General features: G+C 36.2%; 7 protein-coding genes and 3 pseudogenes across 35 annotated transcripts; 3 read left to right on the top strand and 7 right to left on the bottom strand.

Moving 5' to 3' along the window:
- Nucleotides 1-985: 985 nt before the first annotated feature.
- LOC137743368 (putative UDP-glucose glucosyltransferase) lies at nt 986-3,068 on the bottom strand (annotated as a pseudogene). The gene is made up of 3 exons (XR_015953274.1): nt 2,545-3,068; nt 2,308-2,512; nt 986-1,921 (listed from the first exon to the last, which is right to left on the bottom strand). The product of XR_015953274.1 is annotated as a putative UDP-glucose glucosyltransferase (transcript).
- A 2,014-nt stretch (nt 3,069-5,082) lies between these two features.
- Nucleotides 5,083-9,985, top strand: LOC137743367 (protein TPR3). Of its 13 annotated transcripts, none has more exons than XM_088679542.1 (10): nt 5,083-5,101; nt 5,408-5,486; nt 6,051-6,144; nt 6,251-6,362; nt 6,507-6,611; nt 6,704-6,774; nt 6,859-6,918; nt 6,996-7,091; nt 7,168-7,232; nt 7,344-7,682. In XM_088679542.1, the coding sequence occupies exons 4-10, from the start codon at nt 6,326-6,328 to the stop codon at nt 7,363-7,365; spliced, it is 456 nt and encodes a 151-aa protein (XP_088535668.1). In that variant the 5' UTR covers nt 5,083-5,101; nt 5,408-5,486; nt 6,051-6,144; nt 6,251-6,325; the 3' UTR covers nt 7,366-7,682. The 13 variants fall into 13 exon arrangements, 8 of the variants coding, with proteins under 8 accessions (XP_088535668.1, XP_088535673.1, XP_088535671.1 ...); XM_088679545.1 differs by lacking the exon at nt 5,083-5,101 and adding an exon at nt 5,899-5,986 and having other exon boundaries at nt 5,118-5,486; XM_088679546.1 differs by lacking the exon at nt 5,083-5,101 and adding an exon at nt 5,968-5,986 and having other exon boundaries at nt 5,118-5,486; nt 6,067-6,144.
- On the bottom strand, nt 7,874-9,798 carry LOC137743366 (putative UDP-glucose glucosyltransferase). The gene is made up of 2 exons (XM_068483249.2): nt 9,205-9,798; nt 7,874-8,839 (listed from the first exon to the last, which is right to left on the bottom strand). The coding sequence occupies exons 1-2, from the start codon at nt 9,796-9,798 to the stop codon at nt 8,015-8,017; spliced, it is 1,419 nt and encodes a 472-aa protein (XP_068339350.1). The 3' UTR covers nt 7,874-8,014.
- Nucleotides 9,986-13,591: 3,606 nt separating the features above from the next.
- On the top strand, nt 13,592-15,713 carry LOC137742059 (uncharacterized). 2 transcript variants are annotated; one of them, XM_088679403.1, is made up of 2 exons: nt 13,592-14,105; nt 15,286-15,713. In XM_088679403.1, exons 1-2 carry the CDS (start codon nt 13,751-13,753, stop codon nt 15,591-15,593), a joined length of 663 nt encoding a protein of 220 aa, XP_088535529.1. In that variant the 5' UTR covers nt 13,592-13,750; the 3' UTR covers nt 15,594-15,713. The 2 variants fall into 2 exon arrangements, with proteins under 2 accessions (XP_088535529.1, XP_068337903.1); XM_068481802.2 differs by having other exon boundaries at nt 13,596-14,105; nt 15,271-15,713.
- A 73-nt stretch (nt 15,714-15,786) lies between these two features.
- Nucleotides 15,787-20,949, bottom strand: LOC137742058 (protein EMSY-LIKE 3). Its single transcript, XM_068481801.2, has 10 exons — nt 20,436-20,949; nt 18,905-19,110; nt 18,687-18,796; nt 18,361-18,586; nt 18,057-18,251; nt 17,873-17,941; nt 16,833-17,081; nt 16,673-16,741; nt 16,529-16,592; nt 15,787-16,174 (listed from the first exon to the last, which is right to left on the bottom strand). The coding sequence occupies exons 1-10, from the start codon at nt 20,461-20,463 to the stop codon at nt 16,002-16,004; spliced, it is 1,389 nt and encodes a 462-aa protein (XP_068337902.1). The 5' UTR covers nt 20,464-20,949; the 3' UTR covers nt 15,787-16,001.
- Nucleotides 20,950-23,204: 2,255 nt separating this feature from the next.
- Nucleotides 23,205-29,497, bottom strand: LOC137742189 (putative disease resistance protein At4g27220). Of its 3 annotated transcripts, XM_088679695.1 has the most exons (5): nt 29,226-29,497; nt 27,411-27,546; nt 27,070-27,156; nt 23,786-26,936; nt 23,205-23,423 (listed from the first exon to the last, which is right to left on the bottom strand). In XM_088679695.1, the coding sequence occupies exons 4-5, from the start codon at nt 26,932-26,934 to the stop codon at nt 23,405-23,407; spliced, it is 3,168 nt and encodes a 1,055-aa protein (XP_088535821.1). In that variant the 5' UTR covers nt 26,935-26,936; nt 27,070-27,156; nt 27,411-27,546; nt 29,226-29,497; the 3' UTR covers nt 23,205-23,404. The 3 variants fall into 3 exon arrangements, with proteins under 3 accessions (XP_088535821.1, XP_068338079.1, XP_068338080.1); XM_068481978.2 differs by lacking the exon at nt 29,226-29,497 and having other exon boundaries at nt 27,411-27,790; XM_068481979.2 differs by lacking the exon at nt 29,226-29,497 and having other exon boundaries at nt 23,786-26,941; nt 27,411-27,762.
- Nucleotides 29,498-42,005: 12,508 nt separating this feature from the next.
- Nucleotides 42,006-50,101, bottom strand: LOC137742190 (disease resistance protein At4g27190). 13 transcript variants are annotated; one of them, XM_088679700.1, is made up of 6 exons: nt 49,863-50,101; nt 49,647-49,702; nt 49,118-49,185; nt 46,330-46,407; nt 43,780-43,883; nt 42,006-43,660 (listed from the first exon to the last, which is right to left on the bottom strand). In XM_088679700.1, the coding sequence occupies exon 6, from the start codon at nt 43,651-43,653 to the stop codon at nt 42,184-42,186; it is 1,470 nt and encodes a 489-aa protein (XP_088535826.1). In that variant the 5' UTR covers nt 43,654-43,660; nt 43,780-43,883; nt 46,330-46,407; nt 49,118-49,185; nt 49,647-49,702; nt 49,863-50,101; the 3' UTR covers nt 42,006-42,183. The 13 variants fall into 13 exon arrangements, with proteins under 13 accessions (XP_088535826.1, XP_088535824.1, XP_088535833.1 ...); XM_088679698.1 differs by having other exon boundaries at nt 47,917-49,185; XM_088679707.1 differs by lacking the exon at nt 49,118-49,185 and having other exon boundaries at nt 42,006-43,655.
- Nucleotides 50,102-52,148: 2,047 nt separating this feature from the next.
- LOC137742191 (accelerated cell death 11-like) lies at nt 52,149-54,671 on the bottom strand. Its single transcript, XM_068481982.2, has 4 exons — nt 54,371-54,671; nt 53,349-53,521; nt 52,720-52,865; nt 52,149-52,400 (listed from the first exon to the last, which is right to left on the bottom strand). Exons 1-4 carry the CDS (start codon nt 54,572-54,574, stop codon nt 52,282-52,284), a joined length of 642 nt encoding a protein of 213 aa, XP_068338083.1. The 5' UTR covers nt 54,575-54,671; the 3' UTR covers nt 52,149-52,281.
- Nucleotides 54,672-67,014: 12,343 nt separating this feature from the next.
- On the top strand, nt 67,015-68,315 carry LOC148692628 (uncharacterized; annotated as a pseudogene).
- Nucleotides 68,316-68,382: 67 nt separating this feature from the next.
- The window catches only part of LOC137741494 (disease resistance protein At4g27190-like), a 3,081-nt pseudogene continuing 1,348 nt past the window's right edge, over nt 68,383-70,115 (bottom strand).

Genomic DNA, 70,115 nt, shown 5'->3' on the forward strand with positions numbered 1-70,115 from the left:
AAGAAAGTTTCCCAGCAAGAATGTTGAGGCATTATCTTCAGGACTGTAGAGTCACACATATTGATTCTTTTCTATGTTGATATTTCTCACTGCAGATTGAATTCAAAGGTTTATTAAAGTCTTAGAATCTTGATCGAGGTTGAGTTCAAAGGTTTATTAAAGTCTTGAATCTTGATCGAGGTCTTCTACACTTTTGGAACGCATGTTGAGAGTATGAATTCCACATCGAGAAAATAAGGGATCTTACATGTGTTTATAAGTAATTAGACTACTTATATTACCAGTTAGTTTTATAGTGAAACCTCAACTTTTTTCATAGCATTTGAACAAATTGTCTCTCGTGTGAAGCCCAACAGCCACATGTACTCCGTGTCACCTGATTTGTGTTATTCATGTGTTCAACTTAATAATTCACCACATGTGGAAGAGGCTGAGAGTATGAATCCCACATCGAGAAAATAATGGGTTTTGCATGTGCTTATGAGTTATTAAACTATTACCAATATTGTCAATTTATGATAGAAGCTCAACTTTCTCCGATGCATGTCACGATAATAAATCACAATACGATTATTGGAAAATATACAAAAACTCTGAAAAATCTCCCATGGATAGGAAGGAGCTATACCACAGGATGTTCTGTTTCTTCGCCCTAAAGAAGTACTGAAGTAGAGATTTTGTACGTTGTCTAGGAATTGGAACTGCGTAAATCTGCGGATCTTAAACATGAAAGAGCCATAAGCTCCCAAAAATCCTGTGGTGAACCCAGGTGCGAAAGAGAAATGAAACCATGGAATTGGATTTTATTGAAAATCTCATTAATATAAGTAACTAAATAAATCAAATTTTAATTTAAAATTATAACAACCTACATAGAAATGCAATATTGTATTAATTTCAGGACTTCAATAAAAAACTAAAAACTAACAAGGTTTCAATCAAAGAATGTTGATAAATAAGAACCGCATTCAAAGTCACTCATTAATTATTCTCAAAGCATATCATAAACAATTAATTTATATAAAAAGTTACAACAATACCGAACTATAGTACTAAGACAGAGACATGAAATTCACACAAGCAGTTTGGAAAATGAAAATTACTCTAAGCAGCACATGTCTAACTAATCTCATCCAGAAAATCTTGAAGATTCTGGTCTGAGGAGCCGCCCTCAGCCACCGCCACTTCCGCTGCCAGCTTCCATTTCAATGCGTTTTGCTTCAATTCTATTGCCTTCTGTCCAACTGTTGCCTACAACAAACACTTCCCTACCTCGTCTCTCATGCTCAATCTATTCTCAGCCGCCTCACGGCTCAATCTAAGCCCTACACCAAACACATCCACTAAGAACTTTGCATTGGTGACTTGGTCACCCCACTGAGGAAATGTCACAACTGGCACGCCTGAAGTGAGTGCTTCAACTGAAGAGTTCCAGCCACAGTGAGTTACAAAACATGCGATAGATGGGTGAGCTAAAACCTGCTCTTGTGGACTCCATTTAACCAATTTTCCTTTATGCCCAACTTTTCCCAAGAACTTATCAGGTAAAACGTGTTCTTCGAATCCATACTCTTTGATGGGTGGCTTCATAACCCATAAAAATTAGACCCCATAATCCGTGAGCAATCTCATCAACTTGCTCTTGCTTTAAGTACACAACACTACGAAAAGAGATGTATACAACAGATGTTGGAGGCTTGGAATCGAGCCACTCAAGACAATCATCAGCTTTCATTAGGTCTCCACTTATGGTTGTTTGGGGAGGTTTTGGGTTCTTGAATAAGGGGCCAACGGGCTTCACCATGCAGAACTGGGACATGTGCTCGATGACCTCAGGCTCGAGCTCTTGGAACGTGTTTATCAACACATACATTGATTTTGATAACTTCTTGAACTGGCCTAAAATCGCCCTCCCCAAAACCTGAAAATTATTTTGCTAATTATAAGGTATCAACTTTTTTTCCCCTTAGGAGTTAGGACTATGTGGAAATTCAGACAAGGTACCTTTTCCCAACATAGTAGAAAGGATAACATAAGTTTCTAATTAGCTTTAGACTAAATATAATGAACGAATGAAACATGGTAGTTATGTTTTAAGGTTTTAGAAATTGTTTTGGTAGTATAAAGTGGGAAATGATTGCTTCCTGGACTGTTTGTCCATCCAAAAGGTACTTCCGTACTTACGATGCTAGATTGCGAAATTTGAACCATGGATCACGTTGATTCGCACCTGAATTTGTGGTATAGACCGACAATCTGCATGAACACAAGTATAAGAGATCATTTCCGTGTATAGTGTACACTCACCTGGAATCGGTAGGAAGGGTGCAAGAAGCTGGGTATCTCATCGTGCTTCAAAAGTGGCATACCGGGCAGCTGAACATCCAAATTTGGCTCGGTTTCGGTCGGAAACCGCACTGCCTTACAAGGATTGTTTATGTAGAGAAACTAACTACAACAAAAGTACAATACTACCCTTTTCATATACTCATCCTTTCTAACAAACCCAATCCTACTTAACAAACTCACAACTGCATAACCGACTATTATGATTATTAACAAACCCATGGAATGAATGGGTTGTTCACAAGGCATGAAACTGGACGACCTTCATTGGCATTCCGTTTGATCATCTGGGTTACCAAATCCTTGCCCACAAGTTCAAGCTGTGGCATATAGTAGTCCAAGTCCCTGCGTTTAGGGTCCTGTTCTGTAAGACCATCGTCAAAAAACTCGAACCTGATAAAACCATCGCCGACAGGTGTGGGTTCATCACTGATGCCACTGTTGGCTGCTCTCATCTCTTTGCCAAAGTTTTCAGTGGTGGAGAAGCTGACCAAAAACCCCTTTGCAGCTAGGCGTTTGCCTAATCTGAGCATAGGGTTTATGTATCTCTGTCCTGGAAAACACACAAGAACCATATGAGTGGGAATAATTTCAGTTCCCATTTTCTTGCCTAGTTTCTCCTCCTCGCATACATGTTATTTGTATATCTCCCTACTCTTGTAAGTTTGTAACTGACCACCTACCATTCTGAGACTTGGTAGGTTACAAAGTGTTAAAAAATGGTCATAAATACTATATTTTTTTCACCTTCACTGCACCATGACATCTTGAAAGTTCATGTAAGACCTTGTGTTGATATTCTTGTAGTTGGAGTTCCGTTTCGCAATGTTTTGGACCTCATTACTATTTTTGTCCATTTATTTTTTCAGTTTTCAGATAAAATATTCTACTAAATATATATTTGTGACTCAATAAATGGCAAATCCGCTTTCAAATTTTTTATAAAGTTTTCCTTAAACATGATGGAAAATATTTAGCAAGAATAAAAAATTGAATTTGTCACATCCTGACCCAGGACGGATCACTTTCCGGGCCCGCTCTACTACCGTAGCACGATATTGTCCGCTTTGGGCTTACCATTCCCTCACGGTTTTGTTTTTGGGAACTCACGAGCAACTTCCCAGTGGGTCACCCATCATGGGATTGCTCTAACCCCCTTCTCGCTTAACTTCGGAGTTCCTACGGAACCTGAAGCCAGTGAGCTCCCAAAAGGCCTCGTGCTAGGTAGGGATGAGAATATACATTTAAACTCCCCTGGGCGATGTGGGATGTTACAGAATTTTTCTCAAAAAAATAGTCTAACCATCATGGTTTTTAAGCGGTTTTAAAAAATTGTTCAAAAATCGTCATAAGCTCTATATGTTTTCACCTTCATGCACTGTGGTGTTTTGAAAATTCATGTAGAACTTTTTGTTGATATTCTTAAGTATAGAGTATAGTTTCATTAATGTTTTGGGAACCACTACTATTTGTTTCCATTTATTTTTCAATTTTCAAATAAAATATTCTACTAAATATACATTTGTGGTTCAATAAATGGTAAAACCTCTTTAAATGCCTTACAAAGCATCTCTTAATGACCACATGAAATATTACACAAAAATAAAAAAAAATTACATTTTTCTGAAAAATGTGAGCTAACCATCACGATTTTTAATTAGGTTGTTTTGCAAAATTACAAAAATCTTCATAAAATCTATATTTTTTCACCTGCACCATACCATGAGGTTTTGAAAGTTCATGTAAGAATTTTGTTGATATTCTTGTGGATGGAGTTCCGTTCCGACAATGTTTTGGGCCCTAATACCATATTTGTCCATTTATTTTTCAGTTTTCAGCATAAATATTCTATTAAATATATATTTGTGGCTTAATAAACAGTAAAATCATTTTCAAAGTTTTTCTTAACATGATAGAAATATTTCGCAAAAATAAAAAATTACATTTTTTCTCAAAAATTTTGGGCCACTTTCGATGGGGTTGTCATGTTCTAAACTGGTGTGGTTTCTTTTGCTCATTTTGTGTCATCTGGGTTGTCCCAATCCCAGCTCCTATTACCCGACAAAAGTTAAATAGAGTTGGAAGAAAGTCGGACTCTATCAATTATATTCATCAAATAACGTGTCAATAGAAGAAAAATTTTAGTAGAAATATACTTAAAACAACTTTCATATTGAATGTAACAAACGTACACAGATTTACATTTTTATGATTATTTTAAAAATAACGTAATCAGCACATTCTATTTGAAAGTGAAAAAGAACTCAAGGACATATATTATGATGATTCATTTAGAAATAAATATGTTGTGGTTAACCAACCAAAGATTGGAGTCGAATCAAACTCTGGGTTTCATTTTCATAGACCCGCAATCAAACACCCAAAAGGTTGTGCTCACCTAAGAATATTATTATATTCTACTCACATACACATTATACAACCAAAAAAAAAAAAACAAAAACAAAAACAAAAAACAGGTGTTTTTGCCTAAGTTAAATGCACTGTCTCAACCAATCTACTAGGCCTAGCTTCTCTCACAAGTAAATGATTGAATAAAAATTGGGTAAATTACAAAAAAAATGTTGCCATCAAAGTTTGTTGAAGTATAAACTATTGCAAGTATAGCACAACATTCACTACAAGATAAGGCTAAGAAGAATAACAAACAAACTCAGGTGACAACAATTGACTAGCCCTTTCAAGTGGCCCTCTACCACAGCAATCGTGGAGAGGATCCAATTCATGAGGGGTTGGGGTAGTTGCTATTAATTCTTTATTATTATTCATAATCAACACTATCTCAGTTAGGCATAGGCTATTAATTCGTTATTGTTATTCATTAGACCATCTCCAATCATTGATTAAAACCTAAAAATTTTAGTTCAGAAAATTTAGGCCTCGTTCAATGAGATTTGGATTCATGAGTTATAGCCACCTGAGACATGCAAGAGTGTTTGCATTCTTTAGAAAAATTTAGGAGCTACAAAACTATGCTTTAAATTTGAGTTATGTGATTAGTATTTTTGTTCTTCATCTTACTAAAATTTTGGTAAATTTTCAGCAACTCTTGCACTGAGAAATGACTCCCACCACCCAACAAATGCAACTGCTGCAATTTCACTTGTAGTTCTTGAAGAAAGGTAAAGCTGCAACCTTTCTGTACAAAGTCTTGGATTTTTATGTGGGGGACTATCTCGATTCCTCTCTCTCACTTTCCTGCTGAAAAAACCAACCCAGTAGAAATTTTTCCAGTTCTTTCTCTTAAAAACTACAAATCACAACTGCCAAACTCCAAAAAATAAATAAATAAATAAATCAAATTCGAAAAGCCATTTGCTTTTCCTTGGATTTGGGTTTTGCTTCGATTCCTACATTGTCCAAAACTTTGCCGGCTGTAGTGGAGGGGTTTGGTCATTTGTTCTTAAAGTTTTTGAGTTCCATATGTTACATTTGTGATAACTGGGTATTTTCCGATATGGGTTGCTGTTTTTCTATCCGTTAAGTCCACATTATTTTGTGGTTTTTGCGTTTGTTTATGTCTGATTTGCACAGATTTTGGTTGGATCTATTTCTGATTTTGTTTTCCGTTTGAGCACCGGTTGTTTTTGCATCACCGGGAAGTTAATTTTCTGCAAAGGAGGTATATTTTCTAACTGCTGTGTTTTGGTTAATTTTGGATGGAATTGTAACTGATCCTGTGCTAGGGTTTTCCTGGCTAAGAGGATATTTTGCGGTTTTGATCCTCGCTTGGTCAGTCGCAGATTTACCAACAGTTCCGGCGGTCCTGTTATTTTTTGGGTAAGTTTTTTTCTCTTTTCGTTTTTTCCCGGTTTGAGTTGACAACTCCTTGATTGGTGTTAGAATAAAATGTGTTTGTAATTTTTTCGAATGTTTGGAACATTAGAGTTGCAACAAGAGATCAGTGATGTGGTCGAATCAGTGGTTGAGCGTCTGAAAACTTTGAGCCGCAAGCACAAGCATGGACTTCCATCCTGTTCAGCATACACTACTTCTGGGTTGGTTTCTCTGAGGTTTCCTTTAATGATGTTGTTGGAATACAAGACGATTACTTTTCAATCAAAAGAGAAGAAATACTACTTCTTAGATTATATGTATTTGTTTTAAGCAGCAAGTTGAGAAGGGTTTTTTTGTACCAATAGGAACTAACGCAGGGGACATAAGTTTGTGGGAAGTTAGTTCTAGGGAGAAATTGATGTCGAGAAGTTTTCAGGTATGGGATATCGGAGCGAGTTCAATGATGCTGAAGCTATCTTCCCTTATCAACCGAGTCATTATACAGACGACATTTACATTTAATGTCACTGGAATCATCTTAACCGATTTGAATCTAATGACCAGGCAACTCTGATCAAGGATCCATGTGTCTCAGTAAAGCGTATATTATGGAGCCCGATGGTACTCTATTTGGTAAGTTCTCGATTTGGTAAGCTTGAATACGATCCACGGTAGCTTTTTCTACAAAATTTTAAGGGCAATTGTTCTTTCAAACAGGAGTTGCATATCCAATTATATTCTTATTTTGGTGGGAATGAGATTCACCAGCATTTGGAGGTAGGTTCTGCATCTTCTACCTTTTCAGTATATTTCATTTTGCTGTTCTCTTTTCTAATACTTCTATCAATTTCTAGATCGATGCTCATGCTGGCAGTGTTAATGATTTGGCGTTATGCAACCCGGCTATGCAACTTTGTGCCATACCTTGCGGTGATGATAAGGCCATTAAGGTTGGTTTTGAAGAAGTGGTGATACAATAGGTCGTAGAAAACACGATAAACTTATACATTGATTTGTGTTTTATAGGTACTTTCGAAGGTCATGATGCTCCCGTGCATTCTGTGTGCCCTCATAACAAGGAAAATATCCATGTAAGGACTTCGCCTTATCATTTTTTTAATCCCTTGATTTGTCTCTCTTCATTTGCCACCTATGAATTATTTACTCTGTTTTGAAATTCAGCTTATGCCTTTGTTTTTCAGTTTTTCTTTTCAACATCAGTAAATGGAAAAATAAAAGCATGGCTATACGAAAATATGGGATACCGGGTGGATTACGATGCTCCTGGTCACAACAATGGCCTATGGTGCAGATTGTAAAAGGTTGGTATACCACTCCTTTCTAATGTTAATAGTCCAATTTTTTTTTAAATGATATTAATCTTATATGACACGATCTTTTGTATATTTGAAGCATAATTTTTCATACGATTTGTAATCCCGCAGTAACGCGCGGGTACTAATTTCTAGTGTTTGTCCTATAAGTGAACTTTCGGGAAGAAAAAAATTTGGCTTGACTATGTTAGTTTTCTCGTTTGATTACCAGAGGTTTTTTTTTTTTTAAGGTAATTATTACTAGATTGAAGTTAGTTGACTAATGGATTGATGATTAGCTGATTCTATGGCTAGTTGACGATAAGAAATTAACTTGGCTCCTAAATATACCAAATGCCATGACACTATTTTTCCTGATTCACAATGCTGTTAATATTTCAAATTATCAAACACTAAACTACTAAATCTAGTTTTCAATGAATTATTCTCAAAGCATAGCATACACAATTAATTTATCGAAAAAGCTATAACAATACCGAACTATAGTACTAAGAGAGACACAAAATTCACACAAGCAGTTTGGAAAATGAAAATTACTCTTAAGCAGCACAGGTCTTACTAATCTCATCCAGAAAATCTTGAAGATTCTGGTCGGAGGAGCAGCCCTCAGCCACCGCCGCCTCCGCTGCCAGCTTCCATTTCAATGCGTTTTGCTTCAATTCTATTGCCCTCTGTCCAACTGTTGCCTCCAACAAACACTTCCCCACCTCGTCTCTCATGCTCAATCTATTCTCAGCCACCCCACGGCTCAATCTAAGCCCTACACCAAACACATCCACTAAGAACTTTGCATTGGTGACTTGGTCACCCCACTGAGGAAATGTCACAACTGGCACGCCTGAAGTGAGTGCTTCAACTGAAGAGTTCCAGCCACAGTGAGTTACAAAACATGCGACAGATGGGTGAGCTAAAACCTGTTCTTGTGGACTCCATTTCACCACTTTTCCTTTATCTCCAACTTTTTCTAAGAACTTATCAGGTAAAACATGTTCTTTGAATCCAAACGCTTTGCTGGGTGGCTTCATAACCCATAAAAATGAGACTCCAGAGCTCAATAATCCATGAGCAATCTCATCAACTTGTTCTTGCTTTAAGTACACAAGACTACCAAAAGAGATGTATACAACAGATGTTGGAGGCTTGGAATCGAGCCACTCAAGACAATCATCAGCTTTCATTAGGTCTCCACTTATGGTTGTTTTGGGAGGTTTTGGGTTCTTGAATAAGGGGCCAACGGGCTTCACTATGCAGAACTGGGACATGTGCTCGATGACCTCTGGCTCGAGCTCTTGGAACGTGTCTATCAACACATACATTGATTTTGATAACTTCTTGAACTGGCCTAAAATCGCCCTCCCAAAAACCTGAAAATTATTTGCTAAGTATAAGGTAACAACTGTTTTTTCCCCTTAGGTCTATGTGGAAATTCATACAGGGTACCTTTTCCTAACATAGTAGAAAGAATAACGTAAGTTTCAAATTAGCTAGACTAAATACAATGAGAAACATGGTAGTTCTGTTCTAAAACTTTAGAAACTGTTTTGGTAGTATATAAAGTGGGAAATGATCGCTTCCTTGACTGTTTATCCATGCACAAGGTACTTATGATGCTAGACCGTGGAATTTGAACCATTGATCACGTTGATTCTTGCCTAAATTTGTGGTATAGACTGACAATCTGCATGAACATAAGTATAAGAGATCATTTCCGTGTATAGTGTACACTCACCTGAAATCGGTCGGAAGGGTGCAAGAAGCTGGGTATCTCATCGTGCTTCAAAAGTGGCATACTTGGCAGCTGAACATCCAAGTTTGGCTCGGTTTCTGTCGGAAATGGCACTGTCTTGCTGTGATAATGGTAATAAGCCGAGAACACAGCACACGACTGAACCCAAAGCGTGGCACAAGGGATTCCAAGCTCAGTGCCAATGTCACAAACCCATGGAATGAATGGGTTGTTCACAAGGCATGAAACTGGACGACCTTCATTGGCATGCCGTTTGATTATCTGGGTTACCAAATCCTTGCCCACAAGTTCAAGCAGTGGCACATAGTAGTCGAAGTCCGTGCGTTTAGGGTCCTGTTCTGTAAGACCGTCGTCAAAAAACTCAAACCTGATAAAACCATCGCCGACGGGTGTGGGTTCATCACTGATGCCACTGTTGGCTGCTCTCATCTCTTTGCCAAAGTTTTCAGTGGTGGAGAAGCTGACCAAAAACCCCTTTGCAGCTAGGCGTTTGCCTAATCTGAGCATAGGGTTTATGTGTCCCTGTCCTGGAAAACACACAAGAAACATATGAGTGGGAATAATTTCAGTTCCCATTTTCTTGCTTAGTTTTCCCTCCTCGCATACATGTTATTTGTATATCTCCCTACTCTTGTATGTTTGTAACTGACCACCTACCATTCTGAGACTTGGTACGTTACAAATAACGAAGGTTAGTTGCCAGCCATATCGATATCACATATGCATATGTACAAAGAAATGAAGTCCATTCGTTTGTCGCTAATGAGTATTCAAACTAGAAGTCCAGATGAGAAGACCATTGAAAATTCAATGCCTGAGGGCGAAATGAGAAACGAATACCACATATTTTCCTTGCAATACTTACATCCGCAACCCGGATTAGCTTATTCCAATCCCAAAAAATTTTGTCCATTTATTTTCAGTTTTTGGCTTAATTATTCCATTAAAAATACATTTGGGGCTCAACAAATAGTAAAATATCTTTCAATTGCCTTAAAAGATTATTGTTAATCATAATGGATAATGTTCGCAAAAATAAAAATTTGCATTTTCTCAAAAAAAAAAAAAATGTGAGCTAACTATCACGGTTTTTAGGTGGCTTTGCAAAAGTGTTAAAAAATGGTCATTAATATTATATGTTCTCACCTTCACTGCCATGACGTTTTGAAAGTTCATGTAAGACCTTTTGTTGATATTCTTGTAGCTGAAGTCCTGTTTCACTATGTTTTGGGCTTCAGTAATATTTTTGTTCGTTTATTTTTTTTAGTTTTTAGATAAAATATTCTATTAAATATACATTTGTGACTCAATATATGGCAAAGCCACTTTCAAATTTTTTATAAATTTTTCCTTAAACATGACGGAAAATATTTAGCAAGAATAAAAAATTGCACTTTTCTCAAAAAAATGGTCTAACCATCATGGTTTTTAAGCGGTTTTAAAAAGCTGTTCAAAAATCGTCATAAGCTCTATATGTTTTCACCTTCATGTACTGTGATGTTTTGAAAATTCATGTAGAACTTTTCGTTGATATTCTTGAGTATAGAGTATAGTTTCGTTAATGTTTTGGATCCCACTACTATTTGTTTCCATTTATTTTTCAATTTTCAGATAAAATATTCTATTAAATATATATTTGTGGCTCAATAAATGGTAAAACCTCTTTAAATACCTTACAAAGCATCTCTTAATGACCACATGAAATATTTCCTGAAAATAAAAAAAAATCTTCATAAAATCTTAATTTTTCACCTGCACCATACCATGCATGAGGTTTTGAGAGTTCATGTAAGAATTTTGTTGATATTCTTGTGGATGAAGTCCCGTTCCGGCAATGTTTTGGGCCCCAATGCCATATTTGTCCATTTATTTTTCAATTTTCGGCATAAGTACTCTATTAAATATATATTTGTGGCTCAATAAACTATAAAACCACTTTCAAATGCTTTATAAAACTTTCCTTAACATGACAAAAATATTTCACAAAAATAAAAAATTGCATTTTCCCGAATAATTTGGGCCACTTCCGACGGGGTTGTCATGTTCTAAACTGGTGTGGTTTCTTTTGCACATTTTATGCCATCTGGGTTGTCCCAATCAAAGCTCCTATTACCCGACAAAAGTTAAATGGGGTCAGAGGAAAGTCGGACTCTTCAATTATATTCATCAAATAATGTGTCGATAGAATAAAAACTTTAGCGGAAATGTACTTAAAGACAACTTTCATGTTGAATGTGACAAACATACACAAATTTACATTTTTGTGAATATTCTAAAAATAACGTAACCAGCACGTTTTATCTGAAAGTGAAAAGAACTAAAGGACATAGATTATGATGATTCATTTAGAAATAAATATGTTGTGGTTAACCAACCAAAGATTGGGGTCGAATCAAGCTTTGGGGTTCATTTTCATAGACCCGCAATCAAACACCCAAAGGGTCGCGCTCACCTGAGGATATTATTATATTCTACTCCACATACACATTATACAACCAAAAAAAAAAAAAAAAACAGGTGTTTTTGCCTAAGTTAAATGCACTTTCTCAACCAAACTACTAGGTCTAGCTTGTCTCACAAGTAAATGATTGAAATAAAAATTGGGTAAATTACAAAAAAAAAAAAAAATGTTGCCATCAAAGTTTGTTGAAGTATAAACTATTGCAAGTATAGTACAACATTCGCTACAAAATAAGGCTAAGCAGAATAACAAACAAACTCAGGTGACAACAATTGACTAATCTTTGCAAGTGACTCATTACCACAGTAGTGGAGAGGATGCAATTCATGAAACCTACAATGAAGACTAATACTTTCCATACAGCTCAAAATCTGCAAACCTCAATTAGGCATAGGCTATTAATTCATTACTGTTATTCATTAGGCCAAATTTATTTTTGGTCCTACGGTGATACACCAATTTTAATTTGACAAACCAAAATTAGTAGGATAGCGTGCCCGCCTCATCCCTTACTTCCAACTTCGAATCCTCCTTCCCGTAAATCATATTGCTACTGCACATAAACAATCTAATTTCCATACTAAAAACATGAATTAGAAACCATATACTTTAGACGATCCGTTTGATGTAACTTCATAAGAAAAAAACCCAGTCATGAACATAAAACCAGTCTTATTGACCATGTTTTTCAGTCTAAACGCATTTAAACTTTCTACACTGTCATCATGCCAATCCAAGTGACCAAATTAAGAAGCAAAATAATTACCACTAGTTATTCTTTGGGCAGTGATATGTTGAGAAAACTTCATGTTTGCTCTTTTTTTTTCAGCTTTGATCTTATTTATTAACACGGTTGATCGTCTTAAGGTAAGAATCACCATTTAAATCTTAAACTTTAAGGCCTCCTTTGATGTTTATGTTTGGCTTCGCTTGGACAACTCATTAAATTCAATGAATAATGGATGAAAATTTGAATGTCAACTTGCACATTTTGTCTAAGTAAAGGTAGAAGATGAGAAAGAAGAATACTTCTCCCTCCTAATCCCCACAAAAATAGTAGGATTGAGAGGGACAAGTTCTCTTCATGATTTCTTTATCTTCCATCTTCACTTTGACAAAATATGCAATTTGATATCCTTATTTTCATTTAAAATTCAATAAATCTAGTGAATTATCTAAGCTAAGTCAATCTAGAAATCAAACGAGCCCTAAGATTCTAGGCTAGGGTTCTAAAATCTAGAATCCAAAGCTTAAAGAGCAATTATATCCCTTAAATAATCAACTATGTCAATAAATGAGATTAAAGTTACATAAAATTGGTCATAAGATGAGATATTCTAGAAATGTTTTTCCTATAAGAAAGAACGTTAATCACGTGATGTCCTTTATAGGGAATCTCCATAGTTAGAAAATGTCTTGACAGTGACAACTAAAGACACTACTTTGCTCCTTACATGTAAGAAAATCATCCTTCCTTTACTATAAAATCATCATCTAGCAAGTATATAAAAGTAACTCCTTAAAACTACAAAAGAAAAAAATGTACACATGTTAAACTACAATTGTAACGAGAAATAACTCTTTAGATTTGGGTGCATTTTTGCTCTATCACCCTCCAATGGTGATAATGTTCACCACCCTAGTTATTATCATCGAATGAATTTGAATTTTGAGATTTGTGTTTATCTACTACACAAGTTTTGAAGTTTAAATTCATCCAACGGTGGTAGAGTGATAAGCATCATCATCACGTCGTGATGAGCAAAAATATTCTTTTATATTTGAGGAGGAAATTACGTACTGACAAATAAAGAAATGGATCCACCCAAAAACAGTAATATGCTCTAACACACATAATCATTAAGTAGTTTTCGGTTAGTTTAAGCCCAAAAGGAACACAAAGCATGCATCCCTATCCCAATCCCATGTCTAGTGTAGGGGCTCTACCAGTTTTCTCACTAGCTAGCCCAACAACTTCCATTCTACATTGCCCAACCAACTTGATAGCAGTCACCTCCTCCTCCTCCTCTCTCTCTCTCTCTCTCTCTCTCTCTCTCCCCATCCTGGATGTCAAACTGTACGGTGGAGTCCTGCACAGTTGAGACCAGCGATGGAGTCAAGCTCAGCACTCGGCTCTTCAAACCCAGAGAAGAAGAAGACATCAAGGAGGGCAGCCCTGTGGTGGTTCTGGTGCACCCATACTCCGTCCTTGGCGGCTGCCAAGGCCTGTTGAGAGGAATAGCAGCTGGGTTGGCAGACAGTGGTTATAAAGCTTTGACCTTTGACATGAGAGGGGTTGGGAGGTCAACAGGGAGGGCTTCTCTCACTGGGTTTGCAGAAATTAAGGATGTGATTTCTGTGTGCAAATGGGTTTGTGAGAATCTATCTGCTGACAGGATTATGTTGGTGGGTTCTTCTGCAGGTATAAATATTTTTTAAGTTTTTCTGCACTTTTAGAATATGTTTCTGCAATTTTTATTGGATTAAGCGTGTTGGTTATAAATTAAATGGGTTATTTACATGTAAGTAGTGGATGGATTCCTTGTTTAATTGGTTTAGGTTGATGATTTTGTGGATCTGTGGATTGTGTTTTAGTTTTTGGTGGTTAAAAGATTGCCTCTTTTATTGGTTTGGTGAATTGGTTTGTGGATCTGTAATTTGAATATTAGTTTGCAGAAGTGATCAGAATTTATTTAGATACCAACTAATTAATTTTGGAAGCACCGGCGAAAAATTAAAGTACGCTTTGGATTTCAAGGAGAATTGATTGTTTGAGGCTAGGATTTCGTTTTGTAATGTTAGATTTCTCATATGGTGTGATGAACATGAAGTTGGGATTTCATTTGGTAATGTTCTTTGGAGTATTTCTGAGTTTCGTGTTGCTGATCAAACTGTATTTCGATCATTCAAAAGTTGGGATTTTGATCACATTCAAAGCAAATGGAACTGTGGTGAAGAATGTTATGTGCAACTATGATAGATTTCTCTAGGTCAACCGGCAATTGTATGTGTTGTAAGAAATGATAAATGATCATAAGAGCCTAAGTTTCTACTGATTGTGGTCTAGTGACTTTGAGATTGACTCATTACCCAATTTGCTTAATTACAAAAGTACTTGAGCTGTGATTCGATAAAATCCAGTAGCGTTATAATTTCGAATTGCTCTGTAAATTGATGAACGTTTTGGATAGGTCTATTACTACAGCCTCGCACTGCTGCTCCTTCACTTACATAACTCTCTGTTGGTTCTGATTCCAAATTGCGATTTTTGGTAATTGGCGACTTGTTTATGGTCTCCAGTAATTCCAATATGAACATAAATAGGAGGACATAAGTAAAGTCCTGAGGTCAAACAGTTTTAGTGAGAAATTGATGGTTTTTCTGCAAATAATCTTGCGATAAACTATGAAGCATGATCTAGGATCTTTCTGGTATGAACTGCGTAGCATCATTGTAGGCTTGGTCGGTAAATATAAGATGTTATTCGTAGTCCTGTCAGTTTTGTTAGTTCAACGATCATACAAGTCGGGGGTAACATAATTTCCTTGTATGTATAATCAAAAAATTTTGTCTGGTGTTTGGTGTAGGTGCTCCAATTGCAGGCTCCGCAGTAGCTCAGATAGAACAAGTCGTGGGCTATGTTAGTCTGGGGTATCCTTTCGGCATGCTTGCCTCAATCCTTTTCGGGAGACACCACAAAGCCGTACTACAATCCTCAAAACCCAAACTCTTCGTAATGGGGACTCAGGATGGGTTCACGAGCGTGAAGCAGTTACAGAACAAGCTAAGTTCTGCAGCCGGTCGTGTTGAAACGCACCTGATTGAAGGAGCAAGCCACTTCCAAATGGAAGGCCCTGCTTATGATGCACAGATGGTGAATCTTATCCTTGAATTTATTGCTTCATTGTAGATGATCAACCATCCGTAATGGAGTTGTTCCTTTCAGAACTGATCGGATCTTTCCACGCCGTTGTGTGTATACGCTAACTTGTTACCGTGTGTAGTTTGCAGGAGCTTAGTTGGTTTCCTATGTGCCTTCAGTGTATAATTTAAGCTGCTGTCTCAGTAAATTTGAGAGAGAGAGAGAGAGTGAGAGAGAGAGAGAGCACCATTAAATCAATCTTTACACGGTCAAGTGTCAACCAGTACAACCCCGAAAACATAAGTTACAGCAAGCGTTATCTCAACTTACGGTTAAACTAAAACTGAAACGAAACCTAGAACTTAGGCTAAAGCATCCGCTTGACTTGTCATCGATTCAGAATATGGCACAAATAGTACAAGAAGGAATGTAACTGGATGTTACATTTCTCAAATGTCATATGTCGTTGTCCTCAAAACGTTGGTCATCTGATGCAATTCTGCCCTCTCTTGTCATTTTATTGCCATTTGAGCCGTCAACTGCCCGACCTTCAGCCATTTCATCATACTGCCGCTTTCTCCATCCTCGTTCTTGGTCTAGTGATTGTCTTTGAGAGAATGTATGTTCATCTGTTTTGAAGCCAAAGAAGGAAGAAAAATGGCACATTGGTCATAAGCAAAAATTAACTAGACGTTGCACAGCCATGCTGCTTCAGAGATACATTCACTGCAATAATTTGCTGAAAAATATATATGTAACACGGTAGCAAGACAACATAATTTCGTGATTCAACCTCACTAATGTAAAATACAAGATTTGTTATTATTTTTAACCTTGATTAAAAAAATTAGAGATAAAATTTAACTGGAGTTGTACTCAGTAAGTACCAGTCAAATCTGCCTAATCAGGACTAAAGATACAACACAAGGCAGTGGAGCTTTATTATGTATTATAGAACATGGGTTAATGCAATTAGTTATTACCGCTTTCAACGTCAGATGCATCTTCGAGTCTTGTAATTGCATCGACCAGTGCCTGTTCATGCTCCTGCATTTTAAATAAACCATTACAATCCCAGCAATAAAAGAGCATCAGCAAATAAAGCAAAAAGATGCTTGAATTCATACTTTGAGAACTTTCTTGGCTTTCTCAATCTCCATGGGGTCAGGATGGCTGGCTCTGAAAACCCTTTCCACCTATAGTTTCAAGCAAAGAGGGAAAAACAAGTTACCACCAGCTAATTGGAGGAAAAGCGGGTAAGAAAAAACTTAATAGTTGTACACATACCTCTTTAATCAACGAGTCTGTATGAAGTATTTCAATATCGCTCATTGCCTTCCTGCCAATGCCATTTAGCTGCGGGGGCAAATCCTTCTTGGAACCCTTTGCAGTCCCTCTACCTCTTCCTGCACCTGAAACTGCACCACCACGTGCCGTGGACTTTTTATTCCCTCGGCCAGGTCCAGGTCCAGGTCGACCACCTTTACGAGAAATCCCAGGATCATCAGCTTCCCACCGAATATCTTCAGGAGATATCTATGCCATTAGAAGGTTCAATAACGATTAGCTAAAAGCAATCGGGAAATGAGCTCACAAGGCAAATCACAAACACAATTCAATGGGCCACAAGGTCCACAATCCATTACACTATCAGTACAATGTTAAGCATGTATTCGGTCTCCCAACACCCTTGTTCATCCTTCTTCCCCATATCTTAAGCACAAAAAGTGAGAAATAAAAAACTAAAAACTATGTGGTTATCAAACGCACCAATGGTGAAATGTATCAGAACACTGCTCGGTATCAAAAAACACAAGCTTTTGATATGAAGATTTACATACTGATTATGAGGTAGCTAAATCAATCTGCATTCACAGCTTTATTATAAATAAAATGGTTAATGAATTGAAAAACTTGGCATTAAGTTTCAATCATCTTAATGCCACCAGTAGTGCTGGACGTACTTCAATGTTTTTTTTGTAACTCAAAAACCTATTCCATTAAAATCAATTGCAAAAATCAGCACAGAAAAGCAAAGCAACTTCAGATTTTCCTGAGTGGAAATCATTTGTTTTTTCGGTTTTCAGTCAACAATAGATGGGATACGGCAGGGGAATCAAGCTGGGACCTCAGGTATAGAGGTAAATTCTCTTCACCACCAGAGCTATAAACCCGCACAAACTCATTTGTCATAATGTGCAAAAACGTAACCAAAAAAAAAAAGAACTTTGATTTTGAGATTTGAAATTTAATTATTTATGAGACAGACTATATCCTACAAAAGGATAAAAGGCCTACGAAAGAAACGAGAATCAGTTGCAGTATACCTCTTTTAGATTGACCCATTCCCATGTCTCATCCACTGTACCAATATCATAAACCAGAGCATGTAAACCCTGCCAACATTTGACAATTGTTAGACTTCACAAAGATTTATATTGGAATCGTGTGGTCAAACTGCTAATTACTAATGCTTAATCAGGTTCAGAAGAATTCACAACAAGAGCATACCTCAGCACGGTTGACATTAGTTATAACAGCCTCATAGAAGTGGTTGTCTTCAGGCCACCTTGTCCAAACCTTTCTTCCTACTAACGGATCACTAGTTTCTCCCTCAGCAGGCTCACTCCCCACAAAGGCACCAGCAGGACCTCGATTAGCGGCCTGGGGCCTTAAAGGAATATTTGCGGAAGGGTATTGTGTGGACTTCAAAAGCAGGCAACAAACTCCATTGAAAAAGAATAGGTAAAAACAAATCTAAGAACATATAAACAGCATAGGACCATTTTCTCAACCCAGAATTATTTCAACTTACAGATTTTGGTTTCTTGTTCCGAGGTCCTGGAGGAGGACCTCGCCTCAAGGCTGAAGAGGATGGTTGCATGGATGGAGGCAGTGCAGGAGTTGGAGCACCGAGGGATAAGGACTGTGATGTTTTCTGTTTCTTACGTGATGCTGAAACAGTTGGACTAGGTAGGGGGTCATGAACAGGCTGAGCAGCATTAAGTGTACCAGGTTGAAGCCCACTTTTTCTCCATTGCCTAATAGTATATAATATAACATGTCTCGTAAAAAATGCAGAGCTATCCAAATGTAATACATATTTGGTGCTCAAACCAACATGGGATAATATTATCAGACCTTATTCTCTGGATCATGTCATCGGCATGGACCCTCGACAAAAGTTCTCTGTGCTCCTCATCAGATACTCTCAGCTCCTTTCTAAGATTTGTCATTAAAGTTTCCTTATCCTGTAAAGTACATTAGAACTGACTTTCAAGCCTAAGTTAACACAAATAATACTTTGATCCAAAGGACAAGCGAAAGAAGAAACAACAAATAATTAATCAAACAGCTACCCAGGTGATGGCATCAGATTGAGCACTAAATGCCCTTAGAAGTGAACAGTACGCTTCTTGCTCAATGCGGTGAATCTGGGTTTCCATGTCACCATGCATCCTAGGTAATGGAGCAGAACTGACGGCAGCAGATCTTCCATTCCCAGAAGTTCGGCCTCCTCTTTGAAACCTGTTTTGATGAGACGGCGGAAAGTCATCGTCCGTTCCTGCAAATGTTTCAGAGCATAGCACACTATTATTTCTAGCTTCAGTAACAAGCCCCTTAGGTATTTTAAGAACTTTGCAATAGCAAAGCATAAAATCCTTTTTATTTCTACGGCCCTTGTCCCTGCCAATAGCCAACTTTTTCAATTATATACATGTCTATATGCATGCCACATATAATGGCATGCTATTTCTTGTATCTGTGCCTCACAAGGTAGGCATCAACTATATGTATATAGAAATAAGGATCTTATATTCCAGAGGCCAGGCAAGCCACATAAGAATGTGTTCCTTCCTCAAAATGTATCCTGACACTAGCATAAAAAGAACTAAAAATGAAAATCTTACCAACATGTTCTGATAATACAGAAGATGGGTTCTAGAAGCATGCACGGTGCACTAAGAATGTTGCTATAGCATCTAAGAGCAGTATCAACGTTAAATAACAGCCTTGCAGGTATTTAAAACAAAAACATTATAATATGCTTAAAATGCATCCTTCATTTTTTCTACACTAAACTAAAGCATCCTTGGTTAAACTAATATAAGCCATAACATAGCATTAATTATCAACTTTACTGAATCGCTAAAACCAAAACAACAACAACCACACGAAATGTGGCCAATATGAAAACTCTTAATGCCAGTAGGTTTCTTTTCCCAAACAATTAGCTTCTTTCTCCAACACAGTGACCTTGGCTAGAATCAGGATAGTAGGACCTAACTACCATTAACCAAATTCCACAGAGAATTATGAGTGACTTTAATCCCTAGAGGATGAAAAAACAATTCCAAGCAACAAAAAAGAGTAACTATCTTTTGGGTGTCCACCCAGTGTTCAGAATGCAAATATACAAGGTTCAAAACAATAAGCAAGACCAACTTACAGACGGGAAGAATGGAATACCCGAATCGGAGTCAATCTCCAAATAATGGCATCTAAGTACATGTTGTGGGAGAACTTAAAGGTCTTACATGGTGCTTCCAAACCAACTTATAAGAAGTAAAAGAAAGAGCAAAGCCGAATACAAAATCCTATTACCTCGGAGCACAAGCCGGGTACACTACATTACAATTAAATTTTCTTCTAATTCTACCATGGTCGACCAAAGAGGTTAAATTTCAAGACAAACCCACTAAAATGATGAATTCAACAGTAAAAAAGTACATCCAGAGCAGTAATTAAACCCAAATTCTACCACACCTAACATAAATTCAAGAATTTGAGTCAAAATTACTCTGAGAACCAATAGATTACACAATGGAAGAACAAAGGTACTTAAAAACCAAAATTGAAAAACAGATAAGCAAATTCAACTTAGCTTACCACTGCTATCAGAGAGCTCGTAGTCCATCACCGCTCCTTAAAACCAAGACTTTCGCTAAAAACCTAGCACACCCACGTCGAAAGTCGATCAATTTAGCGAACCCACGTCGAAAATTCGATCAGTTTCATCGAGAACTTGAACTTGCACCCACTGGTACCCTCCAAAACAGATCAATTCGCCGAATTTTACCTAATTTCAAGCACAGTGTGGTCCCAAAACCTCATAGAAGTTGAAATTAGGGCACCAAGAGTGATGGAGAAGGCGATCGATTGACGTCAATGCGAGCGAATTGGGAATTGGAACACCTGCTCTAATTGTGGGGCATAAATAGAATTTCGAGGGGATGCGGGGTGAAGAGAGTGGGGATTGGACTTGGAGTGTGAATTCGAAGAAATTGAATTCCGGCGGACGGATTGGAGATTGGGGATTGGAGATAGGTCGGAAGGGAAGTCGCGGACTTCAAACTAGTTCCTGTGGCGCCCTAATGTTTTCAGTTAATAGTTCAGTTTCAGTTCCGAGTTTCCTATTGGCTGTTGGTTTTTATTTCGGGAATCCATGTGGCGCTCAAATGTGGGCCCCACATGCTTGCCATTGGACAAATCACAGGAGAGATTTTTTAATGTGGCCGATATACGGGATGGTACATCACGTGTCATTATACAAATTGTGGGATATGTATGCTAAAAAGTTAATAACTTAAAAAATAAAATTTCCCATCACTCTTATTAAAACACATGGTGTACCACTTGTATTCTTGTCACAACTAAAAATTTCTCCTAAGCGGAGGAGTTTTCATGCCACATCAAACCTTTTTAATATACGAGGACTCTTTGATTTAATGATACATATTTGCACATAACAATATACTAGTATAGATCTTTTATAAGGTCCTCATTTTGAGGACACGTGAGACGTCTTTTATATGAGCTATTAGATCAATTTAAGGATAACAAAATGATGAGGTTATGTAATCTTGTTATACCTAAACAAATTGCATAGAGTGGGTTAATTAAAAAAAAATTAGGGAATTTTAACGAAAAGTTTCTGGTACTGTTTACTTTAACAAAAAACCACATTTTAACACTAAAAAATCAATCATGGTATTATTCACTTTATCTTTTATTTTGTTCTTATCGTTAAAACTTAAAGTTTTCAAAAAATTTTCATCAATTTTCCTAAAAAATTAAGGGTTCACGTGTTAATTCTTTTTAGTCAACACAGAGGCAGCGTGCACATACTTCCTAAAAAATTAAGGTATTTTCTTTGTGGTTGTATTGATTTCAACCTTTCTTTGAGTTGTTCTTGAACTCGTGAGCGATTGCATGATTTCATTAACGCCGTCTCAACTTGATTCTTCAATTTTAGATTCTTCTTGTTGTTGATAAAAAAAGGCAGTGCTTATCCATACACCTACTTTTACCTCTTACACACTTCTTTCAATTTCTAGCTGATAGATCGAGTTAATTGAAGAAGAACAATAACAAAAAATTAACAAGAGTATGTGGAAGGTAAAAATATGTGTTTAAATATCACTACATAAAAAATAAAAAAATTGACGTGGTACGGGTTCAAGCCCAACTCCTTTTTTTTTCACATTAGTTTTAATTTTTGTTTTTTTGCCACTCGGTACTACGGTCTGGTAATATTCTTTTTCACTTGGAAGTGAGAAGTTTTAGGCTCGAATCTGGTGAATGGCAAATTCGACACCAAATTAGGTTGCCCATTGTGTGGCTTAATCGAACTCCCCCTCTCATAGTGTAAAAATATCGATGTATTAAAATATAAAAAATTAAAAAGAAATAGAGGTTTCAGATTAAAAAATTTTAGGAAATTTTTTCTTGAAATAAGTAAACTATATTTTAAAAAGGATTTTGTCAATGTTAATTTGCAAATTGTACTATGGAAGAACAAGTTGCAGATGAACGTAAACCCAAAGTTGGCCAAGAACTTACATCAATAACGTAAGCATATGATTTTGACAATCATTATGCATGAGAAGTTGGATTTAGGGTCAGAATGAGTTCAAGTTAGAAGAAAAAAGGAACGAATGAAATTACCTACAAATAATTTGTTTGTTTAAAAGATGTACCGAATAAGACTTATCAGAAGACAAAGAAGAATACGTCAACCAAAAAAGAAAGGAATCTTGGATCAACGTGTGTGTGTTGTAAGGCCAAGTTAAACATTTCTCGCGACAAGTCTAGGACAAAGTGGTCTACTTGTAACTTTGAACAATGTCATGATCATGTACTTTCAGCCCCTACAAAGGTACACCTGCTACATTTACACCGCAAAGTTTCGAAAGCAAAGAAGCTTTACATGGAAAGACTAAGTAGTGCAAATGTACCTACAAGTCAACAATTCAGAATAATGAAGAATGAGGGAAGTGGAATTGCAGATGTTGGATGTACTGACAAAGTTTTGAGAAAGGTTGAAAGAGATTTAAAGAAAAAAGTCGAGGGACATGATGCTAACATTGCTTCTTGAATAATTTGATTCAGAAAAGGAAAAGAAACCAACCTTTATATTTCGAAGTTGATAGAGATGAGGAAAATTCATTTCCTGACGTTGACAATTCTGTCGCTTATTATATCCGCCACTACATCCATTTTCTGTCAGATTTTGCTTAAAATCCCACAGTAATATACGTTTTTTGTTGGTTTTTGGACCGCTAGTTATAAATAATTTTGTAGTAATGTTGCCTCTTCTGAGAAAGTTTCTGGCTCCATCCATGGATGGAAGGGTAGGCAGAAAAAAACCTAGAAACATTAATCTCCCAACAACCAAAAATATAAAACTTAAATGTATTTTAGGTACAAAAGAAAATATTTTCTGTTTGAGTAGAAAGAAAATGGAGCACTATTAAAAAAAATATAGGAAAATATTTGAGGAATATTATTCTTCTTGTGGACCTTGAGAAATTCCTCTTGCTTCTTTGTTCATCAGCTTCTTCTTCCAGGAAACTTAATTACCTCTGCTCCCACAACCTTTAGGTCAATTCAAAATAAAGGAGAAGTATAACTCAGCAATTTGCTTTGGTTTTTGCTCTCCAAACAAATTTATAAAGCATTCTGTAATGTTAAGCTTTAAAAAAAAAATTCAAAGCAAAAGATAAACAATTAGGTGCATTATCATAATAAGTTACTCAATTGTTGGAGATCATTGGACCCTTTTTCAATTTATTTTTAAATTTCAGTGTCATATTGATATGTCGTCGGTAATTAATTTTGATCAATTCAACAATTGGTATTTGATTTGTGATGATTTTAGCCATTTCCTTAGAAGGAAATAGAGAAAATAGATAGAAAAGGAAATGACAAATGAAAATTTATGCATGACAGAGACGTACCTTTTCCTTAGAAGGTGGAAATGTTGCTCATTGTTTACTTGGACTTCCATTTTGCTGTGGAAGTCAGAAGTAGAGGTTGAAAACTTGGGGCAGTCCAGCACATGCAAGTATTCCAATGAAGGGCACAAAAGTGTAGCATTTCCAGCGAGTACGCTTGTCAGCTTTGAAAGACTTTGCAATGCTAAGTTCTTCAGTTGTGGAAAAATGATCTCGTCATCCTGCACTATTAATCCCTCGCTTAGGCCGAAAAGTTTGTCCAAGCTATGGCATTCCTCCACCCAAAGCTCTTCCAATTGCTGCAGACATTGAGCTATGTCGAATGTGAAGAGAGTTTTCAATTTCTTGCACTTGGAAATCGCCAGAGTTTTAAGGTTATGGAACATTGCAGGCTGAGCAGGACCGTTCAATATGTTCGTCAGTTCCGGTAGATTCTCCAGTTTCATCTCTCTCAATTTTGTCAAGACCGTTTCTCCTTGTTCAAGCCCTTGAGATTTGAATATATAAACCATACCAGTGGCACATACAATTAGTACTTCAAGATTTTGTAGTCTCTGCAACAGATTAGATGGAACAAGCGCATCCGCCACACCTTCACACTGCTCCACCTCCAAGAACTTGAGATTTCCAAGCGACCCCTGCAGTAATTCACCAACACATAACTGTTGCAAGCGCTCCCAGCAGAAGACATGCAACTCGTCCAAGCTCTCGAACACAGGCTTATTTGGAACCCTAGTTTCTGTGTTCATCAAAGTTACTATCTCACGGCACTCTTGGAGATGCAAAAACTTGAGTCCATGCAACTTCCCATGATTGTACTCCTCAAGAATGTCAGTTAAACTTCTAGGCTCCAAGTAGATTATTTTCTCCACTCTCTCTGTCACTGTGCTGTTAAACCAATCCGGCAGTGTATTGATTGTTGTGTCCAGAAACAAGGCTCTTGAATATGGAGTAACAATATTCTTTGATAAGTGCACATTCATGGACCGATGTACTGGGTCTCTGCTGATACATATATCGAAATTTACCCAATTTCGAAAGAACCCTACATTTTCCGGAAGGCATTCTGCATCAGATATGTCAACCTTCAAACTGTTTAAGTAAGGCAAGCAAATTAGCTCATCAAAACTAGCATTAGTTTTGTCATCTTCTCCTTCAACTTTCTTGCCCCAATCAGCAAAACTCAGTTGCATGTATAGTTCTTCTAATTTGGACAGCCGCGATATCACATTGGATGGAATTACTGCAATGTAGGTACTCATAGTGAGATCCAACATCCTTAAATTGGTCAAATGTCCAATTTCTTCTGGCAATTCCTCAATACCAGATTCTCTCATACTAAGAACCTCCAGTTTTTTCAATTCTCCGAGAATTGATACATCCGTTATTGACTGACAACGATCTAGATGCAGCGTTTGGAGTTTGGTTAAGAGATTAAATGATGAGGGTAATGATATAATTTCGGTACTACTTATGTCAAACACCCTTAATGCATTTGGGCTTTGGAAAAAATCTTCTGGGATCTCCTCTATTTCAAAATTTGATTGTAGTAATAAAATCTCGAGTTTTGGACATACCAACTCGTCAGGAAGATTGCGGATTTCATTCCCCATTAGGGAGATTGCGGAGTAATCTTCGAGTGAATTCTTTGGCCAATCCTTTAAGTCGCAGCCAGCTTTTACTAAGAATCCTTGGCCACCATCCCCAGATGATGCAATTAGTATTGCCATGTCCCGAATCACATCATGCATTCTTACACATCCGTCTTGTTCACCATCCAAAACCAAGCTACAAGCTTTAAGGTACTTGGCCACCAAATGCGCTGTGCTTCTGGCTTCTTGCATTGAATTGGCATCTCGAAACAATCCTTTCCCGATGCCATACTTCAGCAAGTCTTCGATTTGGATATCAGAGTCCTCCGGGAATAAGCAGCAAAGTAAGAAAAATGACTTGGCGTCATTGCCTTTCAAGTAATCGTAGCTCAGCTTTATACATCTGAACACATCTCCCTCGTCATCAAGGTTGGTAGTTTGGGACATCTCTAGTCGTCGAGCTGCTTCTCTCCATTCTTCCAAGTCCTTATCTCCGAGTGCTCTTGCAACTGCAATCAAAGCAATTGGGAGACCACGGCATTCTCCAGCTACCTTCCTGGCTATGTCATAGAAATTGGTTGATTCAAAAGACCTGTTTGCCTTTTTCACAAACAAGGCCCAAGAATCTTCTTCTGATAGGGTATGGAGATGGATCTTTTCTTGGCTGTTCATGGCATGACATACATTCTGTAACCTTGTCGTGAGAATGACCTTGGAATTGCAGTTTTGGAGCTCGTAGTCGTCGGGGATCCCTATGAGAGACAAATCTATTGCCCTCCAAATATCGTCGAAAATTATAAGGATCTTTTTTCCTCTCATTATTCTCTCCTTCAACCTAGCTGCTCTGACCATTTCTGTCTGCTCATTCAAATTCAAGGCCAGCATTTCTGCAAGCTGTTGTTGAATCTTAACCAGGTTCGGGTTTTGGGAAATGACAGCCATAATCACATGATCAAAGAGCCTGTCTTTACACGCTTGCAAACCAACATGTTTCACCATGGTTGTCTTGCCTATGCCGCCCATTCCATGAACCCCGATGACAGTGACGTTATCATCTTTCAGTGCCTTCATGACCCCATCCATGGCTTGCCTTGTTGCTTCAAATGCTTCGAAATCTCCTGTTGACATGGTGGACTCAAACTCAACGGGCCGGCGAACTTGAAGCTTAACTGTTTCAAACCTTTTCTCTTCTTTAAGCTTGTTCAATTCTTCTGTCCCATTAACTGCTCTCTTGCTTAAAGTGTAACGCCATTTCAAATTCGGGCAGCAGCCTCCAAGGCATGTTTTGTTTTCTCCGGCTTCATTATTCAGTCTTTTCGCATCGATTATGGCCTTGTCAGCATCCTTGAGCCATTTTTGAACCTCGGACTTAACTTCGTCTCCATTCATTAACGCCGCATCCACGCTTCGCTGGTAATCATTCTGCGTGGTCTCAAGCTTTTCTACCAGAACTTCAAGAGACTGTATGTGTCTCTTGTAATGCACCAAGTAACCCACATTACGCTTCACTGGAGTCCATACCAACCCAGCAACTTGTAGTACGAAATTAACAATTTCCATACCTGTCCTTTTTTTTTTTTTTTTTTTTTAATTAACAGAGAAAATAAATTGTAAGATTCAAAGTTCAAACAATAAAATAGGTACCACCAAAAACGGAGAAAAACTATGTAGGATTTGGATAACTAGATGACCAACCTGGATCTTCCTTAGTTGAGAACGTTCTGTGCCTTGGATGAATGTCAATGACTATGAGAGGATGGTTAAGCTTGGTTCTTCTGATATCTGATAACAGAAAAGGTAGACGAAGGATCAGCATAGATACGTTTAGGACTGATAAGATACGCGTATCGTATTGTGCAGATACAAGTATCCTACTTTTCGGATGCGTTTGAAACTAAAATAGGAGGATAATCAGAAGAAAAATAAAAAATAATCACAATAAATCTGCACAGAATCGTGATTGATCGAAGTTCGCTAACTGAAATCACTCTAAAATCGGAAGATAATTAGAAAAATAAAATAAAATTCGGATTTACCTCTCGAACCTCATTACATAAATCACTCTGCTTGGGAGACTTTCATGAATCAGACCGTCATCTGCAACCGTTCCGTCATCTCCGTCGTCTCCATCTTCTCCGTCCACAAGTGCTCCGTCGTCTCCTTCGTCTCTGTCTGCAACACTCCTGGATAGTGACTACTGAAACTAAAAGTTTAATCTGATAATAAAATATAAAGCCTTTTGCTTTTCTGAAAGTCGAGACTAACATTATCATATCCATACCATTACCCACAATAATATATTATAATACCCAAACCACTGCCCGTGATCCATTCGAATCTGATGAAGATCGTTGCTTTTCTGCTTTCAACTTTTTGTACTATTATAACATTCTTTTATTTTGTATATTATAATATATTATTATGTAGTGGTTTAAATATTTAGATTATAATAATTTAATGCATATGCCTTTATGATGTGTTTTTTATCTCTTAAAATAACCTTTCACTTGATGAACAATCATTGGAGACTACTTTGATTATTGGAGGAGACGTCATGAACGTAAAAGTTGAATGAGACCTTTTTTTCTTTTTTTTTTTCTTTGTTTGGATGATCTTTTTACATTTTCAAGTTTTAAGACTAATTGATTGTTGGATGAACTATCTTTCTAACTATTCAGAGTTTATTGAAATAAATTTGAATGTTTATTTTATAATGTTTTAGATATATATTTTTTTTTAATTGCCGTATCCCTAACGTATTGTGTTCTAGTTTTTAGAAATTTCACATATTTCCATATCATATCGTGTTGTATCCCTGTATCCATGTTCGTATTCTTATTTGGAAGTTAAATTAAATTTTAGCAAAACTTCAACTGGACTTTCTAGTTGTTTGTTACTTTACTATGCTGCCCAGTTTCTGAGAGTTATAATGACTAGCTGCCGATAGAAATTAAAAAACGGTGTTTATATGGCGATTATAATTTGGTGATTATAGTTTAGAATGCGTGACGAATATTTTACGAATATTTATGACCATTAAAAAAATATATCTATAATCTATTTATAGGATAAAAATATTACCAATGATAATATAAATTTGTGATAAATGTATCATTACTCTTTATAAAGAACTACTAGTATGAAGAATGGTTGGGGTTGAGTTTGCAAATTTGGACTTTAAAATTCATGTAAATAGTTTTGTTAATTTCTAAATTTATATAAGTGAGAGCTATCATCACCTGTAGTCTTAAACACCCACCACCCTCGTCTCTACCCCCACCATGCCACAATCACCTTGCATCACTACCACCACACCCACCATTATTGTTGTTGATGCTGCCGCCACAACCGTTACCTGCACCACCATCATTGTACAACACCACAACTATGGCTTCCACTACCAACACTACTGCCGCCGCCACCACCACCACCACCCAATATCAAACCGCCTCCACCCCTCATCAGATCATCACCGTAACCCTAGCACATTTACCCAATTGCCACCTTTCTTGTTTAAATTTCATTATATTATTATATTATTAGACAAATAAGTAACTTACAAATTCTAAAAAAAATTAAAATCCATCCTTTCAAATTCCATAATTTTGAAATTACTTGATAATTTTAATTTTCTCTTCTAGACAAAGAGTTAAGAAACAAAATAAAATGACATCCTTAATTTACTCACTCAAAAATACTTTCCTCTTTTGTATTTTCTAACACCTCTCGAACTCATATTGATATACCACATCATGATCAGTTTGCCAAAAAAAATTGGAAGCCAATTTCTAATCAAATAAATTAGATACATAATTTTCAACAGGTTGTACATCTGCGTTTTCTCTTTATACCTGACAACTTGATGATCTGAGCTTTGATTCACCAACTCGACTCCGCCGCCATGGCCGGCCAGTTCAACTTCGAGTAGGTTGATGTTGCCTATTGGGGTGGGGTTTTAGCACTTACAGCTATTCACTCATCAAATAATTCTCTCCAGTTGTAAAGCTGTCGATGGACTCTCTCTGCAGAAGTTTATGCAAGCATAGACCTCTCTGCTGTTAAAATTTTTGTTCCCAACTTTAGTACTTTGGATGTTAGTACTCTCTCAAAGACAATTTTTAATTAATTCTCTGCCAAACAGACCCTAAACATCATAAATGCCTTTTATTTTACAAGTTGCACTAAAAGTAAGCATAAAATCCTCTCGTATCTTTAGTTGCTCAGAAAATTATAGAAAACTTCCCTTTAATCCTTGAAAAGATCAAGTTTTTAATAATACTATATGTAAGATGAAAAATTAAAAATAGTTCCTTGACTCATATTTATATATATTTCATGTCAGATTTAATTATTTTTTTTATAAATTTATTATATTTTTAGTTTGTATATATTACCCTTAGGTACAATTGTTTTAGGGATTCAAACACAAAAAAAAATTTGAAAAACATCAGGTTTTGTAAATCATAAGTAATGTACAAGGTCTAACGAATTAATAATGCAAAAATTATCGGACCTAATGAACTAAAACATAAAAAATAAAAAGCGTACCAAATTGACCGTACCTAATGAACTAAAACATAACAAATACAAATCAGACCAAATTGATAGTACCGAATCTATCGAACCTAAACTATATAATTTACCTAATTGAAATCACAACCTAATTAACTGTAACAAAACTATCATTAGTATTCTCCACACAATATCATTAATGGAACTGGTTATACAACATTCAAATTTGAATAAATATAAAAAAAAATAGAAAGTAGATATTATAGACAATAAAATGACATTTTTTTTTGAGACAATGAATATGGACATTATGTTTATGGGTGATAATGAATTTACGGTTACATTTTTCAAACTTCGATGAAGGAGGTTACGTTGTAATTAAACAATAAGGATGTCATTCTTGTAAATGGCAAAATCTATGGTTTTATTATAAGTGACATGTCATCATGCATTAAAATAAATGTTCTTTTTCTTTAGATATAGAAAACCTTTCAAGTTATATTCTAAGAATCATCTTATTTAAGCCCTTATCTCTAAAAGCTCCCTTTTTGGGTAAATAAATAAATTTACTTCCTCTTTACTTGTAAGTGAGAGGTCTTAGGTTTGATTATCGCCAAAGGCGAATTTGAACCACGTTATTGCTGACCTATTGTGGGGCTTAATCAATTTTCTTACCCTCTTAGTGTAGATAATATCGTTTATTCAAAAAAAAAAAAAAATTAAGAGGCCAATCAAACGCAAAATACCCATATAACTTTAGAGTTCAGTATAGAATATAGGCTCTTTCTCCGCATTCTTGTTGGATGGTGATCTATATTTCTCCTGCAGTCATCACTTAGAACTTATGTATATCGAGTTCGTCACTGTCACTGTCACTGTATTGACATTCTAAATTAATAACATGATATTATAGAAAGAGATATTTACACTTATCGGTACATATTGACTCAGGTCGCCACATAGTTTCCCGAGGGGTGCATGTGCATGCAAAACTTGCCTACCTGTTTGGGTTGTTGAGGGCCTCCCCCTGCACATAGTTTCCCGAGGGGTGCATGTGCATGCAAAACTTGCCTACCTGCTTGGGTTGTTGAGGGCCTCCCCCTGTTTTGCCTTAGTCCTTGTTTTGATTGGTTGTTCGGGTGTGCGTTGATATGAAAGGAAGGAAGCAACAATTGTTTAAACAATATGCAAATACTCATGGACTCTCTTTTTCCAATTATCAAGGACAAACTGGACACAAAAGTCTATGAAAAGATGCCATGCACTGACTTGGCACTTGTCAAATAAGGACGTGGGCAAGAATTTTAAAAGGAAAGAGGAGCCTCTCCGGATCTTCTTTGCGAAAATCTCGGGAATTTTTAAATCGTTCTCATTTATTGTATATTGTACGATTAATTTTTGTCAAGTATTGTTTATGTTTAATTTTAAATAAAAATATTTTAAATAATTTTTAACCGTACGATATACAATAAACGAAAACAATTTAAGTATCTCTAAGATCCTCAAAATCCTTTCTTTTAAAAGGAGTTTGGGCTAATATATTGTTAACCAAAAACAAAACTGTATAAGGACAAAAACACCAAAATTTAAATTGTAATACTTGAAAGGTGCAAGTGGCATGAGTTGAATTAAGAATTGAAAATGACTTTTATATATAAGTAAAGGGTAAAGTTGAAGATACAATTTATCAAAAGCTGGTTGGGGAGGGCTAACTGCCAAACCTAAGGTACCGTTTGGTACGTGGGACGGGACGGAACAGAGTGGGATAAAACGTTTCGTCCCACGTTTGGTGCACCTAAAACGGGTGGAACGAGCTGTTCCACAGGACGAGTTTTGGGTGAATTTTCGTTCCACCTCACCCCCCTAGAACGACTCGTTCCACATCCGTGGAACACAAAATTATAACCTCTCCGTCTCCTTCTTCTTCCTCCTTGTTTCCATCCGAGGGCATCTTTGCTCCCACTCCGTTCCGTTCCGTCCCGTCCCGTCCCATTCCGTTCCGTCCCGTCCCGTCTGCATACCAAACGATACCTAAGAGCCTCAAAATATGTGATAACAAATTGCCCAAACTTGCGCTAACACGCAAAGGCCCACAAAGCTAGATAGATACTTTAATGTCATTAATTTATCATGTGATAAGAGTTTATTGAACAAGTGATTCATTTTTTGAACACGTGTCAAGTATTTATTGGATGAATAATGCCATTAGACTATATCTTAGATTTTTAGTTCCAAGAGAGAATCTCCACTAGCTGACTTTGCCCTCCCTCCCCCACCAACAAGAAAAATTAAATAAATTGTCACCAGCGAGAATTGAAGCTAGTATATGGTTTCAACTAAGAGAGAATTGTGTGAAAAATGAATAAAAATGATCTTCGTACCATCGAAGTTAAAAAAAACAGCATAAATAAATTTTTTTGACGAAAAAAAAATAATGCACACTTTGTATTAAGTGTATACAAACATTCAAAGTTGTGTTACACAGATGTTGAAGTTCTATTGTTTGTTAAAATAACACATTTTGATGAATTTAAGTAAGTTTCTTCATTAATTAGAAGTTTAATTTATTTGTTTTTTATATATCAAACGTACGTGGTGGTATTATAACTATTAGAAAACAATCCGAAGTGGTTGGTGTACGGGAAAAATAAATAAACCAGTGTGAAGGTCAAGTGGGCGTGTCAAGCCTTTCTCTTCCCTGAACCCTATACTGTAGCAGGTTCAAGTTACCCTCCTCGCCTTCTACGTTCTTTTTTATATTGCATTGTCCTTCTTTGCTTTGTCAAGTGAAGTGGGTATGGCAATGTTTCTTTCCCTTTCCCTAAACCCTAAACTGTAGCAGGTTCAAGTCACGTTCCACGCGGGTCTGCCCCTCTATGTTTTTGCGTTGTCCTTCTTTGCCAGTCAAGTGGATATCCCAATATTCCTTTTGATGAGCCGATATTATACAATATATTTTACTTTATACTTAGTATTAATTTATTAGTTATTTTATGAGAATTTTGATATTTTGTTTTATATTCTTAATATAGGACATTCGACTTTCTCTGGAGCAAAAAGTAGTCAAAATGATGAATTTTGGAGTGATTCCAATTGAAGGATGTTCGTGTGCCTTTTAAGATGATTGTATCAAAATTCTAGATTTTTCTACTCAGCCGTTTGACTGTGGTGATGAAATTAAGGCCCAACGCGCAGTTTTCCTAGATTGACGTTCCTAGACGTTTTGGGTATTTTGGAGATCAAGATGGCATATTTTGAGGAAGATTCCTTCTGAGGATTTGTAGGGGACGTCTTCAGCTTTCAAAAGGGACCTTTTGGGATCAAATTGGAGTTAATTTGGTCAGTCAAAAGTATGATTTTTTGAGAAGTCTAAATTTTAGTTCAAATAGGAAACCTTTTATTTACTATTTTATTTTTTTATTATGTTTCCTAGTTTTATTCTAAGACCTTCTAGGGTTTTATTTTGTAGTAGTATAAATAAGATATTTAGCCATTAGGGTTAAGGAGGAGAAGAGTGGAGGAAACGCACGCACTACTTTAGATGGTTTTTGAAGTTTATTTTCAAGGTGTTTTCTATCCTTGTAATTAATAATATTTTGTTTATGGTTGTTAGTAACTAATTCTTGTTTGCTAGGGCGAGGCCATGAGCCTTAGCAAGAATATGTAGTTTCTTTTCAATTTACTTATGATATTATGCATGCATGTTTTAAATTATTAATCATCGTTTTAAACTATCTAAGGGCTGGTTTGATATTATTGTGCTTTGAAAAAAAAGTTGTTTTTGCTGTGCTATGAGAATAAGCAGCTGTGAAATAAAGCAGCAGAGTGTTTGGTAAACTTTTTTATAAAAGTGCTTTTGAAAAAAAAAAAAAAAGGCAATATTATAGTGTTTGGTAAACTTTTATGTAAAACTGATGTAAAAAAAAACCGGTTTTTCGAAGCTGAGTTTTGCAGCTTCTTGTTTTTGGCTTTTTTTTCATCCAAAACTGTGAAAAAAAACTGAAGCTAAATGTTTACCAAACACAAAAACAGTTCCCAACTTTTTTTTATACCAGTTTTTTTCATAATCACCTCAATACCAAACCAGGCCTAAGTGTCTTAGTGATTGACGACCATTAGGATATTTACAAAAGTAATTTGATGCAATTTTGGTCGGAAGATTCCCTGAAATTAAAGATGGCTTCTTGTGGTTAATAATTGTAATTTCACTTAGGATGAACACCATGTCTTAAAGGTTGCATGGTTTTTCAAAGGGTTTTCATAAAGCATAATGAGTCCTTCATGTTCATATTTGATCCGAACGTCCGGACAGGTTGCATGTTAGATATACATTCTATGTTGGAGGTTCCAAGTAAGATATATATTAGGAAAACCTAACCTTCAAACATATGCATGGGTAATTCATAAGTAATTGAAAGAACTACATATGATTGTTAAGGTGATGGCAAAACCCTAAGTGTAACATCCCACATCGCCCAGGGGAATGGATCATGTAAGCCTTATATGTATATTCTCATCCCTACCTAGCACGAGGCCTTTTGGAAGCTCACTGGTTTCGGGTTCAATTAGAACTCCGAAGTTAAGCGAGTAGAGCGCGAGAGCAATCCCATGATGGGTGAGCCAGTGGGAAGTTCTCGTGTAAGTTCCCAGAAACAAAACCATGAGGACGTGGTCGGGCCCAAAGGTGACAATATCGTGCTATGGTGGAGTCGAGTCTGGGATGTGGTGGGGCCCGGGTCAGAATGTGACAATTTGGTATCAGAGCATAACCCTGGTCGTGGTGTGCCGACGAGGATGTCGGGCCCTTAAGGGGGTGGATTGTAACATCCCACATCGCCCAGGGAAATGGATCATGTAAGCCTTATATGTATATTCTCATCCCTACCTAGCACGAGGCCTTTTGGGAGTTCATTGGCTTAGGGTTCCATCGGAACTCCGAAGTTAAGTGAGTAGCGCGCGAGAGCCATCCCATGATGGGTGACCCAGTGGGAAGTTCTCGTGTGAGTTCCCAGAAACAAAACCATGAAGGCATGGTCGGGGCCCAAAGCGGACAATATCGTGCTACGGTGGAGTTGAACTCGTAATGTGGTGGGGACCTGGGGCAGGATGTGACACTAGGCTTTTACAACTTTAATTTTCAAAAACTGTTTTATGTTAGTTTGTTTTATTTTCGCACTTTATTTAATTATTTTCTATTAAATTCGTTTTTATTATTTTAAATCATAAAATCAACTTTTTCTCAAACTTTGTTTTAAATAATTAATTAAGATTTGATTTAACATAGATTATACATTCAATCCCTACGAAAAACGACATTGCTAGAGCCATCTATACTACAATTACCTTGTACTCTTGCAAGTATTTTAAGTGTTTTTATCCCTACTTTTGCAGGTGGTAAAATTCCTATCACCCTTCTTGATAAGTATAAACGCGTCATTAGCTGATTGAGTATGTGCCATGTTAGCTAAATATGGTTAGGATTGTTGACAGTTGGTTGGTTTGTTAGAAGTTAGTTAGGTTGTTAAAGATGAGCTGAAAGGAAGTGTCGAGTCATTAGCTAGTGTAAGCTGCTATATATAGCATATCTTGTAAGCTTTACATTCTAAGAAAGTAATCTGAAAAGTGACAACCATTTTTCTCATTCTCTGCTTCTTCTTTGCTATTCTTCATACTTAGTTCTGCATTTTCTTCATTTGATTTACAATAGTTAACATGGTATCAGAGCCACTAGGCTCACTGTTACATCTCACATCGTCCAGGGAAGTGGATCTTGTAAGCCTTATATATTCTCATCTCTACCTAGCCTGAGGCCTTTTGGGAGCTCACTGGCTTCGGGTTCCTTAGGAACTCCAAAGTTAAGCGAGTTCGCGCAAGTGCATTCCCAGGATGGGACTGGGAAGTTCTCGTGTGAGTTCCCAGAAACAAAACCGTAAGGGCGTGGCAGGGGTCCAAAGTGGACAATATCGTGCTACAGTAGAGTCGAGCTCGGGATATGGTAGGGGCTCGAGCCGGAATGTGACAATTTGGTATCAAAGCCAATCCCTGGGCGGAAGTGTGTCGACAAGGACGTCGGGGCCCTAAGGGGGTGGATTGTTACATCCCACATCACCTAGGGGAGTTGATCATGTAAGCCTTATATGTATATTCCCATCTCTACCTAGCACAAGGCCTTTTGGGAGCTCATTGGCTTCGGGTTCCGTAGGAGCTTCGAAGTTAAGTGAGTTCGTGCGACTGCATTCCCAGGATTGGTGACACACTGGGAAGTTATCCTGTGAGTTCCCAGAAACAAAACCGTGAGGGCGTGGCCGGAGCCTAAAGCAGACAATATCGTGCTACAGTGGAGTCGAGCCCGGGATGTGGTGGGGGGGCCCCAGCCAGGATGTGACACTCACGCTATGGATTCTAGTGGTCACTTTTTCTATTTGCTTTCTTTAGTTTCTATGGTCTTCCACTTTCCCAAAATTCAATCCTTAAATTTAGTTTCTTTGTGCTGCAATCAAATTCATCACTATGTATTTTTGTTGGATATGCAATTGGGTATAAAGGGGTTATATGCTATCATTTACAGACTCAAAAACTGATTATATCATGATATAAGATACATGATGAGAGTGTGTTTCCCAGCAAAAATATCATCGGTACTTCAAGGTGTCATATTCAGGATGAATCTTAGGCTGAGGCTTCATCAAATTCTCCAGTAATAGTGAACATTCCATTACGGCCAAGGCAAGTTGTCCCAAAATCAAGGTCTATCGAACATGAATAAGTGGATATTGGGAATTCAAGTTCAACAAGAAGTTATGCAATAATATCAAGTATTCAAGAAAATGTTTTAGCATCACAAACATCTGAAACAACTCACTCACTTCTAATTACAGCCTCAATGTTACCTATCTTGGATCCTACACAATTAGATTTACCTTTTGATCCCCTTTTGTCTTCTGATTTGCACACTGACAACACAGTTCACAAAATGAACACAAGATTACAAATTGTAACTATACAAAAGGAATAATTATTCAAGTTTTATTGCTACTTTACATTAATTATCAACATTTAACATAGATGATCAAGATGAGTATGTTGTTGGGGGATTTTCTTTTGTATCTCAAATAAGTGATATAGCAGAACCTATATCTTTCCAAAGTGTAGCAACAAACGTACATTGGCAAAAGACAATGCAACAGGAGTTTAATGCCTTAAAGGGTCAAGGTACTTGGATTTTGGTGCCTCCACCAGAACATAGGTCAATCATTGGCAGTAAATGCATATACAAGTTGAAGAAAAATCTAGATGGTTCTATTTCAAGGTACAAAGCACATTTAGAGGCAGAAGGGTTCACTCAAGAACATGGTTTGGATTACTCTAAAACCTTAAGCCCAATTGTTAAACACACTACAGTTAGGTTGATTATATTTCTTGCAGCACGTTACAAATGGGAGTTAAGGCAGCTTGATGTGAAAAATACATTTTTGCATGGTGACTTAGAAGAGAAGTATATATGAAGCAACCTCAGGGTTTTGTGGACTCATCTCAGCCAAGTTATGTCTGCAAACTTGTAAAGTCTTTGTACGTTTGAAACAGGCACCAAAGGCCTGGAATTCAAAGTTCACAGTCTATCTTTCTGGGATTTCAAATGTCACAAGCTGATACAAGCCTTTTTGTTAAGCATGATGGTACTAATGTGATTGCTTTATTACTCTATGTTGACGACATAATATTGGCAGAGTCCAATGCTTCAAAGGTTCAAGTTGTTATTCAAGAACTTGGTGATGTGTTTTATTTAAAAGACATGGGCAAGCTATCCTATTTTCTAGAATTACAGGTTGAATATAGAGACAATGAGGATATTTTCATCAATCAATTAAAGAATGGTTAGTTGCAAGCCTACTGCATGTATGGTTAATTGCAAGCCTACTGCATGTAAGCTTCAAACACAATTTCTTGCTTATGAATGTACTCTTTTGGATGATCCAAGTACATATAGGAGTTTTGTTGGTGCTTTACAATACCTAACATTTACCAGGCTTGACTTGTCATATGCTGTTGATTTGGTATGTCAATATATGACTAGTCCAACCAATGAAAATTTTGGTCTTGTCAAGCGAATTTTGAAATATGTACAGGGCATTCTTCACTGCGGTATTACATATTCAGCATCTTCAGACAATTCTATTACTAATTTCTCAAATTCTGATTGGGCTGCAGATCCCAACACTAGAAGTTCTGTTACTAGTTTTGTAGTATTCATGGGTCAAAATCCAGTGTCATGGCAGTCTAAGAAACAATCTTCAGTTTCTAGAAGTTTAACAGAGGCAGAGTATAAAACACTAGCGCATTATGCTGCAGATGTAGTTTGGACCAGACTCTTGTTGAAAGATTTGCATCAATTTATCTCTGAACCACCTTTGCTTCATTATGACAATCTGTCAGCACTAGCTCTATGTTCAAATCCAGTTATTCACATAAGGATCAAACATCTTGACGCAGACTTTCACTTTGTGAGAGAGAAAGTTCAAATGAAAGACATACGAGTTCAAAACATATCAACAGAATACTAGACTGCAGATATTCTTACCAAGGGATTGCATGGTCCAGCTCTCTTTAAACATTGTTGCAATCTTAAGCTTGGCTTACCCAACTAAGATTGAGGGGGATGATAAGTGTAGACACATGTCATTAGTTGATTGAGTATATGCCATGTCAGCCAAATATGGTTAAGATTATTGGTGGTTGGTTGGTTTTTTAGAAGTTAGTTAGGTTGTTGAAGATGTGCTGGAAAGGACGTGCTTAGTCATCGGCTAGTGTAAACTACTATATATAGCATATCAAGTAAGCTTTACATTCAAAGAAAGTAATTTGAAAAGTCACAACCATTTCTCTCATTCTTTGCTTCTTCTTCGCGACTCTTCATACTTAGTTACTCATTTTCTTCATTTAATTTGAAATAGTTAATATTTCCCTTCCCTAACCCCTAAATTACACCAAGTTCAAGTCACCTTCCACCCAGGTCTATCCTTCTATGTTCTTTTTTATATTGCATTGTCCTACTTTGTTCTTTAAATAGGCTATCAGAGCAAGTCCACCCCTAAAAAAATGTGTTGACACTCAGCTCATTTAATCCACTCAGTAAACAGTGATATACCCTATGAACAGTAAATTGGCCAAATGCTTTTCCACCCCTAAAAAATACACTGGCACAAACGATCTCCACCCCTACAAAATGTGCTAGCACCCAGCCCATTTAAAATATTATTAATTTGTTTATAAATAATAAATTTCATTTAAATTTAGTTTTAATTTCGAATAGAATTTTTAACCAATCTCGTCACGCCACATGTCGCTATCTGTTTACAATAATTTAGCCAAGATTTCAATAAGATTTTCAACCAATCTTGTCATGTCATGTGTCATTATCCGAATGTTCTATTTGTGGATAGATTTCCAATTAGATTTTTAACTAATCCCGACGCGCCACATGTCATTATTTGTTTACAATAATTTAGCCAAGATTTCGATAAGATTTTCAACCAATCACGTAGTGCCACGTGGCAGTGTCCAGAACCTCAACCTTTCTTTTTTTGTCCATATATACCCTACATCCATCATCATTCACATACCAAACTCAATCCTTCTTTTTAGCTCAGAATCCTTCTTCATCGTTTTTAAATCCTGAGTTCTTACAATGTCTTCTTCAAGGAGATTGTCCAAACAGTTTGAGGAGCAACAGAAATGATTGTCGGCACGACAGGAAGAATTGTTCAATCTCGAGGAAGGTGGAGATGAGGCTTTCGCAATAGAGAAGGATAAGGACGATGAACATAGAAGGCAGAGGGCCTTACATTCCAGCCATGTCATGGAAGCTATGGGTCAAATATCTAAACCCAGACGTGCTGCAAACTTGGATAGAAAAAGGGAAAACCGAGGTAAAGGTCTCTTGGAAGATTATTTTATCCCCAACTGTGTATTCCCTGATCATATTTTTAGACGTCATTTTAGAATGGAACAAAGTTTGTTCGACAAAATCATGAATGCTATTTGCAACCATGATCCATACTTTGTGAAAAAAAAAAAAAAAACAGAAAGACATTTTTCATGTTCAAGGTCTTCTTCCTGAGCAAAAAATTACTGTTGCCTTGCGGATGCTAGCATATGGAGCATCTGCAAATCAAGTGGATGAGATAACGAGGATGGGAAAGTGTTGAAAATATTGAAATGTGGTGTAAGGTGGAAGATGAGGGCTAGGTATTTATATAAAAAATAAATATATTTTTTTTAATTTTTTCAGTATTTTTTTAACAATTTTTAATAATTTTAATTTAGTTAATTAATTTAGACCGTTGGATTTGAAAAAGATTCAAATCCAACAATCCACATGTTGACACATGGCTAACAGTCATAATTCTGACCATTGTGCCTTTTTTTTTTTTAATTTTTGAGGGAAAAACGTGGACTGTTGATCTTTGGATCAGACGGCAAAGATCACGCCACGTTACTAGCCGTTCGTTTTCAAATTCAAATTTTTTTGGCTGTTGGAAATCCAACGATCCAAAAAACTAGCTGCTGGAAATCCAATGGCCTAGAACGAGCTACGTGGCCTTTCCGTTGGAACCGTAAGTGCGCTTGCACATGCTGGCCCCGCCCACGTTTTCTTGTCGGGGACACGCACCCACTCGCGTGTGCTTCCCATGTGCCTGACATAAAAAAATTTTAAATTAGCCTGTGATGTCATGATGGCGTCAGCATGATGTTACATAGGCCGGGCCTTAGCTCAACACATTCTAGGCCGGCCTATAGGACGGCCTAAGGGCTCCTGATGGACTTGCTCTTAAAGGCTTAGTCCTTCCATGTTCTTTTTTATATTGCATTGTCCTGCTTTGTTCTTTAAAATAGGCTATTAAAGGCTTATTGGATGTATGTAGGGTACCCGACGTATGTACCATGAATTTAAAATTCTATTCTAATCCATAAAAAAAATAAAACCTTATCTAAGATGAAAAAATACCTATAGTCCTCGACATTTAATTATAATTTTTGAATATTAATTAGATTGTAATAATTATTGAACTTTTTTGTGTGTAGGTTATATATTAATTCTCATAAACAATAAAAATGTTATGAGTAAATTGTAATTATGGTCCCTTAACTTTAACTTAATTGGAGCAATGGTCCCTTAACTAAAAATTCATTACCATTGGTCCCTCAACTCATCAAAACGTGCAGCTATGATCCTTCAACTTTAATTCAACTGGAGAAATGGTCCCTTAACTTTAACCCAATTGTAGCAATAGTCCTTCTAACATAACTCGTTTTAACAAAAATTTTGACGTAATTGACGAAAATGACCATACTTACACACTTTGATGAGTTGAGGGACTCTTATTATATAAATGGTTATTCCAGCATAACTTATTTTGACAAAATTTTAACGAAATTGATGAAAATGACTATAGCTACACGTTTTGATAAGTTGAGGGACCAATATTAATGAATTTTTAGTTGAGAGACCATTGCTCCAACTTGATTAAAATTAAAGCACCATTGCTACAATTTACTCTAAATGTTATTTATCATCGACAATTATTATTAAGTTCCCATTATATGAAAAGGTCATATATTATCATCTACTTTTCATCGTACTCTACTACCTTTGTCGAACACCCTTAAGTAGCACTTTCTTGATTTTGGATCATCTACTTTTCATTGTACTTTAAGTAACTAGATTGCAAGTGTTTCTTTAAAAAACACTTTTATTCATAAACGCTTTTAAACTTCTTTTATTAGAAGCACAATGAAATGTTTATGCAGAAAGACTTTGTTTTTTTTAACTCATAAGCATTTTAACTTGCCAAACATGATCATAAGTGCTTCTATGATACAAGTTTTAGTTATCTTAGAGAGTTTTTTTGTTCACCACCAATTAGTATGCTGTATATTTACCATCATATTTATCATATTTAAATAAGTCTGAATTTCGAAATTCGTGTAGTAAATATCTTTAAGAGTACTTCCAATACAAGTCTAGTACTATTATTGCATTAAATAAGATATGTGCCATTATTTATAATTTTTTTTTTTTTTTTGAGGAACTTATTTATAATTTTCTTTGGCCTCTCGGCTCTCCATTTCTTTGGCTTCTCCATTCTCCATTTCTTTAGAAAATTCTAAAGTGTATATGCTATGCATCACTGGTTGCAGTTTTGTTTTGTTTTGTTTTTTTTTTTTTTTTTTTTTTTTTTTCATTACAGGAACGGAATATGTTTTAGATTAATTCGATTGAATTCTTTGGCCAATCCTTTAAAAGAACCCTTGGCCATCCCCAGATGATGCAATTAGTATTGCCACGTCCCGGATCACTTCATGCATTCTTACACATCCGTCATGTTCACCATCCAAAACCAAGCTACAAGCTTTAAGGTACTTGGCCACCAAATGTGCCGTACTTCTGGCCTCTTGCATTGAGTCGACATCTCGAAACAATCCCTTCCCGATACCACACTTCAGCAAGTCTTCGATATGAATATCAGAGTCCTTCGGGAATAAGCAGCAAAGTAAGAAGAATAACTTGGCATCATTGCTATTCAAGTAATCGTAGCTCAACTTTATACATCTGAACACATCTCCCTCGCCATCAAGGTTGGTAATTTGGAACATCTCTGGTCGTCGAGTTGCTTTTCTCCATTCTTCCGAGTCCTTATCTCCGAGTGTTCTTGCAACTTCAATCAAAGCAATTGGGAGACCACCGCATTCTCCAGCTGCCTTCCTCGCTATGTCATAGAAATTGGTTGATTCAAAAGACCTGTTAGCCTTTTTCACAAACAAGGCCCAAGAATCTTCTTCTGTTAGGAAATCGAGATGGATCATTTCTTGGCTCTTCATTGCATGACATACATTCTGTAACCTTGTGGTGAGAAGGACCTTGGAATTGCAGTTTTGGAGCTCGTAGTCGTCGGGGATCCCTATGAGAGACAAATCTATTGCCCTCCAAATATCGTCTAAAATTATAAGGATCTTTTTCCCTCTCATTATTCTCTCCTTCAATCTAGCTGCTCTGGCTATTTCTGTCTGCTCATTCAAATTCAAGGCCAGCATTTCTGCAAGCTGTTGTTGAATCTTAACCAGGTTCGGGTTTTGGGAAATGACAGCCATAATCACATGATTAAAGAGCTTGTCTTTACACGCTTGCAAACCAACATGTTTCACCATGGTTGTCTTGCCTATGCCTCCCATTCCGTGAACCCCGATGACAGTGATGTTATTGTCTTTCAGCGCCTTCATGACCCCATCCATGGCTTGCCTTGTTGCTTCAAATACTTCAAAATCTCCTGTTGACATGGTGGACTCAAACTCAACAGGCAGGCGAACTTGAAGTGTAACTGTTTCAAACCTTTTCTCTTCATTAAGCTTGTTCATTTCTTCTGTCGCATTAACTGCTCTCTTGCTTAAAGTGCAACGCCATTTCAAATTCGGGCAGCAGCCCCCAAGGCATGTTTTGTTTTCTCCGGCTTCATTATTCAGTCTTTTGGCATCGATTATGGCCTTGTCAGCATCCTTGAGCCATTTTTGAACTTCGGACTTAACTTCGTCTCCATTCATTAACGCCGCATCTACGCTTCGCTGGTAATCATTCTGCGTGGTCTCAAGCTTTCCTACCAGAACTTCAAGAGACTGTATGTGTCTCTTGTAATGCACCAAGTAACCCACATTACGCTTCACTGGAGTCCATAACAACTCACCGACTTGTAGTACGAGATTAACAATTTCCATACCTTTCCTTTTTAAAATAAAACATTAACAGGGAGAAAAATATAAGATTCAAAGTTCAAACAATAAAATAGATACCACCAAAAACGGAGAAAAACTATGTAGGAATTTGATAACTAGATGACTAACCTGGATCTTCCTTAGCTTCAACTGGTACAGACTTTAAAACGTTTTGTGCCTTGGACGAATGTCATGGAAAATGTGCGGATGGTTAAGCTTGGTTCTTCTGATGTCTGATTACAGAAACGGTAGACGAAGGATCAGCAGAGAAAAGAAGAACTAATATTTTATTGGTTTGCAGTTTTCGGAGTAGGACTGGGACTAGACTCGTTAAACAATTTCGAACATCTCCAATCATCCTTCCTATCTTGAAGTTAAATTAAATTTTAGCCAAACTTCAACTGTGACATTTTAGTTGTTTGTTAATTCAAAAAAGGGTCATTTAGACTTGGACAAGGATCCTCTTGGATCCTTTTTGTGGAGATTTAGAGATCAATTAATTATGTCCGTTTATCGTACATAGTGCGGTCAGTTTTCGTTAAGTAATATTTATATTCAATTTAAAATTTAAATTTTAAAATAATTTTTAATCACATGATGTACGATGAACGAACACGATTAATTGATCATCTAGATCTCCACAAAGAAGATCGGAAGAATATCCTATTCCTTTAGACTTAAGGGCCTAAATAATATTATTTTTTATGCTTTTATAAATTTAACTTTAGTCCAACATTTAAAACTCATTATCGCGTCATATGAAATACCGTCGCCCACTTTTATTATTTTTCAATTTCATTATCACGTCATATGTTTATTATTTTTATTTTAATTTCATTATCACGTCATATGAAATGCCTTGCCCACTTTTATTATTTTTGAATTTTCTTTCTAATATTCCTAATTTGATCATCAATTAAGCTTTAAAAATAGGAATTTCGACTTCTACAAATCAAATTTTAGGAATTTAAAATGAAGACTTTTAAAAATATTTTGTTAATGAGAAATAAATTGTACATAAAAATTTGTTCATACAATGCACAAAACCAAACAAATGAACTAATATGCACACACAATGAACAAAACAATAAATACCATAATTTTCAAAGGGCAATTTTGTGAATTTATTTTTTCTTTTGAAATCCTATAGAGAGAAGGGCAATTTTTAGATTATGGGATTCACTAATTTTGCCTTCTTCCTCTATATATATGGGACGAATCGGTGGCACCACATATTTTACACAAGTTTTGACATAAGTTTTAAGTCATTAGATTTGTACATTTTTTTATGGGTTGAGATGTAATCTAATTAATTCAATTAATTTTCTTTATTAAAATAATAATAGATTGGGAATGAAATTCTAAAAGCCTTTTAATCTCTCTCCATCTCATTAATTGTTTTTCATTCATTTTCTCCCTTTCTTCTCCATTCTCCTTTATCTTTCATCCTATATCAAATGCACAGATATAATAGATCTTATTAAGGGATAATAATGTAGTTTCCTATTAAAAAGGGGTAGTATAGATCCAGGTCCAAAAACTCGAGTTGTTTTTTTAAACCGAGTTCAATTGTAACATACTTATATCATAATAAGACTACAAAATTTTTCAAGAGAAATATATTGATATAATTGAATATAACTAATTTTGAAGAGGTAGCTTATAAGCAAAAAAATCTACAATATAGGTAACTAAAAACGATTTATCTGTGATATAGGTAGATTATTGGCAAAAAATCTATAATATGGGTATATTAAATAAGTAAAAAGATTGAATGCACTGTTGAAGGAATTTATTTTTTGTGATTTAGGATATTACAATTCCTTAAAATTTTCAGTTTTGTCAAAAACTTAACAAAAAGATAATATTTCTTAGACCAATTTTTAAAATGTGGACTATTCCTAATAATAACTCACAAAATTGGATTTATGTTGAATTTATCTTTATGACAATACTATGATGTCTAGTATAATATTGGACTCAACCTATGTTGCTTTTTTGGGGCTAGATCTAAATGCCTTAATTTCATTTCTAAATTTCTATAAGTGAGAGTTATCATCACGGTACCTTCACTCTTACACACTCATCATCCTCATCCTCACCTCTACCCCACCATCATGCCACAAACACCTTGCTATCACCAGCCCTAGCACACCATTATCGCCGCAGGTGCCACCGACGCAACCGTTACCTCCACTCCCACCACCATCGTTGTACAACACCACAACTATAGCTTCCCCTACCAACACTGCCACCATCCCCACCACCCATCATCAAACTGCCTCCATCACTCAGATCATCACCGTAGTCCCTAGCACATTTACCAACTACCAACTACCACCTTCCGTATTTACATTTATTATATTATTAGATCCTTAGACAAATAAGAAAGTCCACAAATTCTAAAAAATTAAAATCCATAATTTTAAAATTACTTAGTAGTTTTAAATTGACAGAGAATTAAGAAAATCCCTTTAGAAAACAAAATGACAACCTTAATTCATTCACTCAAAAGTACTTTCCTCTTTTCTATTTATTAACACCTCTCGAACTCATGTTGATATAACACATAATGATCAGTTTGCCAAAAAAAATAAAAAAAATTGAAGCCAATTTCTAATCAAGTAAATTAAATACATAATTTTTAACAGGTTGTACATCTGCGTTTTCTCTCTATACCTGACAACTTGATGATCTGAGCTTTGATTCACCAACTCTCCGTCGCCATGGCCATCCAGTTGAACTTCGACTAGGTTGCTGTTGGGATGGGGTGTTAGCACAGCTATTCGCTCATCAGATAATTCTCTCTACTTGTAGACCTGAGGAAGTCTACGCATAGACTTCTCTACTTTTTAATTTTTGTTCCCTACTTTAGACGCAAGTAGTCTTTCAGAAACAATTTTTAATTCTCTGTCTAACGGATCCTAAGCATCATAAATGCCTTTTATTATAAGAGTTTTAACGAAAAACTCGCGGTATTATTCATTTTAACGAAAAATCACATTTCTAAAATAATTGAAAGCGTTTTTGGTGAAAATATTTTTAAAAACAATCCTTAGTAAAAAATGTTAGTAAATCCTGAAAAAAACACTTAAGAATGCTTTCTAAAATAAACAAATAACTAGTGTTTCTTGTAAAAAACACTTTAAGTACTTGTAGAATCCAAAAATATTTAGAAAAAAAAACACTTTAAGTTATTCTAAAAGTATATTCAAACGAATTCTTAATTACCAAAGTCAAATTAAGAGGCCAAACAAGGCAAAAACACCCGATAACTTAGAGATCTATAAGAATAGGCTCTTTCTCTGCATTCTTGTTAGATGGTGATCTATATTACTCCCGCAGTCATCACTCGTAGTTGATAAAAACTTATCAAGACCAAGTTCAACATTACATCCTGAATCAAAAACGCAACTACACAAAAAATATTTGGATAAAGTACAAAAAACTACATTAACTATTAATGTCACGACATTTTCATACCTCATCTTTAGAATTTGATCCAATGTTATATCTTCCGTTACTTGACCGTTTACTTTTCAGTAAAATGCTGACGTAGCTTGATTCGAATTTTTTTATTAAAATATTATTCAAAACAAAAAAAAATTATTTAATATTTTTTAAATATTAAAATAATAATAAAAAGTAAAAAAAAAATAAAAAACCCTCCCCCTCCTCTTTCTTCTCCCCATCTTCATCTTTTTCCCCCTGCAAATCCCCCCCCCCCCAAAAAAAAATATAGGAAGAAGAAATTTTTTTTTTTTTTTTTAAAACCCATTAAACCCCAAATGCACCACTCTCATCCATTCTCCACATCCTCTTCCGTACCCATCCTTCACCTTCTCTGCACATCCATCTTCTTACCGATGAGATCTGGGTTTTTTTTTTTTTTATTGGAGGGGAGGGGGGAGGGGGTTTTTTTTTTTTAAATTTATTTATTATTATTTTAATATTTAAAAAATATTAAATAATTTTTTCTTTAGTTTTTAATAATATTTTAATAGAAAATGGATTCTGAATCGAACCACATCAGCATTTAACTAAAAAGTAAACCATCAAATAACGGAAGGTATAACATTGAACCAAATTCTAAAGATAAAGTAAGACATTGTTAATTTTAAAAAATAAGATATGAAAATATCGTGATATCAATAATTGAAATAGTTTTTTGTAATTTACTCACAATATTTACACATATCAATCTATACTGGCTCAGGACGCCACATGGTTTCCCGAGGGGTGCATGTGTATGCAAAACTTGCCTACCTGCTAGGGTTGTTGAGGGATTCCCCCTATTCTGCCTTCGTCCTTGTTTTGATTTGACATAAAAGGAAGCAACAAGTTTTTAAACAATATGCAAGTACGTTACATTTTTATAATCATCAAGACGTAGCACTTGTCATTTTCTTTTTAAGGGCGGTGGGAAGGATTTTAAAAGAAGTGTGGGCTATATTTTGTTAAGAGAAAAAATATATATACACCCGTACATATATATATATATATATATAAATATACATGGACGCTGAAGAAACACCTAAATCCTTGTAAAACTTGAGAAGTGCAAGTGTCATGAATTGAATAAGAAAGTATGGTTTTTGAATAGGACACGTATTGTTTGTCCTTTCACTTCTTATGTCCTCCCATACCCTCCTGATTGTATGATCACGGTTAAGTTACGTCAACATTTTATATTACTATTCATTTTTATCTTATTATATCTATTTAAAAAAATATAAAATATTAACGTGACTTAATCGTGACCACACAAAATAGAAAGACACGGAAAGACAACGAAAGTGGAAGGGCAGACAACCATTCTCCTTTTGAATAAAAGAATGGGTAAAGTTGAAACAATTGATCTAAAGTTGGTTGGGGAGGGCTAACTGCCAAAAGCCGAAAAACCTCAAAATACATGCTGCAAAATAACAAATTGCCAGAACTTGCATTGACGCGCAAAGTCCTACAAAGTTAACGAGGTATTTTACTATTATCAACTCACCACGTGACTGATGTTTATTAGTCAAATGATTCTCTTTTCAAACACATATCAAGTACTTATTGGACGGATAATGCCATGAGACTTATATTCGTTTCCAAGAGAGAATGTCCCCACAAGCTAACTTTACTCCACCCTTCCCCCACCAACAGGAAAAATTATAAAATTATCTCTCCGTTTTAACGTGCTATTTTCTTTTTTACCTAATCCTTTTTCATATATATTTTTTTTGTTTTGCTGGTTTTGTTTTGTAAGTTCTTACAAACCTAAAAGCATTGATACCTGAACTGAATTTGAACTGAATTTGCAGGTTAATTTTATCGTTTAAAATTTCTGATCTATAAAACCAAATCAGTTCTATTAACACCGATAAGTTAAGAATTGATACGAAAAACAAATCTATATTTGAGGCCTTAAAATATATTATAAGCTCAATTAATACAAAGAAAGAATCGGTACCACACTCACAACCTTATATTTTCACGGGTACATATGCATATTGCTCCAGGTTGTTAAATCAGATCTTCAAGACCATGTTCCTAACACCAGAACTAACGACTTCAGATTCATATGAATTATAGCCAAGCCAAACCAAACCATTTAGGTTGTCAATAATGCCCAAATAAGCAGTTTAGCTTGGTTTCTTGAGTAGATCAGGTTAGTCAGGTTGCTGAAGAAACAACTACACACCAATTCTCAAACTGCACAACTACTAAATTACAACAGTATTGTATCGATGACGGAAAATGATCTCTAGAGCATCTAGGTACCCAGGTTTTCAATTAAAAAACTTATCCAATTGAATTCATTTAAAAAAATGATCTCTCAGATGAGTTATGAATTAACTCACAGTAGCAAAACCCAAAAATTAATCATCAGTATTCCTCTTTCTTTTTTTTTCTTTTTTTTTTTTTTTTTAAGTTTGAGGGAAAAATCGAAGCACAAACAATCAAAAAACCCAAACAAAAAAAAAATAACACCAAAGAGATCAATTATATACCTGACCCAGAAAAAGCTAGGAAGAATAAAACCCTAAAACTCGAAGAAAAATGTTTCCTGCAACCAAAATGCAAAATCAGAGATAACAACCAGACGTAGAGTGCGAAAAAACAAAGAAAACGCTGGGCAAAAAAGCCGGATAGCCCAAATTCACAATCAATCATAAAATTTTCTTCCTAACCAAACAGAAAATAAACCAACACATGAATCAACATACCTGAACTGGAGCGATTCGCTTGTGCAAAACTGGGGGGGGGGGGGGGGAAACGCCAAACACCTTCGAGAAGATCCGATCGGAGCCGAAATCAAAAGACAGACGGGAAAACTAAAAAGAAACGGAACGACAGAGAGAAAAAAGAAGAGGAAAAGAAAAAGTCGCAGAAGATGCTTCCGGCATCTTTCCTATAAAATGCAACGTGGCCAAAGCTCAACCACAAAACACTAAAAAGCATCTTTCAAAAGGGAGCAGCAGCTGCAAACAAAAATGAAAGAGGGGCAAAATAGGCAATTTACTGCACAATCCCACCGAACTCCAAAAACCATGAATAAAATGAGGGTTAAAACCGGGCGGGCACTGTTAATGAACACTACCCATCCGCTTAGCATATATAAATTTTGAAGAGGTATGGCCCTATGTCCCCACTTAAAGTTTATGTCTCCTATAATTAGGTGTAATTTATTTTTTTTCATATCAATAAAATTATCTCATACCGTCAAGGTTCTCCAAAATAAAAAAGAATAAAATGTTCTTCGTACCATCAAGGTTTCTAAAAAAAAGTGTAAATATTTTTGTTAGACGAATTCTTTAATTAGAAGGTTGTTTTTTTTTTTTTGTTAAACGATAGATTTTATTAGATTAGCTACCAGCGGAGTTTGAATCCAAACCTTCATGCAAGGGCTCAACATCTTTTTACTACTGTACATGTAGTGGTATTACAACTATTAGAAAACAATCCAAAGAAGTGCTCGGTGTACTGCAAAAATATATAAACCAATATGAAGGTCGAGTGGGTATGCCAGTACGCCTTTCTCTTCCCTAAACTCCTAAACTGTATAGCAGGTTCAAGTCACCTTCCACGCGGGTCCGCCATTATTAAGGCTCGTTGGACGTACGTACCAAAAAATCTTTAAACGCAGAGGAACCAGGCCAGGCGACCATAACAAAACGACAAAGTCAGCAACCCCAAGCGAGCAAGAGTGGCCAGCCAAAACAATATTACTCTATCGCTCAACTACAAGGGATATTTCACGGCTTCCCATGAGGGGCAAAGGTGGAATTGGTGATTAAATGTGTGACTTTCGCACTTCTATTTACAAATTCTGCACTCCTCTTCTTGATTTTGTCTGGTAATTTTACTCTAAGTTATTCAATCTATTGACTATAAATATATATACAAAGTAGAGGAAATGAAAATCACTCTCATTACGAAATTATAGACAGGCAGCATTCAAAACAAACTTATTGAGTTGGTTTTCTTTCCCTAGCCAAGAAGACCAACTTAAAGTTGTCATTATATTAAAGTCTAATTGATCCAAGAAAGAAAGAACACTAGCCAATCCATATGGTATGGTGGACAATAGGTGCATATTGAGTCCAATTAGTATCTCCCTTTGGTGCTCCAATTACGGTAGGGATGGTGGTTGTGGTTGTGGTACTAAACGATAAGTATTCCTGCCTAGTGGTGGAGCTAGAAAAGCCACGGGGACACTTTGAGCAATATATTTAAGGTCAAATCGGATTAATGGTCCTGATGGTTATAGAGTATATGAAAGATAATTCATGTGGAAGAAATATTAGGAATTACCCTTGTGTTGATTTTTGTTAGGATTCAAACCTAGAATTGAAAGTTTTGTTAATAGGTTGCACCTGAGCCTTACATGTGAAACTAAAATTGTCCCCTTCAATTTTGGGCTGAGAACAACGGGAGCATATTAAAGTAAATAATACTTAGGGTGTGATGTGTATGTGCACTACAAGAAAAAGGGAAAAGAGTAACGCTAGATAAACTAAATTTTTAGACAAAGTTTTGTAAACTAAATGGTATGAAAGTTGATGATTGAGTTTAAGATCATTTAGTTTGTAAATTTTGTCTTCATATTTAGTCTCTCTAGCCAAAGTGTGGCAAAAAAATAAAGAAATGGCCAATATAAAAAGGGAGTATTTTAGCTCATCATAATAAATTGTGGTGTATGCTCACAACACATCTCATCATTTACCACGAGTTCTTTCAACTAACTCTGGCTAACTTTCAAATTAGATGTTCATTTTCTAATTTTGAAAATAAGTGACTAAGGTTAAATGAAATGACACTTGACAAATGATAAGGTGTATACTGTATAGTAAATATACACCATAATTTATGATAGTGAACAAAAATGCTCCCATACTGAAAAAGTGACTTCTTACCACGTTTCGAACTGTCCAGACCTTCTGGTTCAAAAAAAGTTGACCAACAGCACACGAATTATGGAATGGCATTGGCAGGCTATGGGAAAACGAAAATTATCATAATTATAACCCAATCAAATTAACAATCCTTATAAGTCATCACATTGATATTCAATCGTACTATACATATGAAATACGGAAATCAAAACATTTGTAAAAATGCAAGCAGGCGAAAGACAAAAATCGATCAAAGCAAGCGTAGCATCTCTTTAGCTGACTCCCTTGAAAGAAATAAGTTGTCAATGTAGTGTATCAGAGGAGCCACTGCAGTAACCATCCTCTGCATCTGAACAAAAGCCGATGCCTCTGACAAAGTAGAATACCAAACAAACTGTGTTACCAATCAAGTCCAAACCCTAAAATACCCACGTATATATAGCATTCATAGTAAATTCATGTTAATTATGCTCAATATCTCAACCTAAGATTTCATTTTTCTTCTTCTCTATATTGGATTTGAAAAAAAGAACCTGCAACCCGCCACGGTAGCTACCGTGAGCAGTAATCAAACCAACAAATCCCAAATCTCTAGCCTATGTCAATAGATATGAGCTAGTCTGCTAAAAACATGGTTTGGGAGGAGATAGTATGACAATGATGGGTGTACATACTAAAATAGTCTTACCATCTAATTTTAGCCTTTTGATGAACAATGACTTTGTAGGAAGGGTTTGCAGTGCACCCGCAACAGTCTTTCTACTAGCCCATCCGTGGTAGGGGTAAAAAACTTGTTTATATGCTGTGTTAACCGGATCCATGAGAGAATTTCCGCTGCCCGAGTAAAAATAAATAAATAAATTCAAGTTATAAGTAACTGTGAATCTGTGATAGTAAAATAGCCGCTAGTTGCAAAATTATAGAGATACAAAAATTAGAGATAGCAGTCATTGATTTAGGGTTTGTTCTTTTGCGAGAGAGTGATTCGTGCTGGCAATAATTAATTCAAAGATTAACCAATACATAATTATGTGTCTTAAGTAGAATAATTAAGTCATGGTATTATTGGATATCACGAGTTTAGAATGAGAAGAGTCTAGAAGATGGAGGAAGAGTTCATGAATGAGTGCGTTGATATGAATATTAAATTTTTTAAAAAAATGATGATGGACAGAAACATAAATTAAGTGGATGAGTGGACGTAGCAGCACAACTCAAGATGAAATTGCATATGCAAACGAAAATGATCTAATATAGACATGTTAATGAAGCAATGAATTCAGAGAATATCGAGGCTAGGGTTGAGATAAGTAAAACCTTGAGGCCATACTTCGCTCGAATATTATCTTAAGCATCTCAAGTGAACGCTTCACTCTGATGAGTAATCTCGAACCACTACTTTGGAGCTTAATAGTATTCTGTTGTATGTCACGGTCAAGCAATTCTTCTAGGGTATTGACTGACTTTCCTGCCTTTACAACCCCGCTAACCTGGCAACCACATCCACATTAATCAAAATATAATTACAAAACCCAAAAGAAACAATCACATCAAAGGGAGATATGAACAGAATCAAAAGGAAAATATAACTAAGATCATGTTTGAAATATGTAAAATGTATTTAAGTTCAATGCACCGGAATATCAAGATCGAAATTACTAGTCCTCACCAGAAGATGTAAAATAAATAAAAATATTTATAAGAATAATAAGAAATATGTAGTAATTTACTTGAGGTTTTTAGTTTCTATAAGAATAATTAAAAATATTTAGTATTTTTGCCTTCCTTTTATTATTTTAACGCAAAGAATAAAAAGTTCAGCACCATAAATATTTTAAAAAATAAATAAATAACAGAAAAAGTTAGATGCATTTCATTTTCATCATGAAATTTATATTCTCCTACGTACTAGAGAAAAATATGTCTCTAGAGTTGTAAAATGTTCATTTACATCGTTGCACAAAAGTTTGCTCTAAGAAACTAAATTAGCAATAACTTGTAAACCATTAAATCAAAGAGAAATATGAATAAATGAATTATAAAGTTGAGGAATACCGAATAAACCATATTATTAAAATTAGGTCTTTTTTTATTGTCCATATAGTATCCTCTAGTTCTATTATTTATTTAAAAATGTCTAACTAATTTTTATCATGTGTATATTTCCCATGAGTCAAACCCACCTAAGAAATCAAATCACTCATCAATCACAATCCACCAAACCCTAAATTAAACAACACTTTTGAAATTTGATTTAAATGAAGAAGACAATGGTAGCTACCCAAATCTACCCATCACCAAAAAGCATCAAACTCACAAGTTTAAGAGATGAATAATACCTTAGCAGAGTACTCTATGTCCGCGAACTTCATAGCGACGCCTAAGTGTCGAATGAGAGGAGAAACGAGACGACAGGCTTGAGTGAACTTGCCAATTTCCATGGGGATCGGTACCGGAGAATTCAGTTGAGCGGCCAGTTGTTCGAATTCATCTGCCAATCTTGTCAGAATTCTCTCATCTTTCCTTCCCACCACTCTTGCCATTCTATAATTTCTTCACCAAGTCTCTGCTCTTTTGTTCGATCGATCGATCTGTCTGACAATCACCGTACACGGAATTCTCTTATCCAATGAAATACTTCCAAATACGGAAAACTCAAACTGTCATTTTATAAGTAAACGCGCCTACATTTGTTGACGAAGACTTGTTGACGAAGACTCGTAAACGGGTAAGTTTATTATTTAATTAATTTAATAATTTTCCTTTTGCATAAGAAATATTTCAATGTATAAGTTTATTTTTTATTTTTAACAAACATTATTATCTACACTAAGAGTGAGCGGATGAGCTTAGCCTTACAATGGGCTAGCAATAATATGGTTCAATTTCGTCTTTAGCAAAAATCTAACCTAAGACTCTCACTTACAAATTAAGAAAAAACCCATTAAACCGAAGTACTAAATGACACAATTCTAAAGGGGGTGAGAGTTCCTTCACAGTTGTTTTTCCCGACCTTCGGAGGGTCCTGGTGGTCCAGTCCCTTTATAGATTCACCAAAGAGTGAGACATACAAGGTTTAGAGGTGAGCACAAATAACTTGTAACTCAAATGGTTAAGAATAATTTGACCTACACTCTAGGTCCTTGGTTGGATATTCTTCTCCCTTAATATTGCTGGTGTAAAAATAAAACAAGGGTAAAGTACAAAAAACTACCTCAACTATGGGTCGAACGACACTTTCATATCTCAACTTTTAAAATTGACAGTGTCATACCTCATCTTACAAATTTGTAACAATGTCATACCTTCCGTCAGTTTGTCTGTCATCTATTCCGTTAAGTAGTGTCGTGACTTAAAAAAATTAATTAAATATTAAAAACTAAAATTATAAAATCATTTAACAATTTTTTTTAAAATAGGGACCCATCCCTTATCCCCCTCACCTTTCTTACCTCCTCCTGTTTTCCCCCACCCCAAACCCAGATCCCATCCTTACTTCGCTCTCCCTCGCCATGCCCAGAACCACCATCCCTCCCCTCACTTTTCTCCCTTTCACGCTGCAATAACAGCCTCTTCGGCTCTGCCATTGTCCGCAAGCTCCAAGCCCTAAACTTCACAAACCTTGTCATCTGCACTCACGCTGAGAGCCTTTCGTCTCTGAGAACTTGACCGATTTGGTAGTCGACATACGCCTTGGCGAGCTCGCCCTCCGCACCCACACCTCCGCCAGTAAGTCTGCGTCTTCCGACGAGGAGTACCTCTAACTATCCTAAGCCTTCAGTGATTTCTTTACCTGTAGCAACAACATATTAGGAGAATTAAAATGGCTCGCAAGCTTGCCGTCGCTGGAAAACATGCTGACCTCTGAATTATCTGAGGCTGCGCCAGAACTGGAACCATGCCAGGGGTTTTTACAGAGGGAGAACTTCTCAACCGAGATCATCGAGAGCATTTTGCCGGAGAATCTTCAGCTGACAATCAAGATCTGCATCGACGGCCTTCAATCTTCGTCGCTTGTCGTGAAGCAATCTGTAGCGGCCAAGCTCAGGCTTTTAGTGAAGAATTAGGTTGATAATCACGCCTGGATCGGTGTGTCCGGCGCTTTTCCCGCTTTAATTCCTCTACTGCGATGCAGCAATCCATGGACGCATGAGCATGCCGTCACGGTGCACACCAGTTTGCAAAATTCCAATTGGGATTTAAACAGGAGAGAAAGAAAATGATGGATGCACAAGGCAGAGGTGTCAAAGGGGTAGCAACAGAACACACCCAATTTGCGAAATTCCAATTGGGATTTGATTTGTTTGAGTAAATTAAAAATTGGGGACTGAAATGGGGAAGAAGGGTGAGGGTGATGAGTTCGGGGGAGACAGGTGGGGAAGAAGGTTAAAGGTGATGAGTTTGGGGGGTGGGTTAGGGGAAGATGGGAGCGGGTGGCGATGGGATCTGGGTTTTGGGTGAGGGAAAACGGGAGGAGGGAAGAAAGGTGAGGGGGATAAGGGGTGGGTCCCCATGTAAAAAAAAATTGTTAAATGATTTTATAATTTTAGTTTTTAATATTTAATTTTTTTTTTTTTAAGCCACGTCACTACTTAACGGAATAGATGATAAACAAACTGACGGAAGGTATGACATTGTCACAAATTCGTAAGATGAGGTATGCCATTGTCAATTTTAGAAGATGAGGTATGAAAGTGTCGTTCGACTCATAGTTGAGGTAATTTTTTTGTACTTTACCCATAAAACAAATTCAATCAAATTATTTAATGAAGATAGTATTAAAATGTTCAAGTTGTAATTAATATTTTAGTTTAGGTTTGTCCTATTTTCCATAATCTTAACGCTAAAACAATGTCCAATTGCAAGCAATTGAAAAGTGCGTTCACACTCTTCGTAACTTGATGTCTGTTGACTTTTGGGTGGAGGAATCCCTTAGCTTGCCCAAATGAAGGAAGGATTCATCAAGGGCGATAAGACTAAACACATATCTTCAAAGTTTTTCAGTGCACATGAGCTTCAGAAGGCTAAAGTTATTGAAGTCAGACAAATCCATTCCAATGAAAATTTGGCAGACCTGTTCACCAAGTCGTTACCAAAGTGCACGTTTCCGAAGTTAGTGCAAAGTATCAGATTACGTCGACTTACCAATCAGCTAAATTTGGAAAATGCAGAATCATGAGGAGACACATATCAAGGGGAGCACCCACGATAAATGCATGTTGTACTCTTTTTTCTTCAATTAGGATTTTTCCCATTGGGTTTTTCCTATCAAGGTTTTAACGAGGCAACATAAGCATATTTAACATTATATCAACAATCCAGGTAAAGTTGCACTATTTTTCCTTTCATATGGTTTTTTCCCATTGGGTTTTTCAGAGCAAGGTTTTAACGAGGCAACTGATGTTGATATGTGGGCATCCAAGGGGGAGTGTTGAAAATGCTGGTGGGTTAATGAATGCCCACAATGATATTGAAAACATTGGTAGATTTTTCATTGCCTACACAAAGTGATATTGACTTGGGAAATGAAGGAGGATCGTATTGTCAAGGGGTGTGTGATGTAAATTTCAATGTATAGTTAATACGCTTGTTTGGAGTTGCTCTATAAATAGAGCGCTTCGTATGCTTTCAAGATACACAGAGAACAAGGAAAAACCAATAACATCATTATCCATCCCTCCATCTTTTATTTGTCATCCTCTTATGTTATAGTTACAGTGTAATATTTTACACATGTTTGGCTGCTTCACTCATGTCACTAGTTAAAGGTTATCTCTTTAACTTTTACCTATTTATAACAAGTGAAGGTTTTTTAGCCAAAATAGTCCATCTGATTTGCATAACTCTTCATTTTGGTCTATGAGATTTGAAATAGATAGAATTGGTCCTTGAGTTTGTCCACAATCAATTACTTTGGTCACTCCGTGAAAAATCTCCATAAAATAAGAATAAAATGACAAAAATATCCTCAATTTTGGTCAAATCATTTTGGACTATTTTTATTAAATTGAGGATAGTATTGTCATTTTGATCCTTATTTAAAATAATTTTTCACCCAAGGACTAAAATGATTGATAGTGGACAATCTTAGGTACCACTTCTATTGATTTCCAATCTCATGGACCAAAGTAAGGAGTTATGCAAATCTCAGGAACCATTTTGGCTAAAAAACCTTAAATGAAATATTTTGAGTAGTTCTTTATACACCCAGGTTTTATCTCTGGACACCTGATGAGTCGATTTTATATTATATATTTAACTTTATTCTTAGTATGCTTTGGTAATTGTTTTGGTGAACTTCTGACACTTTGCTTTATATTTTTAATATAGGACATGTAACTTCCTCTTGAGCAAAAAGTGACCAAACAGATAAATTTTGGAGTAATTCCAACTGAAGGATATTCGTGGGTCTCTCAACTTGTTCATATCAAAGTTTTAGATTTTTCTACTAAGCGGTTAATTTATGCCCATTAAAGAAAAGACCAGCGAGCGAAATTGTCAAACCAACGTTTAGAGATTCTTTAGGCTTTTTGGAATCCAAGATGGTGCCTTTTGATAACAAACCCTCTGGAAATATGTTCAGGACATCTTAAGATTTGTAAAGAGTCATCGTGGGCCTGTTTTGAAGGTGTCTAAGGCCCAAAACGTGGCTGATTAGTTTGCTTGTAGATTTCTCCATGTTTAACTAGGAGATTGTTTCCTAGGTTCTCATAATTTATTTTGTTTCCTCGTTTTATTGTAAGACTTTTTCTATGAAGGATTTATTTTGTAGTAGTATGAATAAGGCTAATTAGCCATTAGGGTTCACAACGCACTACTTTGGAGAATTCGGCTTAGAGAGCTTTTGAAGATTCATCTTTATTTTACAAGGCAGTTTCAATCATTTTCTTAATGATATTTTTCTTTTTAATTATGATTATGTGTAATTAATTATTTATGCTACGGCGAGGCCACGAACCTTAGCATAAATATGTAGTTTTTTTTCAATTTACTTATAATATTATGCAAGCAAATTTTGTATTATTACTCACCGTATTTGAAATTATCTAATTGTCTTGATAATTGGCTACCATGAGGATATTTAGAAAAATAATTTGATGCAAATTTTGGTTGGAGGGTTTTTCCTGAAATTGACGAAGGCTTCTTGTGATTAATAATTGTAATTTCACTAATTTCACAAGAATGAATACCAGGTCTTAAGGGTTACATGGTTTTTCAAAGGGTTTTCATAAAGCTTAATGAGTCTTTCATGTTCCCATTCGATTCAAATGTCTGGACATGGTTGCATGTTTGATATACGTTCTAGATTGGGGGTCCAAGTAGAGCATACTTTAGAAAAACCTAACCTTCAAAATATGCATGTGTAATTCATAAGTAATTGGAGAAACTAAGTAGGATTGTTAAGGTGAACCGTTTTCTTTCAATTATTTTCCCTTGCTGAATCTTTTAAATTGTTTTAATTAAATTAAATTTTATTATTTTAAGTAAAAAAATCAACCTTTTCAAACTCTATTTCAAATAATTAATTAAAATTTAGTTTCCACATAAATCGTTTTAAATAATTCTTGTGGAGAATGATCTTACTCGAGTTATTTATATTATAACTACCTTATTCTCTTGCAAGTATTTTTACGTGTTTTTATCCTACTTTTGCAGGTGTTAAAAATCCTATCAAGAAATCGGATAATTTTATTTAAAGTAAAAAGACTTTTGTACCCCTATATAAAGTTACCACAGGAGAACTTAATGATTTCTTAAGGAAAATAATAATTTTCTTTAAACACGGGTAGGTTTTGAAATAAACAACGTATTGTAACCATCGGATTTGACTTTGACTTTCGATTTGAGATCGAACTCCATGGATATTGTCTCCAAGGTCGACATGTGAGTGAAGGGGACCGGCTTCCATGCTCTGTCGGGCAAGTTGACGTTCATATAAAGCTTCAACTCTTGTTTCTTCTGTCCAGCTTGTCAACGAAGACGTGGATGTGCTGCAAATACGGTCTCCAAATCCATCGCTTATCGGCTTTCCGAACCTCCAACACCAAATTTCTACTCCTGTCACTCTAAACGGGAGGAGTGGATTGAATTTTGATGGGAGTATTCAATTAGGAGGCATGTGAAGCATATGAGTGATGGAAAAGAAAAGAACTAGGAAACAGACACTGCAACACAACATCTGAATCCAAATGTCAAAAACATAACTAGGAAACGGACCAATTGTTGTAGTGTTTGAATCCAAACGTAAAAAATAGGAGTAGCACGAGGTGTGAAGCATAGAGAGCATGTGAGTGATGGAAAAAACAGAACAAAAAAAAATGTACAAACAATACACGAAGTATGGGCCGGCAAAATAAAATTATCGTAAGTATAACCAAATCGAATAGCAATCCTTAATGAGGTTGATCAGTGATATTCAATCATACTATACAAATGAAATACGGAAATCAAAGCATTTGTAAAAATGCATGGATGCGAAAGATGGAAATCGATCAAAGCAAGTATAGCAGCTCTTGAGCTGACTCTCATGAATGGAATAAATTGTCAACGTAGTGTATTAGAGGAGCCAATGCAGTAACGATCATTTGCATCCAAACAAAAGCTGATGCCTCTGATAAAATAGAATACCAAACAAACTGCGTTACCAATATCATGTCCAACCCAAAATACCCATATATATTTATAGTATTCATACTAAATTCATTTTAATTGTGATCAGTATCTCAACCTAAGATTTTTTTTTTTCTTCTTCTTCTTCTCAATATTGGATATGAAAAAAAGAACCTGCAACCGGCCCCGGTAGCTACCGTGAGCAGTCAAACCAATCAATCCCAAATCTCTAGCCTAATGTCAATAGATATGAGCTAGTCTGCTAGAAACCTGGTTTGGGAGTAGATAGTACGAGCGAGAGAAAGAGAAGAGAGAGAGAGTGTGTGTTTGAGCGTAGTGGTGCTGTTGCAGACGGCCCAAAGGGATGAACCCAGAGCCTCGGCAACGATCCCTACCCCTCTCCCTCACATCCCGACGGCCCCCAATACTTTTCTCTGACTATCCCCCTCTCCCACTCATGCAATCAAGGATCTGCAGCAATGGCGCTGAGGTCCTCACTCCTCTCTCTCTCTCTCTCTCTCTCTCTCTCTCTCTCAGAGGAGGCATGGCCTCCCATCCCCGAAACCCTCACTGAATGACAACAACCATACTTTGAAAAAAAACTGTTTCTGCTGTGATATGAGAATAAGCTTATTTTTGCTGCTTCACGTTTTTAGCATTTTTTTTATCAAAAACTGTGAAAATAAGCAATTTTTAAGTGTTTACCAAATATCTTTTTAAGCTCAACTTTTTTGATACCTACTTTTTATAAAAAAATCTCAGTACCAAACCAGTACCTCTTAAACCCACTGAAATCAACTTGATGGCAAACTCGTAAATAAAATGAAATTAAGGCGAAATTGCACAATGCCGTTCCCCCACTTTAGACTAAAGTAATGACAATGATGAATTACATACTTCTTACTAGGGTGGTATTGGTAGAATTGCCTTACCAAAACCCATATACCAATTACTATATCAAATTTTTGGTATGACAAAATCTATTATCATTACCGTGTTGAACTTTCGGTCTACCGAATTTCGGCATGCTAAATAGTTCAGTTGACATGGTATGGTAATGGTAATTACCATTTTTTTTTGGGTCAAATTTTTTTTTTTACAACCAAATTCAAGGGCCAAACGTGTTTTGACCACTCTCTTTGGCTTTCTAAAACTTTTTTATTTAATTATGAGAATTTCATAGAGATTCATTTAAGAAACAAAAGGTAAATAGATGGAAGAATTACTGAAAGAACCCAACATTCCTAAAAAAATAGTACAAAGATTCCTAAATTCTATTTCTACGTTCTAATGAAACAAATACGTGTTTAACGCAAAAGGCATTAAAAGGCATCAAAGCTACCTATACTACATTACAATTATCTCATGCTGATACAATGCATAAGAAATTTCAGACACAAAAATTTTCATATAAATAAAACACCTCACTTGAACAATAACCGAGATTGTGGTATTTGGATTTGGATCCATATCATCTCACTTTTACTTTCCCTTTTTTTTTTCTGTATCATACAGTAAACTGTTCAAATTTAGGGGAAAAAAAAAAGAAAAGAAAAGAGAATCCACCATACTCTACAAACACAGTATCTAGTCCAACGATAATGCAAGTCTAGTTGTAAAAACTCACCAATCTGGCTTGTCTTCGCCTTCCAAATAACCTCAATGCAACTTTTCAGAGTTTTCATTCTTCTTCATTCCCCTTTACATCCGTAAACCGCAACATGAACTTTATATAAAAACCAATAAAACAAACTTAAAAATAAACATCCACTTGAACAAATTGGAGGTAATTGAAGCTATGTTTCTCCTCCTCAGTCTAAAATTACGAAAACATTTCAATGAATATATTAGCACTTCAAAAAAGTAAATCTTTTTGTTATCTATTTGAAAAATTGATAAGAACAAAAGGAACTACACAACTTGGTAATCCCTGTTTCTTTTTGTTCAAAATTTTCTAGGCATCCAAACACTGGCAATCTTAATCGCAAATGAACAAAGCTATAACATAAAGGTAGGTCTGTGGTAAACAAAAATATTTCAATAAAAACATAACTAACTCAGAGGGAACTACAAAAGTAAATCTTTGTTATCAATTTGAGAAATTGATAAGAACAAAGGGAACTACAATCTCATGATAGTTTTAGATTCCAAAATTTTCTGGGAAGCCAAACTCTATCAAACTCACATGATTCCGAAATTTTCTGGGCAGCCAAACACTATCAAACTCACATGATCAAAGAAATTGCTAATAACAACAAATAGGCAAAATTACTGAATACGGGTTCCTTAAAACTTACCTTACACACTAAAAAGACTCGATGTAGTTTCATGATTGGTCTATATATGCATGATACGTACGGAATCAACAAGGAAATATATTTGCCTCACTTTTATGTACTCCATGATTAAATTGAAGATTTTTTTTTCTTTTAACAACAAAGTGAAATCATAGCAAATATAACGACTTTACTAGGTAAAAGGGATCGACATACGTACATAAAATTGCTGACTGCATAAGTGCATGCATAACATGCAAGTGAACAAAAGAAAGCTTAGCCCCACTTTTTAAATGAGAGCAAATGAAATACTTAGGTGGCCTTCGGTAAGATTTATGCATTAGATTTATATACCAAAGTTGAAACAAGAACCATTCTCTTAAATCTCTTTGCCATTTTCACCCCCACGTTATCCTATATAAAGTTCATAAGTCACTGTACCTAATTACCTACTCAATTATATAAATGCAAAGTAAAAGACAATGACACTTGGATATACATTAAGCACAACATTTGCTGCTGAATGAGAATCCATAACATGAAAGCTTCTACTATGCCAAGAATAATTCCATTGGAAAGAAAAAACATAAAAAAAAGTTGGAAACTTAACTACAAACAGGCATAGATTCGATATATATACTCACAAACCACAAATATAGAATCAAAGAACACAACTTTTCTAGGTAGACCTAGTTGCAAAACCAACAATCTCTACATTTAATTGCAGAATGGTTTTTGGTTTAAAATTTCAGTAATCCCGAATCAAATTTCAAACATTCTACGTTTAAAATCGAAATTGAACATAACTATAGTTGGAACAAATTTCACTAAAGGCCGGTAAACAGCCTAATACAAAATTTTAATAAAACCCATTACTCAAAAATCCAAATTTCATAAGAAAATAAAGAAAGAAAAACAAACTTACTAGTCGAATTGAAGAACTTAAGTCAAACCTAGTAGACAAAAGTCCAAATTTCAGAAGAAAATAAAAAAAAACAGCAAAATCACCGTAAAAATCAATAATTTTTTATGCCTAGACTTCTCCTTGCTTATTTTTAAAAATTTTGTTCCCTACTTTGGATGTTAGTACTCTTTCAAAAACAATTTTTAATTCTCTGCCAACTATAGGCTGAGAAATGCTTTTTATTTACATATATAGTTGCACTATAAGTAAGCATAAAATCCTCTCGTATATTTAGTTGCTCAGACAATTACAGACAATTATAGGCCAAACAAAGGAAAAATACCCATATAACATAGAGAGTTCAATCTAGAAGAGGGTCTTTCTCTGCATTCTTGATGGATGGTGATCTATATTTCTCCCAACAATCATCACTCTTACTGGACAAGAAGGACTTATCTATACTGAGGTCGCCACTGTATTGGCATTCTGAATCTATAACGTGATACTATATATAAAGAGATAATTACGCGTATCAGTCTATATTTGTTCAGGACGCCACATAGTTTCGAAGGTGTGCACGCAAAACTTGCCTACCTACTTGGGTTGTTGAGGGCTTCCCCAGGTTTAGCCTTCGTCCTTGTTTTGATTGGTTATTCCGGTTGTTTTTTTTGTTTTTTTTTTTTTTGGAAACTAAAAATATATTACCAGGGCAAAGATGCCAGAGAACTACAAAGAAAGCCTACACCGAGGCCAACAAGCAAGAAAGCAGCAAAAATACACAGCAACGAAGGGGATCGGAAGAAAGACACTAGAACCGAGTTCCAGCGTCGCCCCTTCGACTGCCATAATAGTTCAAGGGGGACAAGGTAAGCCATCTTTATTAAGCACATGAACGAACGAAGATGGAGGCGGTTGACCCAAGTGAAATTGCTCATCTCCGAGTTGCTTTGCGACGCCCAAGTATCGACCACCATATTGGCTGATCTTGGAACCCAAGACCAGCGACAACCCTGAAAAGACTCCCCAGCCCGCTTAACAGTCGATAAGGGAGGAAAGGCTTCCTATCTGCCATTTTCCAACGAAGTTGATAAAGATGAAATCGAATCCTTCGAATCAGATTCAATGATTACCAACGGTGGCCCAAAGCAGTAGCCAGCTCACTTCCTTGCAAAATAGCCAAAGCTTCGGCCGAGGCAACATTTGGAGCCTGGACCACATACCGTGCTGCAGCCATGAACCTACCCATCGCACCCCTAATCACATCCCCACAAAACCATCCCGCGATGAAACCGACCAACTAGCATGAACATTAACTTTCAGGAAAGGGGCCATAGGGGAGACCAATGTGCAGCAGAAGCATCCACCGTGAAGATAGCTGGGAGGGAAAGAGGAGGATCACCAGTAACTTCCAGAAACACACCAGCAGAATCTGAAATTGCAAGAAGAACCTGGGTAGGTTGAAATGGAGTTTGATTAAACAGAAAATTGCACCTCACCTTCCAAATATGCCAACAAGTAAATGCAACATGAGAAAGCAAAAGACCATACTCCTCCTTAAACTTGAACCGCCGAGTAGCAATGGAATGAAACCAATCCACCCATGAAGTAAAACAAAAACATTAAATAACAGCCCTACAGGTATTTAAAACAAAAACATTATAATATGCTTAAAATGCATCTTTCATTATTTCTACAGTAAACTAAAGCATCCTTGGTTAAACTAATATAAGCCATAACTCAGCATTAATTATCAACTTTACTGAATCGCTAAAACCAAACCAACAACCACACAAAATGTGGCCAATATGAAAACTCTAAATGCCAGTAGGTTTCTTTTCTCAAACAATTAGCCTCTTTCTCCAACACAGTGTGACCTTGGCTAGAATCAGAATAGTAGGACCTAACTACCATTCACCAAATTCCACAGAGAATTACGAGTGACTTTAATCCCTAGAGGATGAAAAAACAATTCCAAGCAACCAAAAAGAGTACCTATCTTTTGGGTGTCCACCCAGTGTTCATAATGCAAATATACAAGGTTCAAAACAATAAGCAAGACCAACTTACAGACTGGAAGAATGTAATACCCGAATCGGAGTCAATCTCCAAATAATGGCATCAAAGTACATGTTGTGGGAGAACTTAAAGGTCTTACATGGTGCTTCCAAACCAACTTCTAAGAAGTAAAAGAAAGATCAAAGCCGAATACAAAATCCTATTACCTCGGAGCACAAGCCGGTACACTAGATTACAATTAAATTTTCTTCTAATTCTACCGTGGTTGACCAAAGAACTTAAATTTCAAGACAAACCCACTAAAATGATGAATTCAAGAGTAAAACAGTACATCCAGAGCAGTGATTAAACCCAAATTCTACCACACCTAACATAAATTCAAGAATTTGAGTCAAAATTACTCTGAGAACCAATAGATTACACAATGGAAGAACAAAGGTACTTTAAAACCAAAATTGAAAAACAGATAAGCAAATTCAACTTAGCTTACCACTGCTATCAGAGCGCTCGTAGTCCATCACCGCTCCTCAAAACCAAGACTTTCGCTAAAAACCTAGCAAACCCACGTCAAAAGTCGATCAATTTAGCAAACCCACGTCGAAAATTTGATCAGTTTCATCAAAAACTTGAACTTGCACCCACTAGTACCCTCCAAAACAGATCAATTCGCCGAATTTTACCTAATTTCAAGAACAGTGCGGTCTCAAAACCTCATAGAAGTTGAACCCATATTAGAGGCGTCAATAGTGCACACAATCAAGCATGGAGTAATTTTGAATCTTTAAGGAGTCAAAAGCAACATATCCAATCTTTTTTCTCTAAAACTCATGATGAATCTCGAATTCAATATAGAGCTCGGTTGAATGCATCAATCGATTGTTGTTGATTTCTTTTGAGACAAGGGCTTGCATTTCGTGGTAATGATGAATTTGAACATTCAAGCAACCATGGAAACTTTCTTGAGCTTCTACAGTTTCTTGCCGACCACAATGAGGATGTGAAAGCTGTTACTTTGAAAAATACTCCGGAGAATCACAAATTGACATCACCAGATATTCAAAAAGACATTGTAAATGCTTGTGCAACTGAGACCATCAAGGCTATTATTAAGGACATTGGCACTTTGTTGTTCTCTATTTTGATTGATGAATCTCACGACGTATCAACAAAGGAACAAATGACTATTGTATTGCATTATGTGGACAAGAATGGGCATGTCGTTGAGCGTTTTATTGGCATTGAGCATGTTACTAGTACCGCTGCTCTCTCACTCAAGGAAACCATTGATGAGGTATTTAAGAACATCCAAATTGAGTATCTTTTTAGTATAGTTACTATTTTGGTAAATGTTGTTGGAGCTTCATCGAAGCGTTGTGATCTTCTTCGAGAGAAGCAATCTATTGCAATTATTGAAGCACTAAACAGTGGTGAGTTTACAAGTGGGAAAGGCAAAAATCAAGAAACTACTTTGAAACGTGCTAGAGAAACGTGGTGGGGTTCACACTTTGGTACTTTAGTAAGTATAAGGACTATGTTTTCATCCATACTTGATGTACTTGAAGTAATAGCTGATGATATAGTAAGCTCTCAACAAAGATGTGAAGCGAATAATTTATTGGATTCCATGTAATTATTTGATTTTGTATTTAATCTACACTTGATGAAAGATATACTAGGAATATCCAATGAATTGTCACAAGCATTGCAAAGGAAAGATCAGGATATTGTAAATGCCATGAAGTGGGTTGGAGTTGGTAAGCAACGGTTGGAGATAATGAGGAAAAGTGGCTGGGATTCTTTACTTAGTGAAGTCTCAGAATTTTGTCTTAAACATAATATTGATGTGCCTAATAACGATGATATGTTTCTTTCTCGAAGGCGAGGGCAACGAAAAGCACAAGCAGTCACAAATATGCATCATTATTGTGTTGGGATATTTTATGTTGTTTTGAATTGGCAGCTTCAAGAACTAAATAATCGTTTCAATGAGACCAACTCTGAGTTACTTCTTTGTTTGGCATGTTTATGTCCAGCCGACTCCTTCTCTGCTTTTGATAGCCAAAAGCTATTGCGTCTTGCCCAGTTTTATCCTAAAGATTTCTCTATGAATGAGCTGGTGATACTTAAGATTCAACTTGAGACTTACATTGTGGATATGCGGTCTAGCATTGAGTTTTTAGGTTTAAAAGAGATTGGAGATCTTGCAAAAAAACGGTTCAATGCAAAAAACACAAGGCGTATTCGCTGGTTTACTTGCTTGTGACATTAGCACTAACTCTTCCAGTTACTACTGCAACCGTTGAAAGAGCATTTTCGGCCATGAAAATTCTAAAGAATCGATTAAGAAATCGGATGGGAGATCAATGGATGTATGGTAACATGCTTATTTTTATAGAAAGAGAGATATTTGATGGTATTGGTAATGATGTTGTCATGCAACGCTTTCAGAACATGAAAACGCGTCGAAGGATATTGTAAGGGACTGTTGTATGAAAAACTTTCTGGATTAATATATAAGTATTGTGTTTAGTAAATTCTTGAGCTTTTAAATTATAACTTTTTTGTTTGAAGATGTCCCCATTCACACAAATCTCTGGCTTCGTCCCTGTTAGGAGGAGGAAATGTTGCTCATTGTTTACTTGGACTTGGATATTGCTGTGGAAGTCAGAAGTAGAGGTTAAAAACTCGGGGCAGTCCAGCACATGCAAGTATTCCAATGAAGGGCACAAAAGAGTACTTCCAGCGAGCACGGTTGTCAGCTTTGAAAGACTTTGCAATGCAAAGTTCTTCAGTTGTGGAAAAATGATCTCGTCATCCTGCACTATTAATCCCTTGCTTAGGCCGAAAAGTTTGTCCAAGCTATGGCATTCCTCCGCCCAAAGTTCTTCCAATTGCCGCAGACATTGAGCTACGTCGAATGTGAAGAGTGTTGTCAATTTATTGCACTTGGAAATCGCCAGAGTTTTAAGGTTATGGAACATTGCAGGCTGAACAGGACCGTTCAATATGTTTGTCAGTTCCGGTAGATTCTCCAGTTTCATCTCTCTCAGTTTTGTCAAGACTGTTTCTTCTTGTTCAAGCCCTTGAGATTTGAATATATAAACCATACCAGTGGCACATACAATTAGTACTTCAAGATTTTGTGGTCTCTGCAACAGATTGGATGGAACAGGCGCATCAGCCACACCTTCACACTGCTCGACCTCCAACAGCTTTAGATTTCCAAGCGACCCCTGCAGTAATTCACCAACACATAACTGTTGCAAGCGGTCCCAGTAGAAGACATGCAACTCTTCCAAGCTCTTGAGCACAGGCTTATTTGGAACCCTAGTTTCTGTGTTCATCAAAGTTACCATCTCACGGCACTCTTGGAGATGCAAAAACTTGAGTCCATGCAACTTCCCATGATTGTACTCCATAAAAATGTCAGTTAAACTTCTAGGCTCCGTGTAGATTATTTTTTCCACTCTCTCCGTCACTGTGCTGTTAAACAAATCCGGCAGCATATTGATTGTTGTGTCCGGAAGCAAGGCTCTTGAAAATGGAGAAATAGTATTCTTTGATAATTGCACATTCATGGAACGATAAAATGGGTTTCTGCCGATATATATATCAAAATTTCCCCAATTTCGGAGGAACCCTACATTTTTTGGAAGGCATTCTGCATCAGAAATGTCAACCTTCAAAATGTTTAAGAAAGACAAGCTAATTAGCTCATCAAAACTAGCATTAGTTTTGTCATCTTCTCCTTCAACTTTCTTGCCCCAGTCAGCGAAACTCTGTTGCATGCATAGTTCTTCTAATTTGGACAGCCGCGATAGCACATTGGATGAAATTATTGCAATGTAGGTACTCATAGTGAGATCCAACATCCTTAAATTGGTCAACTGTCCAATTTCTTCTGGCAATTCCTCAATAACAGATTCTCTCATGCTAAGAACCTCCAGTTTTTTCAGTTCTCCGAGAATTGATACATCCGTTATTGACTGACAACAATCTAGATGCAGCGTTTGGAGCTTGGTTAAGAGATTAAATGATGAGGGTAATGAAGAAATTTGGGCACTACTTATGTCGAATACCCTATGCATTTGGGCTTTGGAAAAAATCTTCTGGGATCTCCTTTACTTCAAAATTTGACTTTAGTAATAAAATCCGGAGTTTTGGACATACCAACTCGTCAGGAAGGTTGCAGATTTCATTCCCCATTAGGGAGATTGCGGAGTCTTGCTCATCCCCAGATGATGCAATTAGTATTGCAATGTCCCGAATCACATCATG

This window comes from Pyrus communis, chromosome 11 (assembly GCF_041283825.1).
Source record: "Pyrus communis isolate YQ-2024b chromosome 11, ASM4128382v1, whole genome shotgun sequence".
In the NCBI taxonomy this organism is placed as follows: Eukaryota; Viridiplantae; Streptophyta; class Magnoliopsida; order Rosales; family Rosaceae; genus Pyrus; species Pyrus communis.

Bases quoted from the DNA above. Each gene is read 5' to 3' on its own strand.
- LOC137743367 (XM_088679542.1), top strand. From the start codon at position 6,326: ATGGACTTCCATCCTGTTCAGCATACACTACTTCTGG. The intron at 6,612-6,703 runs AGCTATCTTCCC...AATCTAATGACC, and splicing joins AGCGAGTTCAATGATGCTGA to AGGCAACTCTGATCAAGGAT. The intron at 6,775-6,858 runs GTAAGTTCTCGA...TCTTTCAAACAG, and splicing joins GCCCGATGGTACTCTATTTG to GAGTTGCATATCCAATTATA.
- LOC137743366 (XM_068483249.2), bottom strand. From the start codon at position 9,798: ATGGGAACTGAAATTATTCCCACTCATATGTTTCTTGTGTGTTTTCCA. The intron at 8,840-9,204 runs GTGAGTGTACAC...AATAATTTTCAG, and splicing joins ACCCTTCCGACCGATTTCAG to GTTTTTGGGAGGGCGATTTT.
- LOC137742059 (XM_068481802.2), top strand. From the start codon at position 13,751: ATGTCAAACTGTACGGTGGAGTCCTGCACAGTTGAGACCAGCGATGGA. The intron at 14,106-15,270 runs GTATAAATATTT...TGTTTGGTGTAG, and splicing joins GTTGGTGGGTTCTTCTGCAG to GTGCTCCAATTGCAGGCTCC.
- LOC137742058 (XM_068481801.2), bottom strand. From the start codon at position 20,463: ATGGACTACGAGCTCTCTGATAGCAGTG. The intron at 17,942-18,056 runs GTATGCTCTTGT...AAATGTTGGCAG, and splicing joins CTAATGTCAACCGTGCTGAG to GGTTTACATGCTCTGGTTTA. The intron at 17,082-17,872 runs GTATACTGCAAC...CTAATGGCATAG, and splicing joins AATGGGTCAATCTAAAAGAG to ATATCTCCTGAAGATATTCG.
- LOC137742189 (XM_088679695.1), bottom strand. From the start codon at position 26,934: ATGGAAATTGTTAATTTCGTACTACAAGTTGCTGGGTTGGTATGGACT.
- LOC137742190 (XM_088679701.1), bottom strand. From the start codon at position 43,653: ATGGAAATTGTTAATCTCGTACTACAAGTCGGTGAGTTGTTATGGACT.
- LOC137742191 (XM_068481982.2), bottom strand. From the start codon at position 54,574: ATGGCAAGAGTGGTGGGAAGGAAAGATGAGAGAATTCTGACAAGATTG. The intron at 53,522-54,370 runs GTATTATTCATC...TGTGGTTGCCAG, and splicing joins ACATAGAGTACTCTGCTAAG to GTTAGCGGGGTTGTAAAGGC. The intron at 52,401-52,719 runs GTAAGACTATTT...CTACTTTGTCAG, and splicing joins CAAAAGGCTAAAATTAGATG to AGGCATCGGCTTTTGTTCAG.